The following is a 71,448-nucleotide window of genomic DNA, read 5'->3' on the forward strand; positions in this document are numbered from 1 at the left end:
CTGGGGCAGGACCCAAATCCCCAAGGTGGTCACATCCCCCAGCCCAGCAAAGGGTTTCCGTGGATTTTGTGGCCGCCGCACGACTTCATCCAGAAGATGGGGAATCAGGGGAGCATCTTCCCCTCTGGGCTAGCAACAAAAGTATGAAGCGCTGCCATAGTGTTTGCGGCAGAGATGCGGCGGGCGACGGGAGGTGCTGTGGGAAAGCCCTGCTCTCAGTTGTCTCCACTCATTTGCCTGCGAGCCGACGGGGGCTCCGATGCTTGAGCTCAGCCCAGAAGTGAGTATGTTTTTGATGGGGGAAAAGAGGAAGAAGTTTCCACCCTCATTCCCGAAAAGGGCATTTTTCAGGGAGGTTTCTGGGCTCCGATAAGTCAAACCCAGCATTGTTTAAAAGCTTCTGTGGGCTGAGAGCGGGGCACAAAGCCAGGAGTTGCTGCATAATTAATTCTGGCTTGGAGGCTGACTCTTTTCCTGTTCAAGTCATTGACAAATCTTCTGTTGACTTCAGTGTGTGGCCCTGGGCACATGCGGCGGTCTGGTTAGTTCACATCAGTTCTATGTCCTGTCGGTTTGGTGATTTTAAGGGGGTTTGGCTCCATGCCTGCGAGTGGTTTGGTTCGCTGTCCGAGCGAGTTTGTGTTGGTATTTTTATTATTTCTGCTATACAGTCGCACCTAGAGGCGCCAACCTGGGTCAGGGCCCCCTCGTGCCAGGCGTTGCACAGGTACATAGTGAGAGCGTGGAGGGGGTCGCTCACCAGAGAGTGCGCCCCCCCCTTGTGGCTAGCTGGGGGTAAGGCAGCCTCTTTGATTCAGAGCCCCCCGTTGAAAGCCCCTCAGAGCCTGCAGTGATTTGCCCCTTCTCATGACTCAGCCTTCCAGCCAGGTCACTATATTCCTCACCTCCCTCCAGCCTACTTTCGCAGACCAACTCCTTGAGCTCCTTCCTGCCGGTTTGAGCTGATACAGTGTCCCCTCAGATTCCCTGGCAGACCCCTTCTGCCTGGGCCGCAAGCTCTCACCCAGCTGTTGGTGGCTCGCCAATAAGACGCAGCTGAGGAGGTGTCTACTCCATCTCTGAATCCCTTATTGCCATGGCAGGATGGGGTTTATAAACCCCCTCACAGACAGACAGTCCCTGCCCGGATGAGCTTACAATCTAAACTGGGAAGCCAGGCAATGGGTGGGTGAAAATGAGCATTATTAGCCTTATTTTACAGCTTGCCAACTGGGAGGCAGAGAAATTAAAGGCCTGATCCAAAGCCCATGGGCGTCAACGGAAAGACGCCCATGGTCCTCACTGAGCTTCCGATCAGCCCTTAATGCTTTAGCGATGGTCACAAAGTTCATGGAAGAACCTGACTCTCCTGGCTTCCTCTGCCTTTAACCACAAGGACATCTTTTCTCTCTAAGCTTTGCTCCGGTGGTGCAATGCACTGAATGCTTTCCCCACCCCCGATCCAGTGTGAGAGGGAGCATGGCCGAAGGGCAGTTGTTGCAGGGTGGGTGGATTGATTTAGACCATGGGCTTGGTTCTCCTCTCACCCCAGTGTCTCACTGCACTGGCATCAGTGGGCTAACTCCTCGCTGACACTACAGTAAAGGAGAGGACTTGGCTGCTGGAGTGTCCACACCATTTTACATGTCTAACGCCTCCATGTCTCCCTTCCACAGCTGACTCACTGTGGTGCTTCACTTGTGAAAACCAGTCCAGCAACTGGCACTGTCTGAAGATCACAAAGTGCTCGGATGCGGACAAGCACTGCCTGACGACTGTTGGTTTTTTGGGGTTTGGTACGTGCCAGGATTGCTGACTAGGGAATGACTCCCGGAGCATGGAGAACAGTGGGGTTTTGCTAGGGGACGGGTCCAGGATTTATTTACCTCACAGGAGACGCATGTTAGGAAGGTGGAGAACCTTACGGGGCTGAAGGAGCACCCCTGGTTCAAATACCCCAACCTTTGTGGGGTGTGAAATCCAGATCCCAGTGTTACATCTTGAACCCATCCCCAGAGGGGTCAGTTCAGCCCCTTTGTCTTCTTGTTAAATCTGTCTGGAGAAGGGAGGGGATGCCAGAGATTGGAAGAAGAGGCAAAAGCCAGGGCCTTGGAAAGAGAAGAAGAGGAAGGAGTGGAGAGAGAGGGGGATTGGAAGGTTTAGAGTGAGGTGAATGGAGGGATAATTTTACTGTAGTCTCCTAGAGACTCCTGGAGATTAGATCTAAATCCTTTCCTGCAAAGGCTCTGAGACCTCAGGGAGAGACCTTTTAATAATAGTTTTCTCTTTCTTCTCCTTGGTTAAGGCATGTGGGCAGCCAGGAGGCAAATCACCAAGAAATGCTCCCCAATCTGCCCGCACTTCAATATCAACCTGGGCTTAGCCTCCTATTCCACTACCTGCTGCCAGAGCACCTTGTGCAACCTGAGTGGGAAGCCGCCACCCAAACCAGGTCCTCAGTGATGTGGTAAGAGGATCTTAGAGCTGGACTGTGATGTGCTGGGAAAAGAGGGGCTTTAACCCTGAAGAACCTGCTCAGATTTCCCCAGCAAGAGACCGACACCTTGTGTGCATTGGGTTTAACGATGTATCCTAACAGCCAGGCCTTGCCTCAAAACTTCTGAACAAATAGCTTCTCTGCTGCCTTTCACACTGGGGTTCTGTCACCTGGCATGTCTCTTGGAAGATGCGGAGTCTTCTATTGTGAGGTCTTAGGCGTTGCTCTGGGCTGAACGGAGCTGCCGCCTGTGGCCAGGCGGGGCAGGAGGATGCTGAGTGGTATTCTGCAGAAAGGGGTTCTGGTGCAATCCCAGCCAGTTTCTATAATATTTCCTTTCCTACAGACATTTCTAGTCAGTGTCACACTATGATAACGCAGGCCTGAGAATTGCCCCCCAAATAATTCCTAGAGCAAATCTTTTAGAATAACCTTCCCTCTTGATTTAAAACTTGCTGCTGATGGAAAATCCACCATGACCCTTGGTAAATTGATCCAATGATTAATTACTCTCATTGTTAAAAATGTACACCTTGTTTCCAGTCTGAATTGGTCTAGCTTCAACTTCCAGCCACTGGCTCATGTTAGACCCTTCTCTCCTAGATCGATGATCCCATTATTATATATTTGCTCCCCATGCAGGAACTTTTAGACTGTGATCAAGTCACCCCTGAACCTTCTCTTCGTTAAGCTACCTAGCTTGAGCTCTTTGAATCCATCGCGATGGATTGTGAACTCAATGGTGAAAAAGGAAGCAAAATTCGTAGGCAAAATCATAAGACTCTCCCCATCCTTTCACTGTCTGCAGCTGGTGAAGGGAGCATCCCCTCGCCCCGATTTTGAAATCCTGGCCCCGGGTTGATTGTAGCAGGAGGGGCAGTGTGGCCTTCTAGAAAGCTCTGGGCTGGGACTCAGAAACCCTGGCTTCTGTTCCCAGCGCTGCCCCTGGCCTGCTGGGTGACCTTGGGCAAGTTGCTTCCATGCCTGTAAACAGGGGACAATAGGACCGAGCTCCTTTGCAAGGCGCTTTGAGATGGACGGATGGAAAGTGTGGGATAAGCACTAGGGATGGTTATTATTATTACAACCAAGTGGCTGGGCCTCAGACTTCATCTCAGGGCAGCTTCCAGCCCTGGGGATCGTTCGACCTCTTCCTACCCCATTGCCTTAGCCGGGCGGCCATCCCTGGCTCTCTTCTGTCAGAGAGCCGCTGCCCGCTATCACACCTCTCTCACCAAATCCCGTTGCTCCTCTTCCTCTGGGCCAAGCTCCCCCTCCCTCTCAGCCACTTCCTGTTTAGCTGTGGTGACGCTCTTTATATAGATGCACTTCTCTGCATGCATTTTTAACCCCTCCATCATCCCCCTCTCTGCGTGCCTTGAGCGGGCAGACTCCCAGGTTCAGCACCATGTCCGGGACTGAAGGGGCCTCCAAGACAGCTGTGCGAGAGCGGCATTGCCAAGCCAAGCTCTGCTCCTCTCGCTCCTTCTTTGACCCACACCTCTCTTTTGTCTCTGCTGTTCATAGCCATGATCCTGGACCCTGGGCCCCCCTTCTCTTCCCAGAGCTGCAGATCTTCCCACTGCCACCCTGCTGCTGCCTTGGCCCCTCCTCTGCTGAAATCCCACCTCCTCTTTTGCCTGGACTCGTACAATTCCCCCTCCTCCCCAGATCCAAGCTGCCAGGACTCCAAGATGTGCTGGCTTCTCCTCTGCAAGATGTGTGAGCTCACCGTCTGCATTCTCAAACAACTCCCTGGGCTCCCCATTCATTTCAGGACCCAGTTCAAAACTGCCCTCCTGGTGGGTAAAAAAAAACCCATCTGTAACATGTTTTCATCCAATATGTTATTCTGCCACTAGATGTCTCTCTGTGTTGTGCAGAGTTGCAAACTGAGGGTGGGCTCCTGGTAAACAAGGGAGACAAAGAGAGGACCTGAGTTGTGTGGAAGCCTATTTCTTTGTGTCTGGGATTGTAGCTCTCTACTTTAATACATGACTCCTGGTTAGGATGGATTGTGATTCTGTATAGCAGGAATCTTCCAGGATTTGTCCTCTCTCATCAGTCTGCTACCCATTTGGCTCCCTCCATTCCCCTAACCCTGGCCTTTATGGTCCTTGTCACCTTCACACAGCTGTTGGCGTGAGTGCCTTCTTCTCCGCAGCTCCTGCCATGTGGAACAGCCATCTTTTACCAGTGCATCAGCCCTTGAGCTCTTTGAAACATCATCTAATAATGCACATTTTTCTCCCTTCCCTGAAGCAGTTAACCTCCTTCTCCCTCTGCAATTGCTCTTCGTGACTGAATGTTTTAATTCACTCACGTGTGTCAGGTGTTTTCTGTACCTTTTACAGCATACCATTTGTATCCTTGCACTGTGAAGCTCTGCAAAAGCTCTGTGGAATCCCATGTGTGTGACAGATAATAAATGCAGCCAACATTTGATTGCACTGGAGGATACTTGTCCTAGAATTATAACTGGTCAGGTTTTGTTCTGTAGATTGCAATTAAAAATCATTTTTGCTTTGCTGTTAAGAAGTTTCTCTGTGATTCTTTTATGCCATCATCAGTGTCACATAAAGAAAACAGGTATGGGCATATTTAAAGACAAAAGGCCAGGATCTCTTCTGAATATTGGCTCCTATGTACCGCTTAAGCAGCTCAAAGGAGCCAGAATCTGACTGCGATGGTCCACCTGAAAACTAGCTGGGCATCATAGGCAGCTCTTACATCGTCTGCCCTTCACCAGTGTAATTGGTGTGTTGGGGGCAAGAAGGGGCAACTAGAGTCCACCAATCTTCACCTGCTGTATGATCCCATAGGCACCACAGCTAGCTGGCATAAATTAGAGCAGCCACTAAACTGCTCTAGCTCACACAAAGGCCCAGGCCAATGCCAGTGCAGATTGGTCCATGAAATCAGAGAACTGTAACTGGCTCCTTGCCAGTATATCCCTCCCCCCTTCCACCACCTGCAAAAAGTGGCTCTCAGCCTTGGAGAGACACTAGCTCTAACTGCTGAATTTAAACTGGAATCGAAGAGACTTTGGTGGTTAAGGAACAGGCGAAGGAGCCAGGAGATCTGGGTTCTGTTATGGGGTAAAGCTCTATGCCTCCATTTCCCCATTTATAAAATGCCTATTTTGAAGGCATAAGTGGGACTGAAGTGGTGCCAAGGCTTTTTGCCGCCTTCCTGCATAAGGCTGAATTCGCCCTGATGTTTGCAAAGTGCTCGGAGATCACAAGATGTAAAGTAGCTGTCCACTGAACGGAAAAGTACAGGGTATTGTTCTTCTAGCCTGCCAGGCCTGGGACAGAGTGGAGATCAAGCACCCCTAGGCACATTAGAAAGTCGGTGCCTCTGGGCTGGAGGTTGGGTCATATGAGGAGTGAAGTTCTGGAGCAGCTTTCCACGGGAAGCTGGCGGGGCAAAAAAAGGAATGTGTCTCAAGACTGAGTTTGATAAGTTTATGAAGGGGAGGGGATGATGGGACTGCCTACAATGGCGTGGAGCCGATCTGCAACTGCTAGCAAAAAATATCTCCAACGGCCGGTGATGGGACACTAGATGGGGAGGGCTCTGAGGGCTCTGAGTTACACCTGAGAATTCTTTCCCAGGTCTCTGGCTGGTGGGTCTTGCGCACATGCTCAGGGTCTTACTGATTGCCATATTTGGGGTCAGGAAGGAATTTTCCCCATGTCAGTTTGCTAGACACCCTGGAGAGGGGTTTCCCTTCCTCTGCAGCATGGAACATGGGTCACTTGCTGGTTTGAACTGGAGTAAATGGTGAATTCTCTGGAACTTGAAGTCTTTAAGTCAAGCTTTGAGGACGTCAGTAACACAACCAGAGGTTCTGGGCCGATTACAGGAGCGGGTGGGTGAGGTCGTGTGTCCTGCGATGTGCAGGAGGTCAGACTAGCTGATCACGATGGTCCCTTGTGGGCTTAAAGTCTATGAGTCTATGAGAAAGATGGCTTTAAGGGCCACGCTGCATCTGACAGCTCAGGGACATGCAATGGGAACGCAGATTGAAGGACCTATCTGATCAGGGAAGAGAGACTTTCCCCTCCAGAGCAGAACTGGTCTGGAACCAGAGTTTGTGTTCTGCAGGATATCCTGACATCTTGAAAAAAAATTCATTCCGAACTGGAGCGCAAAAACCAAGACGTCCCACTAAACACAAGATTTGAAAAAAATTCATTTGGGATCAAGTGAAAGGTTTTGCTTTGATCCGGCAAAAGGGCTGGAATTTGACCTTTTAAAACATTTCTAATTTTATAAACAAATTTCAAACCGAAAAGCCAAATATTCCATTCCCAAAATGTCAACCATGAAATGGTTTGACATACCCTGAATGCTTTGTTTCCATTGTTCCCCTCAAAATTAAATGAGGTCAAAATGGACATGTTCCCGCAGAAAGTTTCGATTTCAACAAGGTGGCATTTTCCAGGAGAAAAACCTTCCCCTTGAAAATCGAGATTAGCTGGAGCCAAAGTGTAACTAAAAAGCAAGCAGAACTCCACGGGGGGGAGCTAATGCTACCAAACAGTGACTGGTTGGTAAAATAATGCTTGTTGATACGGGCTGTTTGCAGATGGAACCCTAAACTGACTCACGGGGCGTTCCACAAGGCAAAGGCAGCAGGACCAGCCAGGGACCAGAGTAGCAGAAATGGCACAAGGAAAGGCTCCTGGAGCATGTGTGAAGCCAGCAGAGACCTGCAGCAGCCAGAAGAAGGCCTGCCAGGCTAGGAGAATCATTTGATCCATTTGTGTGGCAGACCTTAGGCTGATGTTTGTTATGTTCACACAGGAACAGTGGAAGCTCCCTAAAAGTATGTGTGGGGGGAGGGCAGGGGGGGAGAGATAGGCATCCGAACCATGGCCCTGCCTTCCCATGTCGCCCCTTTTCTCAGAGCCCCTGCTCTTGTGCCCTTTTAAAAGTGATGGGGTCTCCTGTCCTTCCCACCCCCGCCAGTCCGGGCGCCCTTGTGTTCACATCATCCACACAGACAGTTAGACAACCCCTCTCCCCAAAGATCTTCTTCCTATAAGTACCTACATGGGGAACAAATATTTAATAATTGGCTCTTCAATCTAGCTGAGAAAGGTCTAACACAGTCCAAAGACTGGAAATTGAAGCTCGACCTATTCAGATTGGAAATAAGGTTAAGTTTTTAACAGTGAGGTAATTAACCATTGGAGCAATTTACCACGGGTCCTTCCTGATGGATTCCCCGTCACCGACAATTTTTACATAAGAACATAAGAATGGCCATACTGGGTCAGAGCAAAGGTCCATCTAGCCCAGTATCCTGTCTTCCAACAGTGGCCAGTGCCAGATGCCCCAGAGGGAATGAACAGAACAGGGAATCATCAAGTGATCCATCCCCTGTGGCTCATTCCCAGCTTCTGGCAAACAGAGGCTAGGGACACCATCCCTGCCCATCCTGGCTAATAGCCATTGATGGACCTATCCTCCATGAATTTATCTAGTTTTTTCGTAACCCCGTTATAGTCTTGGCCTTTACAACATCCTCTGGCAAGGAGTTTCACAAGTTGACTGTGCGTTGTGTGAAGAAATACTTCCTTTTGTTTTTTTAAACCTGCTGCCTACTAATTTCATTTGGTGACCCCTAGTTCTTGTGTTATGAGAAGTAGTAAACAACACTTCCTTATCTACTTTCTGTACCCCAGTCATGATTTTATAGACCTCAATCATATCTTCCCTTAGCCGTCTCTTTTCCAAGCTGAAAAGTCCAAGTCTTTTTTAAATCATGTTTGGATGTCTTTCTAAAAGGTCTGCTGCAGGAATTGTTTTGGGGAAGTTCTCTGGACTGTGTTATAGAGGCGATTAGGGCCCCTTCTGGCCTTGGAATCTATGAATCTATGAATTCCTGAAAGGTTGCAACTAGGGCTGTCGAGTAATCGCAGTTAACTCATGCGATTAACTCAAAAATTTTAATTGCGATTTAAAAAATTAATCAGGATTAATCACAGTTTTAATCACACTGTTAAACAATAGAATACCAATTGAAATTTATTAAATATTTTGGATGATTTTCTGTATTTTCAAATATATTGATTTTGATTACAACACAGAATACAAAGTATACAGTGCTCACTTTATATTATTTGTATTACAAATATTTGCATTGTCAAAATGCAATATATTTGAAAATGTGGAAAACATCCAAAAATATTTATATAAATGGTATTCCATTCTTAACAGCATGATTAATTGTGATTAATTTTTTTAATCACTTGACAGCCTTAGTTGCAATGCAACACGACTTTATTTCTTAGAATCCAGAAATCTAACACACTGCAACCAAATACAGAGAGAGACAAAGCAGGCTGCTCCCTAAGGCAGCAAGGCACGACTCCTCCCACCTTGCTCCAGACTGCTGTTTTGCAGACTGTTGAGGACCCAGATCGCATGCTTCCCTCGGAGCCCCCTAGCCTACAAGGAAACCCTTTCCAATGTAAAGTGATTGCTTGTAATTTTAACACGGTTTTCAATACAGCACAATGATGAACATGTGCCGGCCCCCTTGATACTCCTTGAAAACGCCACCTGACCATCCGATGAAGTGAGCTGTAGCTCACGAAAGCTTATGCTCAAATAAATTTGTTAATCTCTAAGGTGCCACAAGTCCTCCTTTTCTTTTTGCTGACCACAATGGCACCCCATGCTGCACTTAGGGGAGAGCCCATGGCCTTGCATAGGCCTTCCGCAGAGCAGCAGGGGACACAGCTGGCTGAGTGGATCAGGAGGAGGAGTTTACTACAGGCCAGGTGGACAAATGGTCCCTTTTTTCTGCTGTTTGGGGCCGTCTGGCAACTGAGGCAGAGCCCGGTAGGCTGGCCGGTGGCTGAGGCCCTGCACCAGGACTCAGAAGCCAGGCAGCTGGCAGCAAGGCGGCAGATTTTGCTGCTAAAACACGAGATTCCAGCAAAATAGTCAACTCCGCTAAGTAGAGAGGCAGAACGTGCAGGGCTCAGCCTTCAGGCTGGCGCTCGGGCGGGTCTCCACCGTCTGCGCACTTGCATGCCTTTTAGCAAAGGGGATCTTTTACTGCAGCGGGTGGCAAAATGTCTTGGTCCGGCTGCACGGCCCCAGCTTTGCTGATCTAGCCCAACCAGCTGCTGGGGGGCTAGGGGGCTCTGCATGCAGCAGCGCAATCTGGGGCTGGGTTGGTACACAGGCCTGTTTGCTAGCCTGAGAGAGAATTTTGGGTCTGACTCTTACATCCCTGCTAATCTGTGTGAACAAAGAACAAAGACAGTGCCTTGCTTCTGCCCAGCCAGAGGGTTTTGTTAGTACAATGAGAAGAGCTAAGGGATAGAGTTAAAAGTGCCACAGGGCCTGGTGGGAGTGTAGTATGTGAGCATACACTGGAAGGCTGCCTGGCTCCTTTCTCAAGCTGATGTCCAGCAACCAGGCAGGAGAGGCAAGAGGGTGGGTGGGTGCGCATAAGAAACAGTAAAAGCCAAAGAAAAGCCTGGCCTTGGCTAGTACATAACCACACTCCTTACCCCTCCCATGGGATACAACAGTGGTGGGACCCAGGCTCACGACCCTCCGAAATGGACCATGACCATAAGCTGTAAGCGGTTGGACCAGGGGTGTGCACTACAGGTATATTTGGGCCTGCTAACAAGGACGAGGTGGGACTAGGGAACGGGGACATGGGTAAAGGCTCTGTGATGTCAGAGCCATGGATATGCTTGCTTGAAACTAACCCCAATAAACATTGCATTGCCTGCACTTCGGATTTCCAGTCTGCTTTCTGTCTGCGTGAAAAGAACCAGGGGAGGGGGTGAAGGGAAAGCCCCTAACATGCTACTGCCCCTTTAAGAGCAGAGCGCCTGCAACCTTGCTCCAGAGAGCTGGTTCCAGGCCCTCAGCTTTCCACCCAGGATGCCTGACTGCAGCCACATGGCTGCTCCAAAGTGGGGCATGGACCCTCTCCACTGCAACCACCAAGATGGATACTTGCCTGTTTCTTGCATCCAAGCTACAGGCCAACACAAGGTTCTTGGGAGCTGCTAGCTGCCCCAGCCTGAGAATCAAAGACTCAAACCAGATACCTTCACACCTGTCACCAATGCTTTTACACATGGAGAGAGTCTCTCCTCTCCCAGCCATCTGGCAACCACAGTTCTCGCTCTTTAAAACTCACTTCTTTCATTTAGCCGCTGAATCATAGAACCATAGAATCATAGAATATCAGGGTTGGAAGGGACCCCAGAAGGTCATCTAGTCCAACCCCCTGCTCGAAGCAGGACCAATTCCCAGTTAAATCATCCCAGCCAGGGCTTTGTCAAGCCTGACCTTAAAAACCTCTAAGGAAGGAGATTCTACCACCTCCCTAGGTAACGCATTCCAGTGTTTCACCACCCTCATAGTGAAAAAGTTTTTCCTGATGTAAGCAGTGTCAGAATGAGCTCCACCCTGACATCTGGTGGTGAGGTGTGGCAAGTTGTGGAAAAGAACTTCAGGGGCTGATCTCATTTGCATAGGCACACCCACCCCGCCTAGAATGAGACCATAGCTGCCCAAATGGTCACTTTGGCTGCTGTGGGATCCCCAGTGTCTCTGTTATTGGGGCAGGAAGAATAAATTGTTATTACCCTGATTATGGGAACTGTGCTTGGAACTGTACGTGGCCTTTTGGTTATGATGGAGGGATTCACCATCAACTTAGTAGCACTCGCCAGGCAAGGGTCATGGGTTCCAAAACTGTGTGAATGGAGAGAGGCTGGGGACAAGTACTAATACTTGGTGGCATGGGCCCCTTGGTGAGGGCCTTACATGCTAATTGCACTTCCTCCTCTCTCCACTGTGGAATATCAGAGCAAATTTTGATTTCATTAGAAGTCTAGTTATAGGCTGCTGAGCTCATTTTGGGCTGACAGTGCACCAACACTGGGGCTCCCCTACTACAAGCTGAATTTCACCTAAGAGCTGAAATCACTGAGTGTTGTGTTAAGTAGTGGGGGAGCCGGAAGATATATTGTGGAGCAGTTGGTGGGCCGGCTGGAGTGCCTTGCGGACCGGCTGGTGGAGCAGTTTGTGGATGGCAGGAGCTGCTTGTGGGCTGTGGAGCTGAGCAAAGGAGTTCGTGGGGTGGCTGGTGGAGCGGAGCGGAGCGCAGCCGAGCGAAGGAGTTCGTGGGGTGGCTGGTGGAGCGGAGCGTAGCTGAGTGAAGGAGTTCGTGGGGCGGTCAGCTTCAGATCATGTAAGGTGCCTCTTACCCCCGTCCCATTTCCACCCAGGTTGGGAGGTAAAGCTCCGCAGATAAACTTTCAAACTCTGGGGCGGCCCTGACCAGGGACAGAGACTTTTGGGGCATTGGACTTTTGGGACTTTGAGTGATTTGGGGTTGCTGGACTCAAGAACCAAAGGGAAAAGGGCATGCCCAATTTGCTTGGGGTGGGTTTTTGCTCATGGGTTTTGTTATGAATCCTGTTGGTGGTGTTTCCCAAACATAATGCCACATTGTTTCTCTCTGTTATTAAAAGGCTTTTGCTACACTCAGACTATGTGCTTGCGAGAGGGGAAGTATTGCCTCTTGGAGGTGCCCAGCGGGGGTGGTATATATTTGTCCCAGGTCACTGGGTGGGGGCTCGAGCCGGTTTGCATTGTGTTATTGGAATGGATCCCCCTAGATATTGAACCCGGCCCTTGTTGCTGCCAACTCTGACGGGCAGAAGGGTTACACTAATATCCAATCTAAACCTCCCCCACTGCAACTTGAGACCATTACTCCTCGTTCTGTCATCTGCTACCATTGAGAACAGTCTAGAGCCATCCTCTTTGGAACCCCCTTTCAGGTAGTTGAAAGCAGCTATCAAATCCCCCCTCATTCTTCTCTTCTGCAGGCTAAACAATCCCAGCTCCCTCAGCCTCTCCTCATAACTCATGTGTTCCAGACCCCTAATCATTTTTGTTGCCCTTCGCTGGACTCTCTCCAATTTATCCACATCCTTCTTGTAGTGTGGGGCCCAAAACTGGACACAGTACTCCAGATCAGGCCTCATTTATGTCGAATAGAGGGGAACGATCACGTCCCTCGATCTGCTCACTATGCCCCTACTTATACATCCCAAAATGCCATTGGCCTTCTTGGCAACAAGGGCACACTGCTGACTCATATCCAGCTTCTCGTCCACTGTCACCCCTAGGTCCTTTTCCGCAGAACTGCTGCCTAGCCATTCGGTCCCTAGTCTGTAGTGGTGCATTGGATTCTTCCGTCCTAAGTGCAGGACCCTGCACTTATCCTTATTGAACCTCATCAGATTTCTTTTGGCCCAATCCTCCAATTTGTCTAGGTCCTTCTGTATCTTATCCCTCCCCTTCAGCATATCTACCACTCCTCCCAGTTTAGTATCATCCACAAATTTGCTGAGAGTGCAATCTACACCATCCTCCAGATCATTTATGAAGATATTGAACAAAACCGGCCCCAGGACCGACCCCTGGGGCACTCCATTTGACACCGGCTGCCAACTAGACATGGAGCCATTGATCACTAAAGGCCACTGAAGGCCACTAACTCCAGCGATGTCCTCTGTCAGCCAGTGCACGTAGGTTATATACACTCTCACACCCAGGAATAGGTGTTAGGGGTAGGGTACTAATATGGGATAGATTATATTGAACATGGGCATTGGGTAGCCGTGCTAAATGGTAATATGCTCCTGCTTGCTGTCTTAGGCTAAGGTGTGAATCCCTTAATACCCAGCATTGCATAACTCAGCATTTGGCAGAGGCAGATAGGAAACCTGTCAAAGGCAAGATACATGGATGTTCTGCCCTGGTACAAGCTAGGGAGGGACTTTCACAGGCAACTGGTTTGGAATGTAGCGTGCAAATCCGAGATAAGGACTGGGTTGCTGTGGGACCAGGAAAACAAGCTAAAAAGCTGATGGATAAATGTCAGTCGTAGGCGGCGTACAGAGTGCTTTTAGCTCATCAACCGCTGATATAAATCTAGGTAATTTGGGGGTGTACTTCGAAGCTCACCTGGATAAGGTGAATGCACGTTGCAGACACAAGCTTCCCAGAAGGATTGGCATGACTTTAACTCTTTCTTTTCTGCATTGTGCTGCTTTGTCTTTAGACAACACGGTGACTGAGCTTGGTTATTTGATCTCTTGAACATTTTTCATATCAAACCACAAGCGTCGGCAAAACCAACCGGCTCTGCTTTTAGCAGTTCCTCCATTGCTGTGTCCGCACCTGACCATTGCAGCGACCAAAAAGCCAGTTAATGAGTAATGCAACAAGACAAGTTAAAAAAAGGGGGTAATCCCTAGCACATTTCCTCCTGGCCTCTTGGGGTTGAATCCCTGCTCTCCATCCCCTCCGGTTCCCCATGATCTGGTGCATTTACTGGCTGTGTTTCCTTTCTTAGCCAGAATACGGCAGAGGTTTTGTTTTCTTATATCTATAAAGCTCCCAGAGGGGAAGGATGATCTTTTGATTACAGCACTAGGCTGGGACTCAGGACCCCTGGGTTCAATTCCTGGCTCTGCCACAGACTCCCTGGCTGACCTTGGTCAAGTCACTTAGATCTAGATCAATGGTCCCCAAATTTTTCAGGGTCATGCCTCCCTTACCCCCGTCTGCACTCCCCCTGGGGTTGGAGTGGGGATGTGGCTCCAGGGAGGGGGGAAGGACAGGAGTAAGGGGGCCGAGGCTGGGGCCACAACGGGGGGCTGGGCCAGGGCTGGGAGTGGAGCCCTGACTGGGGCTGAGGTTGATAGCCAGAGCTCCGGGAGTGGAGTCATAGGTGCGGTGCCGGTATCTGGGACCCCGGGAATGGAGCCTCTGGTGTGGGGCTGGCAGCCAGGTCTGGGAGCAGAGCTCTGGGCTTGTGGCTGGCAGCTGGGACTGGGACCAGGAGCAGAGCTGGGTGGTGCTCCCTTCCCACCCCCTGTGCGGCTGGCTCGGGCCTTAGCTCGAACATTCCTCCATGCCCCCCCGACAGTTTGGGGACCTCTGGTCTAGATCCTCAGAGATATTTATGCACCTAAGTCCCACTGAAATCAATGGGGGTAAAATATCTAAATATCTTTGAGGGTCTGGGTCTTAGTCTCTCTGTGCCTCATGTCCCCATCTATAAAATGAGGATTATAATCCACCCTTGGTCAGTTGTACTGATTTCGTTTATAAGCTTTTCGGGGAAGGGACCGTGGCTCACTACAATGTATTTGTACAGTATCTAACACAAAGATGCCTCGAAGCTTTCGAGTAATATAAATGCGTGTCACCTTGGACCCTCTGTGGTGCAATACGAAAGGACTTGTGTTAATGGAATGCTGATGTGGTATGATCTAGGCCATTCTGGTGGTTGAGGGGACTCCCACAATATTGACCCAGCCAGAGTGGGCGTATGGAATTGTTTCTGTTCCTGTTTTCGTTGCTATGGCTTCAGCCTGGAAGAATTATAATTTGTTAGCTAATGAAAACACAATAATCACAAGCAAATAGGTTGTGCTCCCTTAACCAGATTCTGGACCCTGCTACAGTTGACTTGTGCTGCTTTGGGTGGTGTAAAGCAGCTGGAAAGGATCTGTCCCATGGAGGATTCCTTCTGGGTGTGGGGAGGAGGATCCCAGGTGACTCAGAGATGCCATAGTGACTTGTATGGCACTTCCCTCCTGATTTCCAGGGGATCCCAGGGGGAGAGGAGCGTGGCTGGAGAGTGCCTACATGGCTATGTGGAACACCCCTTAAGGCCATTGACAATCAGGCATAATCTAGAGCAGCTCTGAGGCTGCTCTAACTCACAGGCAGATGAGCCCAGCCCCAGGGGATCTGAGTACGGTGGGTCATGGACCCAAGGTAGCTGTGGCAAATGGCTTATTTGCAGCAAGAGGGGACGCACAGCGGGCACTACGAGCAGCAGAGAGATGCAAAGCAATTGATGCAATGCTGCTGAACTGCCCCTCAGACCTGCTGGGATACTTCAGACTTGCCCGCAGGCCCTAGGTGACCCGGCCAGAGCCATGCTGCTCCCCTCACCCCGGGATGATGATCTGTGTTCAGCTTCCGGGGTGGAGTGATCCTGTCATTAGCCCTCCCTCTGCCGGTAGACAGAACTTCTGATCACCTGCTCTTGGGCCCCTGAACATATGTGTGTGTGCGTGGGGGGGCGGGTTGAATGAATCTGGCTTACGGGCTGATCCTGAGTGGCGCTGAACACTTACTAAGAGGTTCTGAGTCTCCTCGGCTCCCAAGGAAATCACCAAAGGTCACGGGCGCCAAGCTAACTGCTGAAGCTACTATCTTACAGGAGACAGGCCTGTAGGTTCCTTGGATTACTGCTGAATATAATGAAGGCAAGCGTGTCCTATGGGCTACACAGAAGCACTCCCCAGGCTGTATAGAATTGATCCCACTTTGGAAAGGAGCTACTTGTGTATGAATCACAGCTCCGTATGGCATTTATAGACACCAGGGTTATCAAGGGGCTTGAACCTGGGACGCTCTGCATTCACAGTACAAGCCCCTTCAGCTGTGTTAAATCGCAGGTAGTTATTGTTACCAGAGGGCCAAACACTGGAGGGGCACATGACAGGACATACTAAGCCAGGCTCTTATATTGGGTGTGCTGATCCACATCCTTTGCCCTTATCATAGATTATAGACAATGGCCTTCTATCTATTTATTGGCTGGCTAGTTCCTCAGTCCCCCATAGCATCTCTGTTGCTTATGCAACATATTCAGTTATTTATGTTGCTTTGCAATATATTCAGTTATTCAGTTCCTCTGGAAGCTCTTCGAGATACTCTTCTCTGCCCACAGTTTCCAAGAATCCGCTAAACCAGCTGTTTGCTTATGATAATCAGTTTTTGTCTGGACAGAGTCAGGGTAGTTTGTCAGGGCCCTTCCCCTCCTGCCTAAGTTTTCGCCAAAACCAACCATGTTCAGCTCAAATCCCGGTAACAAAAGAGGTGTAAGCCTATGGTAACTCACAGCAACATGGCATGACAGCTTTCTGTATTCAAAGGTTTCAGGCGCCAGGGAGGTTACAATGGGGAAATGCTGAGATGGCCTACGTTGTCCCTGAACTGCCAGATGTCACCCTTTGGAAAGGGCTTCCCAGCGTAATCACATAGAGAAATACTCTGAAGGCACCTACCACCCATCAGAATTAGGTACAGCTGAAACTCAGGAACAGCCGGGGTCTACAAATTAATCCATCAGGGCTTCAGGGAAATGGAACTACACTGGAAAGGTTTTGAGTGGGTGGGGTAGCCGTGCAGGTTCATTACACTGGAGGGCCCTGCTGCTGCTCATAAAAGGAAGAAATGGAAAGGAGTGGCCAGTGCCATGTACATTGAAAGGTTGCTGCCTTTGGTTTCCTATGTGAAGAATCCTGCCCAAGGGGAAACAGCAGCCATTTTGTCTGCTGAGTTGCTGCAGCCTGTTCCAGAGGTGACGCACACAGTGCTTTCTTCTGGAGAAGCCCTTCCTGTTGTGATTTCCTTCCTCTTAAACTCTTCTCAGACTGAAGTCAGACGGATTTTGCTCTGTGTGAAGAAGCACAACAACCAGCTGACACTGTGCTGACTGGTTTGTTTACCACAATGGAAAGAAGAGGACATTCCTTTGGGCCTAGTTTGGACCCAGGAAGGAGGAGGAGAACTTTGTGGGCTTCTCTCTCCATCAGAGAGAGAAATTCCCTGTCCATCCCCCCAACGCCCTGCTTCCCCTGTGACAATAGGAAACGTAAGAAACCCCTTCTAGAAATAAACTTTTAGGGCTCCATCTACATTACAAATACAAATGCAGTTGTCTCCAACATGGCTTAAACATTTCAGTCCTGTAGCAGATCAACCAGGGTCAAACTACGGCCCTGCCGCATGCTAACATTCTGCACGTATCTGAGGTCAGATCTAGGTGAATAGGTCACAACTCCTCCTTCGGTTGGGTGAGTTCAGAGTTGTTTGCACACAGACTGTGATTTTTTTTTAACTCATTCTTCTGCTGTTTGCAGAGGCTCAATGAATCTCTGTGGGGAATTTCAGCCCATGGATCACTCCATCCCACATTGTCCGCCTCTACTATTCAAACTCAGCGCTTGTGTTGAGTGATTGGTTCCCTAAAATCACATTGTATTATTTCCGGCCCCTGATTGGACAGCCTTCTGGCTCGCAACCGACTCTCAAGACAACCACATGCTATGTGGCTTCATCTGCACGAATATTCGCAACAACTTCCCTTTCTGTGAACGTTGTTGAGAAACAAATTGTATGAATAGTCACAGAAAGTGAATGAAAGGGCTGTAAATCCATCAGCGCAGATCTGAGGGGGAACTTTCGACAGGATATTTGGGAATATATGACTCAGGCCCTGGTGCTATAAGGAGGGCTTTTGGATGTGCAACCACTGGGATGCATTCACGGACAGAGGACTGTTCTCATGGGATGGACTCCACCTGAGTAGGGAGCGAAACAGACTTCTTGGATACATGTTGGTAAAATCAATTAAAAGAGCTTTAAACTAGGAATTTGGGGGAGATGGCTGGGAGATGCTCATGCAATTTCCATGCCTGATTCTAATATTGAGAGGGAGGAAAACCAAGGAAAAGAGGCTACAGTAATGGAGAAAGGAACAATAGAGGATAGAAGAATGGACAATGAATGGAAAGATAGCACCTATACCAATGACAGTAACCATCAGGTAGGTGATACAGGCAGTAAATCTGGTGAGAAACTGGGGCAAGGCCAAGCAGAAACAACTAAAATATCTGCACACCAATGCAAGGAGCCTTGGTAACAAAATGGAGGAACTGGAAGTATTGGTGGAGGTGGTGAAACCAGATATTATCGGGATAATGGAACCATGGTAGAATAGTCGTCTCGACTGGGGTACAGGGATTGAAGGGTATGTGCTGTTCAGAAAAGACAGAAATAAAGGTAAAAGGTGGTGAAGTAGCATGGTACATTAATTATGGGGTAAATTAAAGAAATCAGAAGTGATGGAATGGATAAAATGGAATCTGTCTGGGGCAAAATCACTTCGGGGAAGAATGGTAACAGCAGCTCCACTGGGATAGTGCTTAGGGTTTGCTACAGACCTCCAAGGTCCGATGTGGATATAGATAGAGAGCTCTTTAATATTTTTAATGAAATATTTCAGAGGAACAGCCGTGTTAGTCTGTATTCGCAAAAAGAAAAGGAGTACTTGTGGCACCTTAGAGACTCACCAATTTATTTGAGCATAGGCACGCACCCGATGAAGTGAGCTGTAGCTCACGAAAGCTCATGCTCAAATAAATTGGTTAGTCTCTAAGGTGCCACAAGTACTCCTTTTCTTTTTAATGAAATAAATACTGCTGGGAATTATGTGTTTATGGGAGACCTTAATTTCTCAGCTATAGACTGGAGGACAAGTTCTACTAATAATGGTAGGGCTCAAATATCCCTGCATGTGATAGCTGACGATTTCTTCACTAAATAGTCACTAAATCAACAAGAGGGGATGTCTTTTCAGATTTAGTATTGGTAAGTAGCGCAGACCTCATAGAAGAACTGGCTCTAGAGATCACCCTTGGTTCAAGTGATCATGAACTAATTCAGTTTAAACTAAATGGAGGGATAATCAAAAACAGGTCACAAACTAGGGTCCTTGATTTCAAAAATTAAGGGAATTAGCTAGAGGAAGCTGACTGGACTGAAGAAGTCAAATATCTGAAAGTGGAGGAGACTTGGAATTACTTTAAGTCAAAATTACAGAAATTAACTGGACCCCAGATCTGAAGCAAAGGGAAATACTCCCAGGGAAGGGTTGCAGACCAAACGGGATGAACAAGCAGCTCAAACAGGCTATTAAGAGAAAGCAAAGGCCTATAAGGAATGGGAAAAGGGATGGATCCGCAGAAAAAGGTACCTCTTGGATGTCTGAAAGTGTAGCGGAAAAGTGAGAACTGCCAAAAAGCCAAGCAGAGCTGTACCTTGCAAAAGAAAATAAAACCAATAGTAAAAGGTTCTTTGGCCATATAAATAAAAGAAAACAGGGAAAGAAGAAGTGGGACAGCTAAATATTGAGGACAAGGGTGGAGATTAAATATAATCTAGGTATGGCCCAACACCTAAATGCATATTTTGCCTCAGTTTTTAATAAGGCTAATGAGGAGGCTGGGGGCTGTGGCAGGGTGGCTAATGGAAACACGGGTATGGAAGTGGAAATGATCACATCCAATGTGGAAGTCAAACTCAAACAGTTTTAATGAGACCAAATCAGGGTCGACTGGATAATCTCCATCCAAGAATATTAAAGGACCTGGCCCATGAAATTGCAAGCCCTAAAGCAAAGATTTTTAATGAATCCATAAACTTGGGAGTTGTACCCAATAACTGGAGAATGGCACCTACAGCATCTATATTTAAGGGGGAAAAAGTGACCCAAGAAACTACAGGCCCATTCGTTTGACCTCAATTGTAAGCAAGGTCTGAGAACAAATTGTAAAAAAGAGAGTAATTAAAGACATAGAGCTAAATGGTAATTGGGATGAAATACATCATGGCTTTACAAACAATAAATCGTGCCAGAGCAACCTGGTCTTTTTCTTTGAGAAAATAACCAACTTTCTAGACAAAGGAAATGCAGTAGATCTTGGGACCAATCTTAATTAACATTTTGATTGATGACCTTGTCACAAAAAGTGGGAGTGTGCTAATAAAATTTGCAGATGACACAAAGTTGCCAATACACAAGAGATCCAGAATATCATGCAAGAAGATGTGGACAACGTTGAAAGATGGAGGAATAGAAACGGGTTGAAATGTAATAGTACAAAGCGCAAGATGATGCACTTAGGGACTAACATCACATTTTTTTTTCTATAAACTGGGGAAGTATCAGTGGAAAGCAACAGAGGAGGAGAAAGACCTGGGTGTATTGGTCAATCACAGGATGACAAAGAGCTGTCAATGTGATGCAGCCATGAAAAAAGCTAACGTAATCCTGGGATACATCAGGCAAGGAATTTCCAGTAGAGACAGGGAAGTGTTATTGCCATTATACAAGGCACTGGTGAGACCTCATCTGGAATAATTGTGCAATTCTGATCTCCCATGTTTAAGAAACATGAATTCAAACTGGAACAAGTGCAGAGACGGGCTACTAGGATGATCAGAGGAATGGAGAACCTGCCATATGAGAGGAGACTTAAGGAGCTTGGCTTGTTTAGCCTAACACAAGGAAGGCTGAGGAGAGATAAGATTGCTCTATATAAATACATCAGAGGGATATACCGGGGAGGGGCAGGGATTATTTAAATTAAGGCCAGTGTTAGTACAAGAACAAATGGATATAAACTGGCCAACCATCAGAGGAGTGAAGTTCTGGAACAGCCTTCCAAGAGGAGCAGCAGGGGCAAAAAGCCTAACGGACTTCAAGACTGAGCTGGATAGGTTTATGGAGGGGAATAGTCTTTGGCTATCCCCCGATGCGAGGATGAGGTCTGCCAAGCGGGTTCATTGGTAGGTTTTTAAGTGGCTGAGGAGCCCAATTCGTGCCCTGCAGATTTCCCCACAGAAGTGACAGGTGTAATCTTGGAGGAGACATAGTTGTTGGCTAGACTGTTGTGTGCTTTCTTTCCTCCTTTGTCGCTTCTCTGTCTCGTGAGCACATCTGTTCTCCTCAAAGTGAGCTGTGGTTTGATGTATGGGGTGGCGCCGCTGTGTTCTGTTCAGGTCCGAGTCCTCCCAGTTTGTTGGGTTGATGCCTCCCTTTTTTAGATGTATTTTCAGTATGCCTTTGTAGTGCTTTCACTGCCCTCCGCGAGCCCTTCTTCCCTGACTTAACTGAGAGCAGAGCACTTGCTTTGGGAGGCAAGTGTCAGGCATTCATACACAGTGGCCAGCCCAGCGGAGTTGGTGTTCCATGACCTGCTCTTCTTTATACTGCTGATGTTGGCTGCAGAGAGAACGCTGATGTCGGTGCGTTGGTCTTCCCAGCAGATCCTGAGAATACTCCTGAGGCAGCTCTGTTGGAACCACTCCAGCCGCTTGAGATGTCGTCTGTAAGTTACCCAGGTCTCACACCTATAGAGAAGGGTGGGGATGACAACTGCTTTGTAAATCAAGATCTTGGTGCCTGTTTGCAGATCCCTATCATTGAAGACTCCTTTGAGTAGTCTTCCAAAGAATATGCTGGCATAGTGGATCTGGTATTTAATTTCTGTGTTGGTGCTGGCTGTTTGGGAGAGGTGGCTGCTAAGGTATGGAAAATGGTCCACATTTTCCAACGGTTCTCCGCTGATGGTGATTTGTGGAGTACGAAGAGTAGTTTGTGCAGGTGAGGGCTGGTAGAGTACCTTGGTTTTCCCAATGTTGAGAGACAGACCAGGCTGTGATAGGCATCCGCAAAGAGATTTAGGGTACTTTGCAGGTCGGCTTCTGTGTTTGTGAGAATGACACAGTCATCTGCATGCTGAAGGTCAGTGATGCCAAGTCTCTTGGTCTTAGATTTTGTTTGGAGATGTCAGAGATTGAGGAGTTGACCATCCATATGATACTCAATCCCGATTCCATCAGGAAGGCAGTCACGGATGAGAATCAGAATCACGGCAAGGTAAATGGAGAAGAGTGTTGGACCAGTGACGCAACCCTGCTTGACACCGGTGTGAATGATGAGGGGTTTGGTCCCTGAGCTGTTGCACAGAATGGTGGCGGTCTTCCCATCATGGAGTAGTCAGATGATGGAAATGAATTTCTGTGAACAGCCAAACCTCACAGCACCTTCCATAGAGCATCGCGATTGATAGAGTCAAAGGCCTTGGTTAGATCAATGAATGCCATGAACAGTTCCTGGTGTTGCTCTCTGCACTTCTCCTGAAACTGTCGTGCCATGAACATCATGTCAGTTGTGCCTCGGGATGGCCTGAACCCACACTGTGATTTGGAGAAAAGTTCCTCGGCAAGGGTGAAAAGGCAGTTTAGTAGGATTCGAGCAAGGATCTTCCCTGCGATGGAGAGGAGGGCAATACCTCTGTAGTCCCTGCACAAAGATTTGTCCCCTTTCTTGCATATTGTAACAATGTTGGCGTTGTTAAAGTCAGGCGGAATTTCTTCACAGATCCAGATTTTGTCAAGGAGTTTGCAAAGTTTGTGCTGGAGCATTGTTCCACCAGCTTTAAAAACCTCAGCTGGGATGCCGTCTGGGCCTGGTGCCTTGTGATTTTTTTGTCTGGGTGATGGCATGCCGGACTTCCTCAGAAAATGGGGGATTAGCACGGTGTTCCATTGCTGAGCATTGTGGAGTAGACTCGGTGTTTTCAGAGATTGTGGCTTCGTGGTTTAGTAGGATCTCAACGTGCTCCTTCCAGCATTTGTGACAAAGCTCTGTCCTTGCCTCCGTGGGTCCCGCGTTTCCTGGTGGATTTCGCTAGCCTCAGAGGCTCACTGTGACCCTCCATGTAACCCTTCTCTCTCTAGAGACAAGGGTCACAGTCTACTGAGCTATTTTCATCATAAGCCAGCGAGGGAGGTGAGGAGAAGCTATCCTTCCTTGCACAGTCTCTGTTGTGATTAATCAGGGGGCAAAGGTGGGGGGGGGGGAGCCCAGGCCCACCCTCTACTCCAGGCTCCAGCCCATGGACCCTAATAGTATCAGCTATGGTAGCTGACCTTTTAGAAACATGACATGTACAATTCCCTGGGCTACTTCCCCCACAGCAGCCCTCACTTCCTCAAGCTCCACTTCACCCTTACCTCAGGGCCTCCTTCCTTGTGCCTGATATGGTGTGTACTACTCAGCCTCTCCAACAGCGCAACTTCCTCCCACAGCTCCTGACATGCACACCCACCTGACTGACTGGGAGGCTTTTAACTAGTTTCAGCCAGCCCCTGATTGGCTTCAGGTGTCCCTAGCCTTTTCCCTGCCTTCTGGAAAGTTCTTAATTGGCCCCAGGTGTCTTAATTGACCTGGAGCAGCTGCCATTTCACTTATCCTGGTACCAGGGATTTGTTTAGCCTGGAGCTAATATATCTATCTCCCACCACTTTTCCATAGCCATCTGGCCTTGCCCCGTCACACATTGTTTAATGGCTGCATGGTCCTTGAGGAGGGTGGAGAAAATAGTATGGTAAAGTTGTCTACAATGGCATATCCACATCTGCTATGAGCAAATATCCTCAACAGCCAGTGAAGGGACACTAGATGAGAAGGGCTCTGAGTTACTACAGATAATTATTTCCCAGGTATCTGGCTGGTGGGTCTCAACCACATGCTCAGGGTCTAACTGATCGCCATATTTGAGGTCGGGAAGGAAATTTTCCCTGGGTTAGGTTGGCAGAGACCCTGGGGTTTTTTTTGGTTTCTTCTGCAGCATGGGGCATGGGTTACTTGCTGGTTTGAACTGGAGTAAATGGTGAATTCTCTGTAACTTAAAGTCTTTAAATCAAGAGCCGAGGATGTCAGTAACTCATCCAGAGGTGAGGGGTCTATTACAGGAGTGGGTGGGTGAGGTTCTGTGACCTTCGATGTGCAGGAGATCAGACTAGATGATCATGATGGTCCCTTCTGGCCTTAAAGTCTTCTCAGTGCCAAGTCCCATTGTGCTTTCTGAGATCCTCCTTCATTCATTAACTCTGCCGGCTTGCTGGAAATTCACTGCCTAGAAACACCCATCAGAAATTGTTTGGTGGGGCTGGGATGGTTTCAACCTAGCAGTTACTGGAGTGACCACCTCTTCCACACCTTATGGGCTTGTGCATCAAAGAACAACAAAGTCTTATGCAACCAGACCAAACTAACACCCATGTCTTGTGAGGATGTTTGTTCCACACCTCAGGATTGAGATTTCATTACCTTTCCTCTCCTCCCGAGGACTTTGTTCATGCTATTGCTCAGGTCTATTGCTGTATGTGTGACAGGTTTCTGGATCCAAACAGGGCTGGTCCCAGGTTCCACTGGGACACATCCAGCTCCCTTCCCATTTGAAACCAGGTTCTGACTTGTTATTCCAACATGAGCCATGGGTGCGGTGGGAAGTGATGGGGTGGGGTGGGGAAGCCTGGAATAGTCATAGAGGACATATGGCCAGGTGTGAGTTTCACCCACTCTCATCTAGGAACAAGGCCATAATTATTACAGCCCATGCTCATAAAAATCAGCCACAGAGACTACAAAGATGGAAATGGATAGTTTAGTTAGATGAACGATCACAACTTCTCCACAGTAAAGGTTGAAGCTAGCTTCTCATTATAAAGCCAACTGTCCCTCCTGAAAATTCACCTACCATGTCTCATCCCATAGCACAGGTTTCAGCTGTGCCGCCAACCCCAAGCATTCAAAACCATCGTGAGTCAGGCACCCTAACAAATCTTGAGAATGGCTTAAAAATCATGAGATTTTACAAATAATAAATGCTGGGATGTTTTCATTTGACCTCCGTTTTTTGAGACATTAGGGAATCACCGTTTCAAGCTTTTCTCCCTAACCATGAGGGTGAGAAACTTACTTTTTTTCCAGACCAAAGTTGAGATTGTCTCACAATCACATGCCTCCAGGAGCTGGGGCTTGAAGAAAAGTACCAAACATTGCAAAACTCATGATAAAATTGTGTGGGCTACACTGAATATTTCTGGGCAGGTGGGGCAGGACCTCCTTTGGCAAAGCTAAAATTTTAATTTTAGCGAGCCTTTATGCTGGTATTATTCATATGTGGACAAACTGGAGAAAAGGTCTGAAGAAAATAAGATGAAATTCAATAAGGATGAATGCAAAGTACTCCACTTGGGAAGGAACAATCAGTTGCACACATGCAAAATGGAAAGTGACTGCCTATGGAGTATTGTGGAAAGGGATCTGGGGGTCATAGTGGATCACAAGCTAAATATGAGGCAACAGTGTAACACTGTTGCAAAAAAAGCAAACATCATTCTGGGCTGTATTAGCAGGAGTGTTGTAAGCAAGACAAAAGAAGTAATTCTTCTGCTCTAGTCCATGCTGATTAGGTCTCAACTGGAGTGTTGTGTCCACATCTGGGCACCACATTTCTGGAAAGATGTGGACAAATTGGAGAAAGTCCAGAGAAGAGCAACATGACCTATGAGGGAAGATTGAAAAAATTGGGTTTGTTTAGTCTGGGGAAGAGAAGCCTGAGAGGGGACATGAGAACAGTTTTCAAGTACATAAAAGGTTGTTATAAGGAGGAGAGAGAAAAATTGTTCTTCTTCACCTCTAAGGACAGGACAGGAAGCAATGGGCTTAAATTGCAGCAAGGGCAGTTTAGGTTGGACATTAGAAAAAACTTCTTAACTGTCAGGGTGGTTAAGCACTGGAATAAATTGCCTAGGGAGGTTGTGGAATCTCCATCATTGGAGATTTTTAAGAGCAGGTTAGACAAACACCTGTTAGGGATGGTCTAGATAATACTTAGTCCTGCCATCAGTGCAGGGGACCGGACTAGATGACCTCTCGAGGTCCCTTCCAGTCCTACCATTCTATGATTATTTGCATTATGGTAATACCTGGAGCTTCGACACAGGGATCAGGCCCTCAATGTGCTAGGTGCTGCACAAACATGCAGCAAAGAGACAAACCCTGCCGTCAAGTGCGAAACATGAACGAAAAGTGAATACCAAAAGGTCGCAGATCTGATCCAAGGGGAATTCATTGCCAGATTAGAATGAAAAGGGCTGGACAATTTTTTGTGCTATCTGCTCAGTTCTGTTAAAGATGAGATGATCCCAATGCAGGGGTGGGCAAACTTTTTGGCCTGAGGGCCACATCTCAGTATGGAAATTGTATGGAGGGCCGGCTGGGGCAGGGGATTGGGGCACATGGTGGGGATGAGGGCTCCGGCTGGGGGTGCAGACTCTGGGGTGGGGCTGGGGATGAGGGGTTTGGGGTGCAGGAGGGTGCTCTGGGCTGGAATCAAATGGTTTGGAGGATGATCAGGGCTGGGGTAGAGGGTTGGGGCGTGGGGGGCGGCTCAGGGGTGCAGGATCCAGGCGGCGCTTACCTGAAGCAGCTCCTGGAAACAGCGGCCCCGTCCCCCCTCCGGCTTCCATGCGGAGGCGGGGCCACGCCACTGTGCGCACTGCCTTGTCCACAGGCACCGCCCCTGCAGCTCCCATTGGCCGTGATTCCTGGCCAATGGAAGCTGCAGAGCTGGCACTTGGGGCAGGGGCAGCGTGCGGAGCCCCCTAGCGGCCCCCGTTTCCAGGAGCCAGGCGGAGCTGCTGCATGTGCAGAGCAGAGCAAGGCAAGCCCCCGACGCTGCTCCCTGGCTGAAGCAACCCAGTGGGGAAAGCTCCCAACCCCGCTCCCTGGTGGGAGCTCGGGGGCCGGATTAAAACTTCTGCAGGCCGTAGTTTTCCCACCCCTGTCCCAATGATACCTGCCAGCCATGAGATCTATGGAATGATGAAAAAAAGCAATTTAAATAAAACTGGGCTCACTAAAAAATTAATTCTGCAAAAATGGACAAGTCGATTCCCCCCAGGTATTGATGCCTGGCTCAGCGATGTGCCTCGGCACTAACGAACAACTGGCGTTCTGCAGAAAGGCAATTCCTGAAAAATTCAAAGCAATTTTTAGAGGTCTCTGATTATCATAGGCCCTGAAGATAGATATGTTGCTTCCCTCCCCTCCCTTTGTCCTACCCCTCTTTATTTACTTTGTGCATGATGATGAATCTGGTATTTTGGTGTATTTGGAAAATTAATAAAAATTATAAATAAAAAATAAAAATAAAACTGTATTGGTCCTTCAAATATAAATCTTATTAAATATAGTGCATGGATTCACAGGGAGAAAAGGAGTTTCAGGATATAATTAAGGGCACAAGATAGATCGGAGCTTCCTTTCATATGCTGCCTTGAAGGGGCTGGATTTTGTATCTGGGCCGTTTGTTCCTACTCCGAAGGCAAGAGAGCGAGCAATGCAATTACTGGCCAGGTTTCAATGGGTGCTGAGCTCTTTTGAAAAATCTGCCCGGTATTCATGAGCAGTAATCCAGCATCATTGCCTGAAGGTAGATGCCTGAAAATACAGGCTTCACCCCTGTAACAGAAGCTCCGTGGGCAGCCTGGAGGTCTTCCAACGTGTGAGAAGACCCAATAATGACGGTTAAAGTGAGTATGTATGTGAGGAAGTATGATAACAGTCTTCCACTATGTAAAAGGCTGTCAGAAAGAGGATGGTGATCAATTGTTCCCCATGTCCACCAGGGGTAGGACATTCTAAAGGTAGTTACGCTCTGGAAGAGGCTTCCAAGGGAGGTTGGGGAATCCCCATCGCTGGAGGTTTTTAAGAACAGGTTGGACAAACACCTGTGAGGGCTGGTCTAGGTTTACTTGGGTCCTGCCTGAGCACCACGGGCTGAACTAGATGACTTCTCGAGGTTCTTTGCAACCCTGCATTTCCATGATCCTAAGATTCAAAGGGACAAATTCGCTGTGATGCAAATGAACCTTAAACCTGACCTAACGGGGTTCACCCGAGTAGTGCAAAGCAGCTGCAGCATCCTGGTGAATGGGACCCCGAAACCTTGCCTTGTGAGTGACGTGTGTGTGAAACACCACTGTATTCTACAGCCTCTTTGCACTCCTCTTGCACAGGGATAAGCAAGAACACAAGGTGACGAGCAGAGGGCAATCAGGTCTCTTATCTGATTATTCCTCACCCAGTGGACCCTTTTCATTTTTTGACAACTTTGCCTGTTGGGCTTGTTTGATTTATTTTTTTCCTTTGCCTTGTTATTTCTTAACCCCTGCCCATTCTCTTTCTGACCACCATTGGTTAGCAACCCTGGCTGAATTTTAATCATTTCCCTCATCTATTTTTAGACATTTTAATCTTTTCTTGCCTTCCTATTACGTTTGTAAGATCTGTTCTCATCATTCTATTTGCAATCTCTCATTTCCTGGTTTTAAAGCCTCTATTTAGTTAGGTTTTTTTGTTTTTTGTTTTAAATTTTGCAACACCGTTGATGCCTACAACTGCATGGAGCTTAAAAACAATAAAATTCTTTGTTTTCCCTCCTCTGCACCCCCAGCTGTGTTTTGTTTTCCTCTGTATTTTGTCAGTTTTATTTCATCGCTAATAGTAAATTTCATTTCTCAGATTAGCTGGCAGGAGAATCAGTTTCAGTTCTGTACTGAAGTTAAAGTTTTGTTTCTTGGACTCAGATGCACTGGGGAGTTTGTTTCACTTTCCAGTCTTCAGGGCGAGGCGGCTCTGTTACTGTGTGTCAGTGAAGCCTCTGACACAACGGGGCCTTGATCTGATTAGGGCATTTTTGCAACCCAAACAAATAATAGCCAAGGTTCACAGTTTTCTCACACATTTCGCTGGCAGCTCACACGCCCTGCCCGCGGTTGTTTGTGCACTGCGGCCAGGGCCCTGCTTGCAGGGCTAGTTCTCATTTGGACAGTGCCACCCTTCTGCAGAGTAATTTTGACGAATGATCACTGCATTCATTGCGGAGGGGAGCCTGTTTGTCTCTTAAAATCCTGAATGGGATTTTAGGTGGAATGGGAACTTAGCTCACACTCTCTTTGTTATGGATCAAGACAACTAAACTGATCAGACAGGGCATATGAGTTATCCCCAGAGTCTTGATTCACCCGGAGGGCAAACAGTGGCAGAGTGCAGGCCACTGTCAGGGAGAAGGGACGTCTCTGGTGTTGTGAGGGGTCTCTGGTGTTGTGTGCAGACATACCCGGAGAGAAGTTAGATTAAAAACCAGAAAACCACTTGCTGGACTGTTTCAGTGCACCACTACTTTATTTCTTAGAATCCAAAGCCCTGACACACAAGAACCAAAGACAAACAAATGAAGAGAGAGAGAGAGATGAGGCAGGCTGCTCCATAAAGTAGCGAGGCACTAATCTGTCCCTTTGCACTAATCTGTCCCTTTGCAAACTGGCTGTTAGATCCTATGGTTCCCTGCAGAGCACCCTAGCCTACAAGCATGAGCAGGAAACCTCTTACTCTTAAAGTGGTAGCTTCTCATTTTAACACGGTTTTCAATACATCACAACTGGAAGCTCGGGGAGGTGGGCTTGGGAAGGAATATGTGCGGGTGAGAGGGTCAGTCCTGAGAGCAGGGTGGGTGCTGGGAGCAGGTGCATGGTCTCTGGGGACGGAGTGATGGAAGGAAACAGGTGGGAGATCTCTGGGCATGGGCCGAGGGTGGAGGCAGGCAGTAGGAAGGAAGGCGGCTGGGAGGAGCGTGGCAGGAAGGAAGCCAGGGTGATGGGCAGAGGGGGAGGGGTGAGAACTGCGGCAGAGCACGGTGATGCGGGTGAAACGGTGGGGCCCAAGCCCTCTGTCGGCCCTTATTTCTAGAATGAGGTAGGGAAAAGGAACAGGAGCAACAGACCCTCCCTCACTGACCCCTACAAACAGCCACGGAGGGGAACAGGGGATCAACAGGGAGGGCACCTCTTTCCTCCAGAGCACGGCAGAAGCCAAAGGGATGTGGAGGGCAGCCTGCAGGCCCTAGGAAGGGAAGTGGGGGGCAGCAGGGATGAGCCCTCTATGGGGCAGGAGGAAGGAGGCTAGGCTGACCAGAGAGCAAGTGTCAAAAATCGGGATAGGAGATGCCTATGTGAAAAAAAGACCCCAAAATCGGGACTGTCCCTATAAAATCAGAACATCTGGTCACCCTAAAGGAGGCAGCGGGGCGGTCTGCTGGCTTCCCTGGAGGCTGGTAGAAGCAGTGGCTGGAAATAGGAGATCCTCTCGTGGGCACATCCCAACTGCAACTCAGCTCCCTTCCTGCAGCAGTTAGAGGCTCGATTTCATGAAATCCACTTGCGTCAGCGGAGCTGCCGGGCTTCCACCAGTACTGGGTGGTTCCCTTCCTCTCCTTGAATGGTGTGATTTGCTTCCATTGGTGCAGATTGTCCCCGCTGCCCATCCACTCTCATCTCCCCAGGTCTCTGCGCCGTTTGGTTCCCTCCTCTTGTACGGTTCCTCCCCATGCCAGTCTGGGCTTCAGCAGCAAATCTGATCATGTTTGAATTCTTGCCCATGAAACATCTGACCAAGCCAGAGGCGAAGCAGCTACTCAGGGAGCCAAGGGCTGCTTGGATGGGCATGAAAGGCTGGAAAACCCTCCCAGAGCCCAGCGCTGGGCTACAGCCAACCACAAGCACCATACTTTGGAGCATGATAGATGCTTCTCCCTTGAGACAGATGCAGGTCTGGGGAGCACAAACAGCCTCACTGCCCAGTCCCACAGGTTCACACTCACTAACCAAAAGTTGGATTATAATTTTTCAGCGCATGTTTAATTTAAACCACTTTCAATCAGGAACTATTTTTCTTGGAGTAATCATATGAAAATAAGAACAGCCATACTGGGTCAGACCAAAGGTCCATCTAGCCCAGTGTCCTGTCTTCCAACAGTGGCCAATGTCAGGTGCCCCAGAGGGAATGAACAGAACAGGGAATCATCAAGTGATCCATCCTCTGTTGCCCAATCCCAGCTTCTGGCAAACAGAGGCTAGGGACACCGTCCCTGCCCATCCTGGCTAATAGCCATTGATGGACCTATCCTCCATGAACTTATTCTGTTTGTTTTTTAAGCCTGTTATAGTCTTGGCCTTCACAACATCCTCTGGCAAGGAGTTCCACAGGTTGACTGTGCATTGTGTGAAGAAATACTTCCTTTTGTTTGTTTTAAACCTGCTGCCTATTAATTTCATTTGGTGACCCCTAGTTTTTGTGTTTTGAGAAGGAGTACATAACACTTCCATATTTACTTTCTCCACACCAATCATGATTTTATAGACCTCAATCATATATCCCTTAGTCGTCTCTTTTCCAAACTGAAAAGTCCCAATTCTATTTCTCTCTCCTCACACGGCAGCCGTTCCATATCCCTAATAATTTTTGTTGCCCTTTTCTGAACCTTTTCCAATTCCAATATATCTTGTTTGAGACAGGGCGACCACATCTGCACGCAGTATTCAAGGTGCGGGCGTACCATGGATTTATATAGAGGCATTATGATATTTTCTGTCTGATTATCTATCCCCTTCTTAATGATGCCCAACATTCTGTTCACCTTTTTGACTGCTATTTTGACTGCACATTGAGTAGATGTTTTCGGAGAACTATCCACAGTGACTCCAAGATCTCTTTCTTGAGTGGTAGCAGCTAATTTAGACCCCATCATTTAATATGTATGGTTGGGATTATATTTTCCAATGTGCATTACTTTGCATTTATCAACATTGAATTTCAGCTGCCATTTTGTTGCCCAGTCACCCAGTTTTGAGAGATCCTTTTGTAGCTCTTTGCAGTCTGCCTGAGACTTAACTATCTTGAGTGGTTTTGTATCATCTGCAAATTTTGCCACCTCACTGTTTACCCCTTTTTCCAGATCATTTATGAGGATGTTGAACAGCACTGATATGATATGTTCTGATCAGCAGTAAGACACCCAGTAAAGAACACCTTTCTTCTGATTCTACCCACACCTCCAATAATATCGACATGGTGCTGTTTTGTAATCCCAGCAAGACAAGACAGGACATGGCATGCCATGTCAACTTGCTGCCTTCTGCCTCGCACTTGATATCACGCTGAAGGCCTGGAAGGTTTTCAGACTGACACACCCTTGTGAGGTTTGATTATTTAATTCTTGCCTCTGTTTGCTTCAAGTTTCATCACTCGACCCGATGAGAAAGCAGAGACGCCCAAGCTTGAGTCACACGGGGCTCCAAATTAGCAAGATTTATGTGCCTAAGAAGAGTGGGTGCTGGAAAAATGACATTACCTTTGAATGACATCTGACTGGACACCACAGAGCATGCAAAACCATGCCCTTCTTGGTCATTACATTGATTGCTTCAGGGAAAAAGTTGACTGTGAAACCCTTAACAAACATCACATCCACCACAATCTCTCCACTGCCGAGAGGACAGCTGTACAGTCCCGGAAATCTAAGGACCAGATAGCCATCAAATCAGCAGACAAAGGGGGCGCCACTGTAATCCTCAGTTGTGATGACTACGTTAATGAGGCCAACCGACAACCCTCCAACACCACCGACTATAAAGAACTCAGAGACGACTCCATACCAGAATTTACCCAGAAAAAGAAGTTGGTCCCATGAAAGATATTACCTCACCCACCTTATCTCTTTAATCGCCTTTAGGTGACAAGCATATTTTCCAAGTGAGCTAATGGCTCTATGTGGAAAATCATCAGAAACATGGATATTCAGTGGGAGAGAGAAATAGGCGATGATGGAGAACAGCAAGTTAGATGGTCATTTGCAAAAGAATAGGGCATGAAAATTTGCCAGAGCATTTTTGGGCTGTATGTGCATTGGCATCTGGAGAAACTACTGCTGATATCATGATTCCATCTCAGAAAGATAGAGCAGAAACAGAAGGGTGAAGGGACAGGCCAAGAAAATTATTAGAGGCTTGTGATGACTGAGTAGCTGCTCCTCAGCTGGCGTAAACTGGCATAGCTCCACTGACTTTACTGAAGTTATGACAATTTACACCTATTGAGGATCTGGCCCTTGGGCCTTGCAGTTCATTGAGAAGGGCTGATATGATAGAGTTATACAAAAGAATACCTAAGACATAGAAGGTCAGTGAAGAACTTCTATGTACCGTCTGGCATACTCAGAGCTGGCGAATATTTTGCCAATAAAAATGTGTTTTGTCTAAATTTGGTCCTTTTTTCTGCAAACACATTTCATTTTTTTGAAATTTGCAAACAAAAGTGTATCCATTCACTGTTCTCCAGAAGTGTTTTCTTTTGATTTCAAATTGTTGGCACTCAGTTTTGATTGGTCAGTTCGGTCACATGGCAGGATTTTTCTTTCTTTAATCAACACAATTTAGTCTTCAAAAGTTGAAAGAGAAACACGTAGTGTTTGGAAATGTCTGATTGTGAAAGCAAGGTTTTTCATTAAAAACAAAAGTCACTGAAAAGTCAGAAAATGCAAAAAACAGATTGTCAGATACCCAATGGGAAAACACATGCTTTCAAATTGTCCACATTTCTTTAAAAAAAAATCTATATTTTCTACTTAATTCCTTCACTCCTTGCATTTCCCTCAATGGCTGTGAGCATGCTGACACAAGAATGGTTTGAAGAAAATGTAACAAAAGAATGAAACCCTAAACTCCCCGCCTAATTAAAAACAAATTCTCATGGGCCTTCCCTAGTCTGAGATCCAAACCTTTCATGTTGTAGGACATAAGCCAAACACTAACTGAAGGGATCAGGCAGAAACTTCCCTTTGGGGGAGGTTATTTTTGTCTGCTATAGGTTTATTTGCCCCTTCCTCTGAAGCAGTGAGCAGTGACCACTGTTGGACCCAGGAGGATGTTGGCTACACCACTGGGTAGAGTCAGTCTGGCAATTCACATGCTCCTTTGTAAAACAGGAAAATCAGGGAGGGGAAATTCCAGCTGGATTCTTAACATGACCAGACTCCTTCCCACACACCCACACTCATCAGCCTTGTGTTGTGCTCCATGTGACATCCCAAACCCTAAAATTACCATCGCCATAGTAACCTAAAACAAACACCACCGAGCTATAAAACCTGTCCTGGTGCTGGTGGTGCGGCTGCCCTTGTGCGAAGACTGTAGTGAAGATGAAGGCTTTTCTTTTCACCCTGCTGGCTGCAGTCCTGTGCGTGGAGCGAGGTGAGCTAATAATTCTTCTATGCTAGAGAAAGAATATGCAGATGAGAGAGAACCCAGTTTAGACATGGCAGGGACACAGGGAGATTTTACTGTATCGGTGGTAAAGATTCTACAGTTAATGCACTGACACGGCCTTATCTCTTGGGTTGGATCCCTCCTATATTCCAAGGCGTTCCGTCCACCCCCCCCCCCGCTTGCAGGACTGAGCCATTACACAGTAACTTATCCAATTTAATAAACCAAAAAATAAATGCATGCAATGATTAAGCAGTGGAAGATGAGTAATTTACACAATCAGCTATAACTTCTAGCTGCCTGGCTAAAGGTTGGATGCTTTCCAGGGGACTGTTGTTCTGCACCACTTGCTCTGATCTCATCTGCTTTTAAAAGCTAAAGCCCTGACCCTGCAAACACGTGCACATGTGAGACGCTGTATGCGTGTGAGTCAACCCATTGCAATCATCAGGACTATTTACACCCTAAGGTTACTCCATGTAGTTCTCCTGCTGATAATCGCTCACCGTAATTGATCACTCTCATTCTAGTGTGTATGGCAACACCCACTTTTTCCTGTTCTCTGTGTATATCTATCTTCCCACTGTATTTTCCACTGCATGCCTCCGATGAAGTGGGTTTTAGCCCACGAAAGCTTACGCTCAAATAAATTTGTTAGTCTCTAAGGTGCCACGAGTCCTCAACATAGTGTATTTGCAGAATGGGAACCAAGGCTGGGCTGAGTCTGCTCAATGCCTGGATAGGGGGAAAAGGGGCCTCTGCAACATGTTTGTATGTTATAGCCCATCTGGAGCAACCTGTGAAGAAGATGCTCTGGCGGCTGCTAACCCAAGAGTGTTGCAATTTAAAGGTTTCAGAGGAACAGCCGTGTTAGTCTGTATTCGCAAAAAGAAAAGGAGTACTTGTGGCACCTTAGAGACTAACCAATTTATTTGAGCATGAGCTTTCGTGAAGTGAGCTGTAGCTCACGAAAGCTCATGCTCAAATAAATTGGTTAGTCTCTAAGGTGCCACAAGTACTCCTTTTCTTTTTGCAATTTAAAGGGACGTCATCAACGAAAATGGTCTGACCTGTTTCTACAGCTGTTATCGGTGACCCCTGGGGTTACTGTAGCTGCGATTAGACAGAAAAAAAACTGTCCCTGTGTTTTTCAGTTTGTTTACTTTGCACCTTTGACAGCACTTTATGTAGTGCCAGATTCACTCTTTCACTACTGGGGTCAGCCAGTTTGCCCTGTTCTATTGTGAGTCTTTCACATCTACGGGGAGAGAAAACATGTTAAAAGGTAGCAAAATGTCATTATAAACCCACAGATTTTGATAGACTGGATTCAGGTACAGGGATAGGACCAGAAATGAATTTTAACTCCCTTTTAAAAATGGACTCTGGGTTCGTCTTCAGAGAAAGCTGCATTGGTTTAATTAAAGGTGTGAATTTCAACCAATTTATTTAAACTGCTGCAAACCCCTATATGGCTGCCTTCATTTTGGTATAAGAAAGACTTATATTTCAATGCAGCTTAGGTTGATTAGGAACAGGTTTAAACTACCCTGAAATAAGCCCCTCTTAAACCAAAATAAAAGCATCCACTCAGGGGTTTGCAACTGGCTTAAATAATTCAGTTGCAAACCCCTGAGCAGGGGGTTGGACTAGAAGACCTCCAGAGGTCCCTTCCAACCCTGATATTCTATGATTCTATGACTCAATTTCAAACCAATTTAAGTTAAACTGGTGCAGCTTTCTCATGTAGACAAGCCGCTAAGGTTCAGGTTAATGATGCCCCTTAAACTAACTTACTAAGCACATCATGTGTATTGTCTCAGGTATAGTAGATGATCCTCTATGGGTCACACAGATGTGTCACTACAAATGCCTCTACTCGCACATGGTAGCAAATGTTTAGAAAACGTCTTACCATTCTTGCCCCCAGCCCTTCACCTGATGAGATGAGAAAGCAGAACAGGCTAAGACAAACAGTCCCTCAAGTTGCTCTCAGTCAGCTGAGGTTCTGGCCCAGACATCAGGAGCAGTTCCAGTCTCTTGGGAACCTCAGTGGGAGGCAGCCAGGTGGTGTCTCTCAAGTAGGAATTCACTTGCCAGCAAACAGGTTGCTCTTAACCAAGCCCCAGTGTCTATTTCAGCAGATTCCTGGCCAGGCTGTGAGTTGAATGTGTTGTTACCAGGGCTTAAATTCAGCCAGAGCTGTCCGGAGCAGAGATCCAGTAAATATTTTCAAATATTGACTCCAGCCTGATGCTGTTGCGATTCTCAACCAGAGGTCTGCAGCCCTCTGGTGGTCCGTGAGACAGTTTCAGGGGATCGACGGGGCCCTGTGGCTGAAGCCCGGAGCCCCAAGCTCCAGCACTCCCCACAGAGCAGAAGCCCCGAGCCCCAGCATGCTTTGTGGGGAATGGGGTGGGGGCATGATGGGCTCCGGAAAATACTCTATGGCAGCATTTTTCAAACTGGGGTCCATGGACCCCTGGGGGTCCACAAGGTTACTCCAGGGGCCCCGTTGGCCCCACTGATCAACTCCTCCCCCTCCCTCCCAGTGCCTCCTGCATGCTGGGCAACAGCTGTTCAGCAGCATGCAGGAGGCACTGGGAGGGAGGGGGAGGAGCGGGTTGGGGACGCGCTTAGGGGAGGGGGTGGAAAGAAGCGGGGAAGAGGAGGGACAGGGGCGGAGTGGGGATGGGAAGAGATGGGGCAGGTTGGGGCCTTGGGGGAAAGGGTAGAGTGGGGGCAGGGTCTGGGGTTGAGCGGGGAGTTTGGGGGTCCCCAAAATTTTTTAAATCAAAATGGGAGTCTTTGGGTTGCTAAAGTTTGAGAACCGCTGCTCTATGAGAATTTTAAGCCCTGGTTGTTACCCTTGCTTGGCCACACACACTGCAAATGCCCTTTGACCTCACAGTAAGTCTCCCTTAATCCTTTTAATGGGATTGTTGCAAGACTGCCTTGTTCCAGACAGCACCAGGAATATTCCTTTTATCCTCTAGCATAGGGGTGGGCAAACTTTTTGGCCCGAGGGCCATATCTGGGTGGGGAAATTGCATGCAGGGTCATGAACGTAGGGTTGGGGCAGGGGTTTGGGGTGCGGGAGGGAGTGCGGGGTGTGGGAGGGGGTGCAGTGTGCAGGAAGGGGCTCAGGGCAAGGGGTTGGGTACCTCCCCCAAAGTTCCCATTGGCCATGGTGAGGGCAGCGTGCGGAGCCCTCTGCCTCCCCTCCTCCCCCAGGGCCCACAGGGAGCGGCGCGGGGCCCATGGCACGCAGGGGGTGGTGGGCCCGGGGGCTGGATCCAAAGCCCTGACGGGCTGGATCTGGCCCCCGGGCCATAGTTTGCCCACCCCTGCTCTAGCGACACCTCTCCCAAGGAACTCCCTTCAGTTTGACTCTCTAATCACACATCTAATTTTCTGGGCTATATTAAGAGTCATTCATGTCCATACAATGCTTTGCAGATGCACTGCCCTATACAATGCTAACCGTGATGCTCTCACAGGAGGAGAAAGCTAATTAGCTTTCCCCAAGGAAAGACAATTAATAATCGGCAAGGAGCTGGGAAATAAGGGCCTCACTGAGCTCTGCTTTCTACAGACTTGGGAGCTGCACTTGGGAGGTCAGTCATTCCTGGCAGAGAAAGAGAGATTGTTGTGGGATGGAGGCAGAGATGGGTCTGAAAAGAGGGTCATCTGAGATGCAGAGTTAGATCATTGGCTTGTGTGAGTCAAGGACGTAGATGGAGAAGGCAGGGCGGGTAGAAACATGGTAAGTAATTGCGGCATATATTTGCAAATTTTCCTTCTGGTTGAAATTGTTCCTAGAATTCCCTGACCAGACAAATTAAAACCAAAATTTCTCGTGCATTTAATTTCAAATAGAAAATGTTTGCTCTATTTTGGTCCCTCTCCCCCCCTCCTCCTTCCCCCACCTTTTTTCTTTCCCTTTTCCAAAAATGGAAACATTTTGGATCCTCTCCTCTGAAGAGGACGTTTCCGCAAGCGGCTAAGCTGGGTTGTGTGCTCCTTTTTCAGCGGCCTCCTTGTGGTGCTACACATGTAGTGACGAGCCCTCCAACTGGAATTGTGTTACAGCGACTAAGTGTGCAGACACTGACAAATACTGTCTCACAATATACGCAACTGGAGGGATCGGTGAGTACCCGGAATTACCTCAATGCGGTTTTCCCTCAGTCTCTGCTCACCACGGTGTCTGAGTGACAGGTTATCAGTTTATTTAGGATGCAGGTCACTCTGTCTCACCCCCATGCCAGCGAGCTGGATTCTTTCGTCCTGCTTCTGAAAGGATGAATAATCACTCAGGAGTGATGAGCATAGCACATGGCCTGGGCCTTAGGAAACTGTAAATGATCCAAGAAGCTAATTTCTCATGTACGTGCACTCAGGGGAGGGACCCATTTGGAGAACAGGCAAAACTCCCATCCCCTTATCTTGGTGCTCAAGAGAAAGAAGTGACTGTATGGTGCATGCACAAAAACCTTGAGGGCTGGTGTCCCTTTAATCCGACTGGGACGTTGCCAACGAATCCTTGCTCCCTGGTCTGCTACAGGTGCTGTGCCTTGTCTCAGCTACAGGTCAAACCTATGGGGGTGAAGCACATGACAGATCAGCTCTACTGACCAGCTCTTCCCTGCACGTGTATCCACACAACAGGCCTCAAACTCCTGCTCCCCCCGCATGCAGTGGGCTCAGTTTGAATCCCGGGAAGGAGTCTCTGCCTTGGGGGTGGCCCTTCTTTTGGCTGTTCCGCAGCCATAGTCAGGGCTCTGGAGAGGATGTTCCCAGGCAGGTCTGTGACTGCTAGCCAGAGACGGGCGATTGCTGTGCTGACTGTCCCCAGGGCACGGAAGAGCAACAATGAGCGCGAGGTCGGGCGCTTCCTAGCAGATAAACACTGGTTGGGTTAAAAGCTGGAGGCAAAACTACCAATCATGCCCTCTCCATTGGCGCTTGTTGCTTAGCTACTTTAAGACCATTCTCTCCTCTGCTGGAACTCTGGGGGGGCTCTTTGATAACAATTCTCTTCTCTGGTTTTCTTTCCCCCTTCAGGTGATAAAAAGGGGCATCGCATCACCAAGAAATGCTCCCCGGTGTGTCCCCAAACAAACCTGAACCTCGGGGTAGCCGCCATCTCTACCTCCTGCTGTGAGCATTCCTTGTGCAACATCAGCGGGGCCAGCAGCGTGAAAACCAGCTACACAGTGATGGCCACGGGCATCCTGGCCAGTCTCATCTACGTCCTCAGAACAGGACTGTGATGGGGCCAGAAAAAAAAAGAGGACTTGCCATCCCAAAGAACCAACTTGGGCTTCCTCAGAGAGATACCAAAAGCCTTCTGTGCAAAGTTGCCATCCGAGTTATCACTGCCCTGTCTCTTCTGTGTCACCTCAGATCCCCTCAGCATAGGGTAACCAGATGTCCCGTTTTTATACGGACAGTCCCGTTTTTTGGGACTTTTTCTTATATAGGCACCTATTACCCCCCACCCCCTATCCTGTTTTTTCACAGTTGCTATCTGGTCACCCTACCTCAGCAAGTAGTTTCTGTCTAATTTTCTACAGTGCTGTACCCTGGGGATAAGAGCACTGCCCTCCCTCACCAGGGGGTTGTGAGGATAAGTGCATTAAAGAGGTTACGCTGATGGAGGCTAGATACACACTGAAGATTTTATCTATCTATCTATAGTTAGTAGCTCCGCCTCCACCTTTTGTTTAGCAGAGCCAGAGTCACCTCCCACACACTTGGTGTTGATGACTTGGGATGCTCAGCAGAATGGTGCTGCCTGCCGGCTCAGGGGAAAGGCACCATATAGCGCAAAGTACTAACACTTGTTCCACCCTCTGTCACAGGCCCTGTGTCATTTTCCTCCTCATTCCCCCAGCACTGTCTCTTTTCTGCCTCTCCTCACACTCACACCACGGACAGCTCGAGAGCCTTCTCCTCCGCAGCTCACTCACCAGAGCAGCCTCTCTGTGTCTTTGAACAGACCTTTACTCCCACGTCTGTCCCCTTACTACCTTTCTAATATTAGCCCCAATGAATGAATGAGTGAATGAATGCATGCTTGGCTGTATTCACCTACACTTTGTTCCCATTTCTTGTTCCTGTAATTTTTCCCATATAAGCATTTACTGTCTTGTATTGCTTCACCCTGTGAAAGCCCATTTCGATACATTTTGTAGGACAAATGCTGGACAAAATAAAGTGTTTTTTTATTCTACCGTGGAAGCATCAGTTGTGTTAACTCTGGGATAGCTGGAGAAAACAGCCCTGCCCGGTTGGGAGAAAAAAGATCCATGGTCTAAGTCTGTGCATGACATTTCGGCTTGGAAGAATTCGATTTTTATTGAGCAATGTGGGTAAACATCTATTGCACTGTCCATACACAAACCGACAAAAATGATTTCCATTGATAATAATAGACATTTACAGACAGGCAAAGCAAAACAAATGCTGCTTGAGAACTTAGTTTTTGAATTCGGGCTATTTAGGTCGTATATTTTGACAGGGGATGTTGACGATTTGTGTTCTAATGGTTATAAAGCTCTAATTTTTTTGAATCTCAGCATCTCCTGTCATTAAATAATTGTTCTCTGAACCCGTCCCATTACCTGACCCTCCCCCCATAATTCCCTGCAACTGTGAACATGTAAATAGATAAAAATCGGGGGGGAAATGCTTAAAAATAAACGTTGATATCATCCATCCAAATGATAAAAAACACAAATCCAGTGCCGCCCAGCCTAGTTAGAGTGCAACTTTTTTGAATTAGCTGAACAGCGACTTGTCTCAGAATCGGTGAGCCCCTGGGTGCCAGCTGAGGTGGCATCGCATAGCTATATTTTTAAAAACTGGTTTTTCTGACCGTTCAAAAGTGATGTCAGAAGGAACACAGCCTCCCAGGCTCTTCCCGAGACATCCAAGAAGTAGAGTGGTGAGGCCTGAAGGAGTTCAGACTCCATAGGTTTGTCTCCAGTGCATTGGGAGATCTGATTGCCGCTTGATTCTAGGTAGCCGGACTAAAAACAGCAGAGAAGACGCAGCAGCACATAGGTACGTACCCACAGGCTCTGGGCAGGCTAGTACAATTTGTGCTGATGCCTGGGATAGCATATCTTCACTGCTATTTTTTAGCTTGGCTAGAGTAAATCTAGTGCAGGTCTGCCGAGCTGAGCGGCAATCACACGTTCGCTTGCAGCGAAGCCATGTCCTAAGAGTCACAGGTGGAAGTAGGCCGGGTGGCTTTGTGACTGAAGCACAGGCCTGGGAGTCTGCAGATCTAGGCGCTATTCCTGGCTCTGCCACAACCTCCCTCTGTGACCTCCGGCAAATCACTGCACCGCGCCGAGCCTCTGTTTCCCCATCTGCAAAATGGGGATATTGCTACTTCCCTACCTCACAAGGGGGCAGGGACGCCTAGTTCATCACTGTGTATAAAGGGAGTTCAGAGCCTCCAGTGGAAGTTGCTGAATAAACAGAAAGGCTCATTTTAAGGAGGAAGAAGGGCCTGTCCTTGCACTCAAAGGACAAATAGTCCGGAGTGCTTGAGTGCACCTTGTAGGCTGCCCTGTGTTTTCAGTGGCAATGGAATTACCCACAGGGCCCATCCCTGGCAGCAGAAGTTTGCTCCAGAGCTTTAAGCTTCCATTAAAAATAATTAACATTCTAGGCTACATTGTGGTGGAGAAGGTCTTGAAAGCATGAACTGAGTGAATGTGAATTGATGGAGGGAGGTCTGCCTGAGTCTGCAGACAGCCTGAAAAAACCTGCTTGTGGAGGATGTGAGCTTCAGGGTGTGGACTCGGAAATGTAGGAATCACTGTGTAAATGTCAACACTGTTAACGCTTTCACTGCTGATGACTTTACCAGGAACATCCAGCTAATGTGCTTATCCATCCCCCACCCCACCAAGTGCCAGGTTCCCTGACAACTGCCTCCTACCTAGCTTCTTGCTGAGAGCTGACTCACTCGCCTCTCACTGGGGAAACCTCCCAAGGCGCTGCAGGGCCATGGCCCAGCTCCTATTACAGGGCCGGGTAGGAGGTAACCGGCCCCCAGTTCTATACAGCAGTGGATGGTGAACGCTCTCCTACTGCAGGGGATATATACACACACATACCGTTCAGGCCGCCTTTTTGCTTCATAAAAAAGTAAACAGGGCACAGTGCTGTTTTTCCTTTGCTGGTCTCTGTTACTTCCTCACGTTTCCCCAAATGCTTGTGCGCCCCTGAGGTGAGATCCTGTCCGAACTGGGTGTGTGGGAGGAGTTTGTGGCCAAATTCACCCCAACGAAGAAAATCTCCTGTGTGGATCGGGACGGAGGAGGGGGGACGCAGCAAGCGGACGGGAGATCGGGGTCTCTTGATTTCTTGAATGAGAAGTTTTCTTACTGGAAGCCTAGATCGGGTATTTGGAGGCAGTGCACAGGAGTTGGGCCTACAGAAGTCTCTGGGCCTTAATGAAGGAGGAGCTGTGGCCCACGAACAGAAGAAGGGGTCGAGTGCTTCCCATCATGGGTTCTACTCTTGGTGCTGCCCTTACTGGCTCTTCGAGTTCACAAACAGCAGCAGCAGCATGGGGGATGGGCAGAAGAAGCCATTACAACCCCCCCTTCCACTCCCAAAACACAGACCAGAAGACTTCCCCAAAAACAAGAGCAATGTGAGCAGCATTGTCAACCCCAAGCGCTGGAAACTCATGACTCAGTCCTATGAGATAATGAAAAGGGCTTAAAAATAATAATAAATGTTGGCAAGAAAACTGGGCAGAGAAACTGGATTAGCCTAAACCAAAAAGGCCACATTGATCTAATCCAAGAAATGTTGAATTACGTTTGTTCAGAACAGAAAGTGGAAATGGAAATTAATGAACCAAAAGAGCTGTGTCAGATATGAGGCCTAATTGGTGGACAAAATAGTGAGGGGGTGGTCTCTGCCTCCTATCACTCCCTTTCTGGGTCCATAAAGAAAGAGACTTTGGTGGGGAGGGGGGTGGGAATATGGAAGAGGAGATGGAGACTATTGAAGCCAGATTCACCATCATGGCTGCCATCCCCACCATCTCCTGGGCCTTCCTCAGCCTGATCCTGAGAGGTGTCCTGACCAGAATGGGCTAGAGAGAGGGACCAGGTGGCCTACGGGCAATACATCCAAAAATCCAGTTGATAAAGTTTCAGTTGATACATTTTAAACAGCTCTAGTGTCAAGGAGCACCTAGAGCAAGTGATGGGCACTTCTTTCTACTCACTGTGTCTACAATGAAACATCCATAAATAGCTTCCCCCTTTCTCTAACTCCTCCCATTTTCCCTATTTAAATCCCGTTTTTCTCCCTAATTAATCCCACACTCCTGGATGAACATATCTTCCGAATATTTGTACACTGGTATCATTCCCACCCCTTCCGTTTATAGATCCCCTAGTCTCTTTAACTAGCCTCATTAGTCTTTTCGATCTTTCTTCCTTGGTCAATCCCACTCCCCCCGATCATTTGTGTCCCTCTTTTCTGAATGCCTTCCAATTTATCTACATCGTTCTGGTGTTGGAAAAGTGAAGATAATATTAAGATCACAGAAACATACAGGAATTGCCAGATGAGTCCAGACGAATTTAACTGCCCGAAATCCAGCTAAGAATCATTTGCACACAGCAAAGTTGTCATCTCTAAACTCCCACAGTGTGCAGGAGAGAAAAGCTGTCTAATGGGTATTTTAAGTTTTAACACCTGAGCTGAGTCAGGCAATAAGACGCTTTTGCCGAAATGGCACCTGCTATTTCCGTAAGTGCCAATGGATGATGCTAACTGAATGAAATGTGAAATGCTCCATCATCATCAGAGTGTTGGCTGGTTTTGCAGGGCAACATATGGACTGCAGAATGGCAGTGGGTGGCGATTTGACCTTCTTTTTTGATTTCTTGCTCTGAATAGCAAGCAATAAAAGGAGAATTTAATTTGTTGTCAGTGTGGAGGCCCGAGGGCTTTGTCTTAGGTGATCCCAAATATACCGACACTGGGTGGAGGAATCTGCATTCATTGACATTGACTGTCCCTTTGCTACGTGCAGCCCTCACCCCTCATCTCCCCAGATCACTGTGTAGTTTGGTTCTTTCCACTCGTGTGTTTCTCCCCCACTCCAATCTTGCAGCAAATTTGAACACATGTATCCCCAAGAAATATCTGACCAAACAAGAGGCGAAACAGCCAAGAAAGCAGCAGAAGGCGGCTTGGATTGGAATTAATTAATAGGCAGCAGGTTTAAAACAAACAAAAGGAAGTATTTCTTCACACAAAACAAAGTCAACCTGTGGAACTCCTTGCCAGAGGATGCTGTGAAGGCCAAGACTTTAACAGGGTTTAAAAAAGAACTAGATAAGTTCATGGAGGATAGGTCCACCAATGGCTATTAGCCAGGATGGGCAGGGATGGTGTCCCTAGCCTCTGTTTGCCAGAAGCTGGGAATGGGTGACAGGTGATGGATCACTTGATGATTCCCTGTTCTGTTCATTCCCTCTGGGGCACCTGGCATTGGCCCCTGTTGGCAGACAGGACACTGGGCTAGATGGATCTTTGGTCTGACCCAGTATGAATGTTCTTATTTTCTTATGGATGGGCATGAAAGGCTGGAAAACCCTCCCAGAGCCCAGCGCTGGGCCACAGCCAACCACAAGCATCATTCTTTGGAGTGTGATAGATGCTTCTCCCTTGAGACAGATGTGGGTCTGAGGAGCACAAGCAGCTTCGCTGCCATGTCCCCAAAAGCCACTGGTTCACACTCACCAACCAAAAGTACAATTATTATTTTTCAGCGAATATTTAGTTAAATTTAAATAGCTTTCCATCGGGAACTATTTTTCTTGGTGTAATATGTTTCTGATCATCAGGAAAATACCCAATAAAGACTCTTTTTTTTTTTTTTTGGATCCCCACCCCCAATAATATTGACATGGGGCTGTTTTATAATCCCAACAAAACAAGACAGGACATGGCATGCTGGGTCAGAGGTCCTGCTACCTTCTGCCTCGTGCCTGATACCACCCTGAAAGCCTGGAAAGTTTCCCAACACACATACTCTTTTGAGGTTTGGTTGTTTAATTGGTGCCTATCCTTGCTCCAAGTTTCACAGTCGGAGCTGTTGGGAAACAAGAGATGTCCATGCCTGAGTCACACAGGGCCCAAATTTGGCATTATTAATTAATGTAAGAGTGTGTGCTGGAAAAAGGGCATCACTGCTAAATGGCTCACTCACATATTCCGCAAGTGAACTCATGGCTGTAGGTGGAAAATATTCAGAAGCATGAATATTCAGTGGGAGAGAGAAACCTGAGGTCAAGACTTAACAGAGACATTGGGGATGATGGAGAACAGCAAGTTAGACAGTCCTTTGCAAAGGGATAGGGCATGAAAAATTTCCAGTGCAGTTTTGGGTTGTATGTGCATTGACATTTCGACCATGGGGCCATGACTCCACCTCAAAGAAGAGATAAGAGAATCAGAAGAGTGAAGGGGCAAGCAAAGAAAAAGATGTTTTAGTTTAGAGAGAAGAGAGACAAGAGGGGCTATAACAGGGGTGAACACAATATTGAACTACTCATAGATGGTCAGTCAGGTGCTTCCATTTACCCTGTCACAAATATTTTTCCTGTGTAATTATTCTTCTAAACGTTGTTTTTATTTTCATGTTGATTGGTCATCTTAATCACATGGCAGGATGCTTTAAAAATCAAACCAATTGTATCTTCAAAATGACCAGTTTTGAAACTGAAAAATTTCGTTGATGAAAATGAGACCATGGGAAAATAAATGCTTTTAGATCAGACAACATTTCAAAAAAGTTTTCTTTCCCGGTGGTTTTAAACCTAATTCTCCCATTCCCCCTTGCATTTCCCTCACTGGCTGTGTGGTGTGGATGCTGTCAGCAGAAAGCTTTGAAGAAAATGCAAAAAACAAAACCAGCCATTTCCCCCAAAGGCACCTTCTAAAACAAAGCATAAGGAAGAAACATTCTCACAGGCATTCCCTACTCTTTCGTGGGGCATAAGCCAAACACTAACTGAAAGAATCAGGCAGAAGCTTTCCGTAGGGAGAGGTTATTCCCTGTCTCTCACACAGACACACACCCATCAATCTTGTGTCCTATGGTATGGCTCACACCCCACCCCCTCAAATCATCATCATCCTAGTAATGAAATGCAAACACCACACAGCTATAAAACCTGCCCTGGATGGAACTACCCTGATTGCAAAGGCTGCGAAGACGTAGCGAAGATGAAGGCTTTGCTTTTCGCCCTGTTGGCTGCAGTCCTGTGTGCGGAGCAAGGTGAGATGCTAATGATTCTTCTCTGCTAGACAAAGAATGTGCAGATGAGAGAGAACCAGCCTAGAAATGGCAGGGACACAGGGAGATTTTACAGCCTCAGTGGTGAAGATGTGACAGTCAACAGTGAATTGACACTGGTGCTGTCCCCTTTGCTGTCTTTGAGCCCCAGCTTGTGACTGGGGTATTTCAGAGTGCCTTCAGAGAGTTAGTTTCATTCCATTCCATTCAGAGAGCCATGCCAGGTGCAAAGCTTTGTACTCTTGAATACTGGGCTATACAAAGGACCACAGTCCCATGCCCCTAAACTAGGTGACCGGTCTACCAGCTGCATATTATGAGGGCCCGAGGGAGAGGACAATACAGGACGAGGCTAGTTCTGGAGACCTACCTAGACATTGGACAAAGATCATTTATACACTCTGCAATCTTGAGCCTTTTACTCAGATGACCAGTGCTGGCCAGCACCATTTCCTTACAGAAATAACCTTCCATAACTATTCTGTCGCATGGGGTTTGATCCTGCCCAGTGCTGTTCATGCTGCTTCCTATCCAGCAAAGCACGTAATCACATTCTTAGTGGTAAGCATGTGAATACTCTTGTTGAAGTCAATAGGATTACTCCCATGTAGAAAGTTCAGCAGGTGATAAAGTGTTTTGCTGGCTGGGGACCGCGGTGCTCAGCACCATGCTGGGTGGAGCCCTTGGGCAAGAGTTTAACAAATGTGATCAAATACAAAATAAATTTGTACAATGATATAGCAGATATTTGCTAGAGGATCTAATGATACGCAATCAGAGCGATAAGTTCTAGCTGAAAGGCCAGCGGCTGGATCCTTTCAAGGAGATAGTTGTTCTTCTCCAAGGATTCCTGATCTCAATCTGCTTTTCAAAACTACCTCCCTGACCTTGTAAACAACTGCACAGGTGAGTCATGGTCTGCCTATAAGTAATCCTGTCGAACTCACTGGGACGATTTGCATGTGTCAGGTTAGACAAAGTATTTGAAGCATTGGAGCCAAGGTAGGTCTGAGTTTGCTCAGTGCATTGTGGGGAGACCTTCAGAAAGAAAAGCTGCGTGTGCTATATGTTTATCTTTTGTTCCCTGTCTGGAGCCGTCTATGATGGAGAAGCTCTGGCTATTAACCAATGAGCATTACTGTTCAATTGTCATGTAAACGGACATCAACAATCATTGTCTGAAACATTTCTACTGCTGTTAGATGTAACATCTGCGGTTATTGTGCCTGAGATTAGAGAAAAACCATCTGTCCCTATTTTTCCAGTCTGTTCAACTCCGTACATTTGATAGCACTTTATACTATTTCCCTAGTAGGATCAGCCGGTTTTCTCAGTGCTGTTCCAAAGAGGAGTGTTCTGCAAGGGTCTAAACTGTGTTGCGTCTTCCTTTTGCAGTTTACTCATTGCGGTGCTTCACTTGTAATGATGAGCCCTCCAACTGGAATTGTATTAAAATAACTAGCTGTGCAGAGAACGACAAATACTGTCTAACAACCTACACGAAAACAGGGCTTGGTGAGTACGCGCAATATCTCAGTAAGGTTTGTCTAAGGCTGTGATCACCAGGATGTCTGAGTATCAGTTTATTGATGATGCAATACGTCCTCTGCCTCACCCCCATGCCAGGGAGCTGGACTCTTTCTTCCCTCTCCTGGGAGGATGAATAATTACTCAGGAGTAATGAGCATAGCACATGAAGAGCAAACTGCACAGCAGTAAGGCACTTCAAATGACCTGTATCCCTTCTCACGGGGATAGATCCTCACTAATCACACTCCAGGGAGGGACCTATTTGGAGAAATAGAATTTACATGCAAAATCCCATTACCTGATCTTGATGCTCAAAAATATATCTGCATTGTGCTGTGCATGCACAAAAGGATTGAGAACCCTAGGGAACGTGGCCCTATAATAACCCTAATGGCACGCTGGCAGTGAATCCTCACTCTCTCCTACTGCTCTAGGTGCTGGGCACTGACCCAGGTTACTAGTGGGAGTGAGGCGCATAGCTGTGAACCATATCAATAGTATCTGCACTGCACTGGTGTCCGCAAAAGCCTCAAACTCCCCAGTCCTCCTCCCCGCACATTCCATGGGCTCCGTTTGAATCCTGGGAAGGATTCTCTAGGGTGTGGTCTCTCCTTTGGCTGTTCCAAAGTCATGGTCAGGAATCTGGAGAGGATGTTCATCGCTTCATAGAATCCAAGGCCGGAAGGGACCATGGGGGTGATCTAGACTGACCTCCTGTATAGCACAGGCCAGAGAACTGCCCCAGAACAATTCCTAGAGCAGATTTTTTTAGAAAAAAACCCATCCAATCTTGACTGAAAAATTGCCAGTGATGGAGAATCCACCATGACCCCTGCTAAATTCTTCCAACGGTTAACTACCCTCTGTGTTAAAAATGTAAGCACGCTTCTTTCCAGTCGGAATTTGTCTAGATTCAGCTTCCAGCCACTGGATGATATTAGACCTTTCTCTGCTAGATCGAAGAACCCATTATCAAATATTTGTTCCTCATGTACGTTCTTATAGACTGTGATCAAAAGTCACCCCTTAACCATCTCTTTGCTAAACTACATAGAATCATAGAAGATTAGGGTTGGAAGAGACCTCAGGAGGTCATCTAGTCCACTCCCCTGCTCAAAGCAGGACCAATCCCCAACTAACTTAAATACATAGATTGAGCTCCTTTAGTCTATCACTATAATGATTAAAGGAATTAGAAAACATACCTAAACATTCCCATGCTGCTGCATACTGGTCCGTAACTGCTATCAAGAGACCGGCGCTGTGACCATTGCTGTGCTGAGTGTCTCCAGAGTATGGAATAGCAACGAGTGTTAGGTCGGGCACGGCCTAGCAGATGGACTGGCTGGGTTAAAAGCCTGAGGCAAATCAACCAGTTATAACTGCTGAGAAATGCCCTTCCCTTTGGCTCTTGTTGATTAACTGCTTTAGTACCAATATCTCCTTGATAAGCAGAGTTGCCAGAACTCAGGGGGACTCCTGAATAAGGATTCTTGGCTCTGTTTTTCTTTCCCCATGAAGGTGAGAAAGCTGAGTACCGCATCACCAAGGCATGTTCTGCTGAGTGTCCTCAAACAAAGTGGAACCTAGGCATAGCAGCCATGTCTACATCCTGCTGTCAGCATTCCTTGTGCAACATCAGCGGGGCCAGCAGCGTGAAAACCAGCTACACAGTGATGGCCATGGGGATCCTGGCCAGTCTCATCTATGTCCTCAGATCCGGGCTGTGAAGGGGCCAGGAAAAGGAGGACGTGATGTCCCAAAGAACCAGCTCGAGCTTCCCCAGTGAGACACCAAACATCCTCTGTGCAAAGGTTTCACCCGGGTTAACACTGCCCTATGCCCGTCAGGGCTATGTCTACCCTAAAGCTAGGGGTGCGATTCCCAGCTCACATAGATGTCCTCGTGCTCTAGCTCTCACTGAGCGAGCACGCTAAAAGTACGAGTGTAGCCATGGTAACACGGAGCCGCAGCAAGCAGCAGCAGGGCCTAGTTGCCCCAAGTGCGCGTCCGCTGCCCGCGTTGCCGTGGCTACACTTCTATTGCTAGCACCCTGCTCGATGAGAGTTGGTGCTAGTACGTCTACATGGGCGTCACACCACTAGCTAGACTTGGCCTTAGAGTCACTTCAGATTCCATCAGCAAGTCATTCCTCTCTCCGTTTTCGCGCCGTGGTTCCGTCTCTGACCCAAGCACACCTCCATGCTTGGCGCTGGTGACCTGGGACGCTCAGCTGAACGGCGCTGCCTGATGAGAAGGGCACCATATCGCGCAAAGTACTAACACTGTTAGAGTTACTCGTTCCAACCTCTGCCCCAGGCCCTGTGTAATTCTCCCAGCGACGGTCTCCTCTCTGCCTCCCTTCACCACGAGAGCCTTCTCCTCCCCGGCTCACTCACCAGCAGCCTCCCTGTGTTTCTGAACAGACCTTTACTCCCAGGTCTGTCCCCCTTCTGCCCCGCTAACATCAGCCCTGGTGAATGAAAGAAGAGTTGAGTTTATTCACCTATATTTTGTTCCCACCACTGATTTCTGTCTTTTTTCCCCATATACCAGGCATGGCCAAACCATGGCTTGTCACCCACATGCGGCTTTTTTACAGTTAGTGTGGCTCACGGAGCACCCCCACCCCATTCTCCACCTACCAGCCTGGGGTGGGGGAGCTCAGGGCTTGTGTCCTGCGGCAGGGTGGTGGGGCTCCAGGCTTCTGCCCTGCTGGGAGGGGGGTCTTGGGCCTTCAGCCCCACGGGAGGTGCCTGCTGGGGCTCGGGGCTTCAGCAGGAGAGGGGCTGAAGCCCCGAGCTCCGGCAGGCACCCTGGGCTCTCGAACTTCTGAAGATTATCACATGCAGCTCAGAGGGTCAGTAAGTTTGGCCATATACCAGTTGCTGGCTTGTATTGTTTCACTCTGTGAAAAGCCCTTTTCGAAACACTCTGTCGGACAGATGCTGGACAAAATAAAGTGTCATTTTATTCCACTGCGTACGCGTCTGATGTGTCAGCTCTGGGCTAGCTGGAGAAAACAGCCCTGCCAAATTGGGAACAAGAAGACGGGAGGTCTGAGTCTGTATGGTTCTGAAACTATAGTTATCGGTGACAGTATTTACTCCAGATTGCTCTATTCCATGGCACACACTAGCTGGGGCTGTCTAGTGTGTTTATATATAAAAATCTGCCTCCATTTGATCTCATGCCGCAGAGGCAGTGCCATGAAGTGAAGTGGCCTTTTAAGGGGTGCCCAGAAGCGGGGTGCTGCTCCCAGCAAGGTGCCACAAGCCCACAGGTGGCAATGGGATGCCACACGGGGGGGAGGGGTGCACGCTCAGGAAAATTATGTCGCATTTCTGCACCTCCATCTCCCCATCTGCAAGGAATGGGATAATGAGATTTCCCTGCCTCGTCATCGGGGTAGTGAGGCTTAATCCATCATCGGGGGGTATGAAGTGATTTAAGAGCTTCCAGTGGAAGGTGCTCTATAAGCAGCAAGGACTATTATAAAGGGGAAGAAAGGCCCCTTCTTGCACTTAAAGGGAAAGTAGTCAGGAATGTCAGAGTGCCTTGTGAATACTGGGCTCAGACAATCAGCCACAGAACCCACTCCGTCCAGCAGAATTTTTTTCCGGAAACAGCTTCCATTCAGATAAAATCTAAACGTTCTAGACCTCTTGGTTGCTGTGGCAGTGGTGGCAGATGACAGAACAAGGAGCAATGGTCTCAAGTTGCAGTGGGGGAGGTCTAGGTTGGATATCAGGAAACACTATTTCACCAGGAGGGTGGGGAAGCACTAGAATAGGTTCCCTAGGGAGGTAGTGGTATCTCCATCCTTAGAGGTTTTTAAGGCCTGGCTTGACAAGGCCCTGGCTGGGATGATTTAGTTGGGGATGGTCCTGCTTCGAGCAGGGGGTTGGACTAGATGACCTCCTGAGGTCCCTTCCAACCCTGATATTCTATGATTCTATGACAGCCTTGAAAACATCAGCTGAGTGAATGTAAGGTAAGGCAGGGATGTCTTACTTATTAGTGACGCTTATTGCAGTAGTGCCTAAAGGGTATGTCTACACTACAACGTGTCCTGGTCTGTTGGGTGGTAGGTGACAAGTAGGGGTATACACCTTAACTCACTTAAAACCACCTTCACTAAATAAGGAGTCTCCACTAGAGAAGTAGATCACATCATGGAAATACCCCGAGAGAACCTGCTTCAACACAAAATAAAACCCCTCTGACTGCACACTGCTAGTTGTCACCTACCACCCCACATGGGAACCCAACTGGGGTGTCATCAAACAACTACAACACATACTCAATGGGGACCACATCCTGAAAGAAATCTTTCCTGAACCCCCTCTTCTGGCCTTCAAACCCTCCCCCCTACCTCATCATCAGAAGTGAGCTCCCCACAGATCAGGACCCACCAACTCAAAGCGGCACCAGACCCTGCCAGAACAGCAGATGCAAAACCTGCAGACATACCTCCACTGCTACAATGACCCAATGCCCTTGACAACACACCTTTCAGGATCCTGCACATGCCTATCATGACGTGGTATATCTCATCCAGTGCACTAAATGCCCCACTAATAACTATGTGGGTGAAACCAGACAATCACTACGCTCTAGAGTGAACTCACACAGGAAAATGATGAAAGACGAAAACACCCCATGACATCACCTGTAGGTGAGCATTTTTCCCAAAGCAATCACTCCATAGCTGACCTCTCAGTCCTCATCCTCAAAGGAAACCTGCACAATACTTTCAAAAGATGATCTTGGGAGCTTGAATTCATCACTCTGCTAGACACCAAAAATCTCGGACTGACCAGAGACACTGGATTTATGGCTTATTACATCCTATAATTTACTAACCCCCAAGTTTTGTCCCATGACTGCAAAGGTGTTAACGGGCCACTCTACCATGAATGGTCCCTTAGAATATGTGCTAAACAATCTGTTCCACCTTGCATTTTGCTCCGATTCTGGGAGCCCCTTTCCCAAACCTGAAGAGCTCTGTGCTCTTCTTCATCAAAAGCTTGTCTCTTTTTCATCAACAGAAGTTGGTCCAATAGAAGATGTTACCTCTCCTTCCTTGTGTCTCTGAGGCTATGTACACACTACAGCTTACGTCAGTATAAGTTATGTCGCTCAGGGGTGTGAATAGGCCATTGCCCTGACATATGTTATGTGACATATGTTAGACTGACCTAAGCACTGGGGCGGACGGTGCTATGTCAGTGGGAGAGATTCTCCAGCCAACAGCGACCGCCGCTCGTGGGGGCTGGAGTAATTCAGTCGACGGGTGAGCACTATCCCAGCAGTTTAGAGAGTCTGCATTAGCAGCATTACAGCAGCACTGGTGCAGCTGTGTGCTGTGAACTCTGGAGTATAGTCGTTGGCCGATACCCTAAAGTTACTCTATCTGGTAGCATCCTTCTATTCAAGGTGACCAACAAAGCTGTCCAGGGCTTGCTGTATCACTCCCCACATCTGCTAACTAGCCACTTAGCTGTTACCACCCGACCTTCACCTCTTCCTTGGTTTATTTCCTCTTTGATGACTGTTCAGTTGGCACACTGTATTCTACCCCTCTTGCTCCTGTAAGGAATTTGGGTAGCTGTGTCAAGGTTCCTTCCCCACTCTGAACTCTAGGGTACTCTGCATGAAAACCTCCTAAGCTTACTTTCACCAGCTTAGGTTAAAACTTCCCCAAGGTACAAATTAAATTTTATCCTTTGCCCCTGGATTTCCACTGCCACCACCAAACTTTAACTGGGTTTACTGGGAAACGTAGTTTGGACACGTCTTTCCCCCCAAAATCCTCCCAAACCTTGCACCCCACTTCCTGGGGAAGGTTTGGTAAAAATCCTCACCAATTTGCATAGGTGACCACAGACCCAAACCCTTGGCTCTTAGGACAATGAAAAAGCATTCAGTTTTCTTATAAGACGACTTTTAATAGAAGTAAAGGAATCACCTCTGTAAAATCAGGATGGTAGATACCTTACAGGGTAATTAGATTCAAAACATAGAGAATCCCTCTAGGCAAAACCTTAAGTTACAAAAAAGACACACAGACAGGGATAGTCATTCTATTCAGCACAGTTCTTTTCTCAGCCATTTAAAGAAATCTTAATCTAACACATACCTAGCTAGATTACTTACTAAAAGTTCTAAGACTCCATTCCTGTTCTGTCCCCGGCAAAAACAGCATACACACAGACACAGACCCTTTGTTTCTCTCCCTCCTCCCAGCTTTTGAAAATATCTTGTCTCCTCATTGGTCATTTTGGTCAGGTGCCAGCAAGGTTACCTTTAGCTTCTTAACCCTTTACAGGTGAGAGGATTTTTCCTCTGGCCAGGAGGGATTTTAAAGTGGTTTACCCTTCCCTTTATATTTATGACAAGCTGACAGCTTTTTTTCATTTTACCTAGTCCCTTTGTGTTACGGAGTTCCCTACTTATTCTTTGTTTTTACATTCCACTAACCAGTTTCCTCCGGGTAGTTTCTTAGCTCTTACCATATCTCCAGCACTTGTTCTGATCCACACTGCCATCCTCAGGGGGTTGATATCCCCTGTCCTTATGTCCTCATCTAAGGAATTTACAATTCTGTAATTTTTGCCATTTCCCTTCCTTGCCCTTCTCCTTGCAGGTCCTTCTTCTGGTGCCAGAGAATCTACCCTTTTCTTTTTCCTCGTTTGCCTCCAGTCTTCCTTCATGCTTTCCCTAGCCTCAGTGTCTGTCCTGGTGTCAGTGTTGTTTGTTGTCTTTTCCATCTCACTCTGCCTGGCTTCTCAGCCAGCCACAGCTCAGCAGGCCGGCAGCCTTCTGAACCCTATTTCAGCAGCCCCAGCCCTGTCACAACTCCTCCCAGCCAGCCTCTTCCCTCCCAGCTCTCTCAAGCGAGCCCAGCCCCCTTCTGCTCCAGACCTCCTGCCTTTATATCACCCAGCTCCTTCCCCAGCTGGGCTTCATCTGTAATTAAATCTGGGGCACCCCACAGGTGCAGCCTGGGGGCTTAATTGGCCTCTTTGCCTGCCTGGGGTACAAAATCCCATGTGCCTTGTTGATTTCTTGTGGTGCTATGGCTCTACTCTGTATTGCCTGACTTTTGTCAGTTTCAATTGGGCATTATTTCCCCTTAGCAACCTTAACTATAGCTAACATGTTTTTTTCAGTTGGTCTGACATGTCAAGAACAAATTCTGGCTCCCCGGACTAGTTAATGGCCCGTGTTGTTTCCCCCGATCACGAGCAGCCCTGCAGAGAAATGCACATCTGTACCACATGGGTTTCCACACTGAACTCCCCAAACTGCCATGGTCCTTCTATGTGCAGGGCTAAGTGTAAAACCCAGAATGGATTCTCTAACATGCCTGCTTGGCTGTTTGAAGATCCTAGCCAGGAGTCTGGGAGCAGAGGTTCTCTGGACATTGACTACTGCCCGGTACCTGCCAGTGCTGTAAAGTGAATGCCATGCGCAATGGTTTCAGGGGTTCCTAGTACCAGTAATGACCTCTGGGCTGTGTATTGAGGACTGTGGTGGAATTCCAAGCTATTGGCGGAGTGCAAGATAGGGGCTCCCCACCAAAGCCTGAGATAACAGTTTGTTTGCAGCCAGCCAGCGTAAAGCAAAGTGTGGTGAGTTGTGCCTCTCTGTTTTAGGGAGCAGCCCGTTGTTTTCTCTCTGTTTTGTGGTTTGCATGTTCTGACTTCTAAGAAATCAATTTGCGTTTGTACCTGACTTCTCTGTGTGAATGCTGAGAGCACAACAGAGAAACCAGTGCCAAGGACGGGATTATACAAAAATAAAGAAAAGGGAGAGCAAGGATAAAATGGCTGCATGGACTACAGATGCACAGTTCCAATTTAATGAAACAGAGGACAATTTTGCAACCTATTCTGTCCTCAAAGACTTAACCAGTGGTTTTAGACCAATGTTCTAGAAGATACTGCTACACAGAGGGCTGGCTTCCTAACATTGGTGGTTAAACCACATCTGCAGTGCCAAAAGCGGGGAGCATGGATCAGCATTCATGTCACGCTCCCCGGCAATACCCGGCCCGGGAAAGCTAATGAGCCAACCATCAGACCAAATTCGGCAATGAACCCTGGTCACCTGCCACCTGAGGCTAAGAGGAAGTGCCTAAAGCCACAGGTTTGCCACAAGAACATGGTAAAATGGAAATTAAGGACGTAACAGAGATTAGAAGGATACATTATGTGCCTTCTACCATTTTTTTTAACAGAGTGATGTAAGTTTCATCGAAGAAAGCCAACAGAAGGAGAACGAATCTCTGAATTTTTGGCAAGCCTGAAAAACCTGTCTGCCACTCCTTGCTTTGGGAATTTTCTGAAAGAGGCTCTCAGAGATTAATTTGGTTTCGGACTTAAACATGGGAGAGGCTTTTGAATGGTGTCCATGACATGGCACTGCAATTATGTGGAGCTGTGGAGACTGCTTTGTGGTTTGCCCCTTTACACAGGGAAACAGAGAGAGGGAAATTCTGTGTATAGAATCTCTTTCCTAGATGACCTCCCTCTTACAGCTAAGGAAATTGCTCTGGAAACAAGAAATGAGCCAACTTTGATTATGCTTCCAGAGTGGCCATTTTTCATAACCAAGAAGCCACATGGCCCTTACAGGAATCTGGAGTTCTCCGTGGAAGATGGTGGTTTTCTATAGGGACTACAAGCACTAATACCTAAAGGCTTACAGAGAAGAATGCTAGCAGAATTACCTGAGTAGCACCCCGGAGTAGTAAAAATGAAGGGGGTGGCCAGAAGTTATTTCTGGTGGCCAGTGTTAGATCGAGATATAGAAATGGAAAGTAGCCAGTGTGACTCCTGTAAAAGGCATTGAAACATGCCAGAAAAGGTACTAGGTCACACATGGATGTGGGCCATGGCAATGTGTTCAGCGGTGGTTGATGCTTGTTCCGGGTGTGCAGAGGCGGTGCAGGTGACAACCACCTCTTCTGTCAAAAGAGCCGAAGTACTTCACAGTACGTTTGCCACCTGTGGGTTACCTGAGGCATTCGTTTCAGGTAACGGCCCACAATTTATTTGGGAGGCTTTTCAGACATGACTATGGCAAAACTCTGTGAAACATATGAGCTTGGCTCCTTGCCACCCAGCCTCAAATGGATCGGCAGAGCGTTTTGGGTAGACACGGACACAGGCTTAAATCGGAAATGATGAGAGACCCTGCCACACTGCATTGCAAAGTTTCTGTTCACATATAAGTCTACTGCATCGTCTGCCACTTCGAAGACTCCAGCAAAGTGATTTAACTGGGAATTGGTCCTGCTTCGAGCAGGGGGTTGGACTAGATGACCTTCTGGGGTCCCTTCCAACCCTTATATTCTATGATTCTATGATTCTATGAAAGTGCTTTTTAAGGCATCGGCTACGTACCAGATTTGGTTTATTTAGACCAGAATCACCGAGAGCACAAGATGAAAGACAGCAAACTGCAAAAACCTCACCATACAAACCTCCCAGGGTTTTCTGCCGATGGCAAACGGTGTGCGTTCAAAATTACGGTGGCGCGATGGAATGGGGAAAAAGGATGGCAGATACTGGGACCGGTAGCATATTTGCTACCCCCCGCATCTGAGCTCAGATGGCTAGCCCAAGCCACTGCCGGTGCTGTAACGTCCACGCTGCTGTTCTTTAGTGCGGTCGCTCAAGCCAAGCTGTGTACCTGTATGGGGGGAGGGATAGCTCAGTGGTTTGAGCATTGGCCTGCTAAACCCAGGGTTGTGATCTCAATCCTTGAGGGGGCCATTTAGGGATATGGGGCAAAAATCTGTTGGATGATTTAATTGGGGATTGACCCTGCTTTGAGCAGGGGGTTGGACTAGATGATCTCCTGAGATCCCTTCCAATCCTGATATTCTATGGTACGTGGCCTAAGAGGCACACTCCCAGCCAGGTGGAGTGACTTGTGCAGCTCTATTCTAGGGAGCTTTGCCTCTCTCGGTTTTGTGGGTTCTTGTGTTCTGAATTCTATGAAATGAAGTTACATTTTTATCTAACTTCTCTGCATGTAAGTGGTGAACACAGCACGGTTGGGGCATTTCCTGGCAGATCTGAAACCTGAGCTAGAACTTCCCCCTCTTTTGTTATTAATTGCTAAGAAATGCCCTCCCCATCGGTCCCTGCTGCTTTGCTACTGCAATACAATGATCTCCTTTGGGTTATCGGAAAATAGGGAACTTTTGTAATAATGCTGCCCTTTGTTTTCCTGTCCTGGGTCAGATGATGAGTGTCGGATCCTCATCACCAAAAAATGTTCCGGGGATTGTCCAGAGAATGTAGGTGGAGAATCCATTTCCACTTCCTGCTCTCAGTCTGCAATCAGGATGAACCCAGCCACAAGGCAGTAGCCCGGGGGTGGGGTGGAGGTTTCCAGTTTTGTCTGTGTCCTCTGAGCTGGGCTGTGTTGGGCTGAGACAAGAGACTTGACTCCTGCTCAGGCTTCTCTGTTGGGGGAACAGGCCCCACTCGGCAAAATTCTACAACACCCCTTTTTCCAAGAGGCGTCTCAGATCCCTTAGCAAAGAGTTTCTCTGTTGCCTTTCACGCCGTGGTTCTGTATGTTGCTAGGTGCAACCCTCCAGCTCTCAGCTGATTTACAGCATTGCCTCCTGTCTCGGGTGGGCAGGGGGGTGGGGTGGGGGGCTGAGAACCAGAGAAGCTCAACCTCTAAGTGCTGCCCCCTGGCCTGGGATCTGCCCAGTCGGATGAATTGCAAAGTACTAACAAAGGGGCACTGAAATCTGGAAAGCCCTTTGGATACAGTTGGTTTGACAGATGTTGGACAAATAAAGTTTTACTGTCTTCCATTGTGTAAGAGCGAAACGTGCCCATTCCAGGACTAGCTGTAGATGCCAGCCCTACCAGGTGGGGAACAATAAAGCCACTTTGAATCAATGCCCAAGGGGGACATTCTTTTTATTAGCTCCAGGAAAATTTCTCTCAGGTTCCTTTGTTCCAGTCTCAGTACATAACAATGTAAAATCTGTAGCCCATACTTTCAAATCCCACTGTATTGTCTAAAATTTGCCGAGGCCTCTTTGAATCACTGTCATAAGGAGCAACATCCATGGAAAAGGGTGTCTGCACTCAGCAGCGGTTCAGATCCTACACGCCACAGGTGGAAACAGGAAGGATGACTTTAATTAAGAGGCAGGACTGGTTCTGTCCCCATCTCTCCACACACATCCTGCTTGAACCTATGCAAACTTCTTAACCTCAGTGTGCCTCCCATTACCTATCTGTATTTCACGGGGAAGGCTCAGTTCAGTAACGGCTGTACAGTAATTTGCGATCCTCTGATGGAAGTTGCTCTAGGTGACAAACAAGTTATTAGGGGCATGAAGAAGTGCCTCTTCTTAAAGGGAAAGCAGCCAGGAGAGGTTGCGTGTGCTTTTTAGCTTGCGCTGTATATTCACTGGCCATGGAATTTGCCACAGAATCTATTCCTAGTCTCCAAAATATAATCTTTCATTTAAAAAAAGGTGCAAAAAAAGCACCTTAGTGAGGTGCACATGGCCCCTGAGTGAGTGAGGAGCACGCATGCCTTTGATTTCCAGTGGGAATTGTGCTCCTAACCCATCTCGGTGCTTTTTCATGGGCCTTGTGCTGTTGAAAATCCAAGCCTTAATGTCTTAGTTCCTGTGCCGCAGATAACCCTGAAAACCTGAACTGCCTGTAAAACATTGTCTGTTCTTCCTGAGTCTGCAGGCAGCCGGAAACAATGTCTCTGAGAGGCTCAAACTGCCCCATTCATCTCTGTTGAGTGTGAACTCTTGCAGCTTAATGAGGGCAGTTTTAAAGATAACATTGTTAACTATTTCACTGCTGGTGATTTTAGAAGAAACAGCCAACTAATGTGCTTATCCCCCAACCCCTGCCCACTGCCCAGGTCTCTTCTGGAGTCAGAAATCCTCATTCCATTTTATACAGCTGACAAACCTTCCCCTCATCCCTACAACATCTACACTGGCTGTGGTATGGTGTGCCGGTAATTCACTGAAAGAATTTAAGACCCAATGAAGATAGATAATTATGGGTAGACTAAACTAAAGAGAACTTATTACCAAAATAAACAAAATGAGAGGGACAATGAACCGCACAAATCATTTTCGTATCAAATTCAGGAAAAGCCAAGATCCATGTCTTAATTTCCTGGCTGCAGAATATTCCCAGAGTGGACAGAAACCAGAGTTCCTTGCCATACAGTTTATGGGCTCTTGTTTATAGGACGCAACTTCTAACAGCGTGGCTATCCCAGAGGAGGGGATGTGAACCCAAGGACTGGACTGAAGTGATGAGAGTGGGGAGATGGGAGTCAGAGATGGGCTTTTTGTAGAGTGTCCTCTCCAAAGCGGGGGCTGGAGGAGTCTGTGGCCAGCTCGGACCCTGCAGGAGAAAACCTCCAGGATTGATCAAAGGGTGCCAAGATGGGGGAGGGATAGCTCAGTGGTTTGAGCATTAGCCTGCTAAACCCAGGGTTTTGAGCTCAACCCTTGAGGGGGCCATTTAGGGATCTGAGGCAAAAATTGGAGATTGGTCCTGCTTTGAGCAGGGGGTTGGACTAGATGACCTCCTGAGGTCCCTTCCTACCCTGATGTTCTATGATTCTATGAAGATACAGCAAGTGGGGGGGATCCAGCGGTCTCTTGATCTCCTGAATGTTTTCTTAATGGAAGCTTGGAGGTCACAGTTCTTTCTAAGGGGCGAGGAGGAGGCAGTGGACAGGAACAGGGCCTGCAGCTGTGTCTGGACCCTAATCTTCTTGCATGCAGATAGCAGAGCTCGACGTCCAGCCTCTGTAGGCAGGGGACAATCTCTGTAGCAAGTGCGGCTAGGCCTTGTAACCTGCTCTGCACTCCTGCACATTCTTCTACTCCATGAGTCGTTGTCTGGAACGCTGCTTCATAGTCACAACATGGGGATGACAACCAGGCCAACCTAGCGCATAGCTGCAGCAACTCTGGATGAGCCAGAGAGTAGCCTGTTGAGCCTGGTCCGGGATCTGTGATCAAGTGGACAAGGAGGCAGGTGCAGCGATGGACTCCTGAATTTACCCCGTGTGTTAGACTTTCTTTCCCAGGATGCTTCCACTCTACAAGGACGTTATTTTCAGCTCCTTGGAGGTGCTGATCATCTATGCACAGGAAAGGGCCAGAAGCGCACATGTCCGGGGGGTACATTAGCTGCCACAGCTAAATGGTGTCGCGAGCTCAGCTGTGGTGTCCCACTCGGTCCGCAGGAGTGGGACTCTTCCCCTGAATACAAGCAGACCTTTGAGTTGGAGCTGCCTGTTGTTGCCTGTCTAAGAATGGGACCTCAGTCAACGGAAGAGAGAATAGGTTGGTTCCATCTGTCCAGGCTGACTTAAGAGCAATGGCATCTCATCACAGGTCTGACGGAGCTGTGCGCACTAGCATGTACAAAGTGGAGGCTGGTGCAGAGTTCAAACAGCTGGGAGCGGTGACATCAGCCCTTTCCTGTGAATCAATCTTCATCAGTGGTTTAGATAATGGCATAGAGAGTACACTTATAAAGTCTGCAGATGATACCAAGCTGGGAGGGGTTGCAAGTGCTTTGGAGGTTAGGATTAGAATTCAAAATGATCTGGACAAATTGGAGAAATGGTCTGAAGTAAATAGGATGAAATTCAATAAGGACAAATGCAAAAGTACTCCACTTAGGAAGGAACAATCAGTTGCACACATACAAAGTGGGAAATGACTGTCTAGGAAGGAGTACTGCGGAAAGGGATCTGGGGGTCATAGTGGACCACAGCTAAATATGAGTCAACAGTGTAACGCTGTTGCAAAAAAAACAAACATCATTCTGGGCTGTATTAGCAGGAGTGTTGTAAGCAAGACACGAGAAGTAATTCTTCTGCTCTACTCCATGCTGATTAGGCCTCATCTGGAGTATTGTGTCCAGTTCTGAGCACCACATTTCGGGAAAGATGCGGACAAATTGGAGAATGTCCAGAGAAGAGCAACAAAAATGATTAAAGGTCTAGAAAACATGAACCATGAGGGAAGATTGAAAACATTGGGCTTGTTTAGTCTGGAGAAGAGAAGACTGAGAGAGGACATGAGAACAGTTTTCAAGAACATAAAAGGTTGTTACAAGGAGGAGGGAGAAGAATTGTTCTTCTTAACCTTTGAGGACAGGACAAGAAGCAATGGGCTTAAATTGCAGCGGGGGCGGTTTAGGTTGGACATCAGGAAAAACTTCTTGTCAGGGTGGTTAAGCACTGGAATAAATTGCCTAGGGAGGTTGTGAAATCTCCATCATTGGAGATTTTTAAGAGCATGTTAGACAAACACCTGTCAGGGATGGTCTAGATAATATTTAGTCCTGCCATGAGTGCAGGGGACTGGACTAGATGACCTCTCAAGGTCCCTGCCAGTTCTATGATTCTGTGATTCTATGTTAGGGAGAACACTGAGCTGTGGGAGCTGTTAAAGACAGAGTATGTGTCACGCGGTGACAGCCCTTACCGGGAAATGCTTCTAGGAGATGGTCTCTGTGCTCGGAGCTTTAGGCAGGTGCACAGAGCACCCCAGATTCAAATGGAAGAGCGAACTGAAACTGTCAGTTCCCCACCCCTTTCACAAGTACCCAAGGGAACACACGCGAAGGGGCAAAGGCTGAGGGCCCACAATAACTCAAGGGGGTAGAAAGGGCAACAGGGGCAAAAGGGGATCCCCAGTCTCTTTCCCCCTTGAGTCCCCATTCCCTCCAGCTTGTTCCCCCCAGAGCTCCGGTTCTCACCTCATCTCCCTTCCTGTTGGCAGCCATCCCTGGCTAGACATCACAGGGACAGAAACGGAGCTGGAGAAACAGTTTCTCTGCCCTTACTGCTGGCCCCACAGTGACTTGGATAGTGACCCCTGCTGGGTGTGAGACGGAGCATGGAGCTGGGCCAGGCTCACCGGATTCGGGGGAGGGTCTAACAGAGAGTCCCAGGAGGCCATTGACATATTTTTTAAATACAGTAAATAAAAATCATATCAGGCCCCAGCCAGCCACTGGCCAGGCCCCACGGGAGAGAGCCCAAAGCAGAGCTCCTGGCTATGGGACAACATCATCCGGGAGGTGTTAGCACCAGGGGGCTACTACCCTTGAATGGATCTTTAATGGCTCCCACTGGAGCAGATCACTGTGAGACCAGTGAAAAAGGTCCACAGTAATTATCTTGCAGACACAGCAGTTTATTTGAGAAGGAATTACACAAGCGATAAAGGGTTCCATTAAGCACATAACTCCTGTGTTAGACATTAAGAGCTATACATTCCTCTTAGCAGCCTCTCTTTCACAAACATACACAAACAGGCCCTGTGCTAGCCTCACACAGTTCCTGCTTGGCAAACAGAGAAGGTGGTTACCAATTCTATGGACGGCTTCCTCTCTCCAGGTCTGGTCTCCTCAGCCCTCTGGTCTGTCTCTGATTCCCTCGAGGCAAGGCCTTGGCTGCCTGGAAACCCCTCTGGTTCACAGTTCTCCTCGAACCCACGGGGCAGAGTTGTGGCTACTCTGTTTAACAACATTGCTTCTTTAAGCGTTAATGAAGGAATCCCCAACAGTAATTTAAGTTGCTTGATCTTTATACTCTTTTTCCTCAAAGGAGTCACATGTCTTAAAAGCACGTTCAGTGGGCGTGTGGCTACCGATTTTTACCTAATTACCACTTTAGGAGGAGACTGCAGAGTGGTGCCAACTGAACATTACCCCACATTCACTCCCTTCTCAATCATTCATTTCAGCCCCCTGCGTGATGTCCTTCAACGGGGAAGAGATGCCCCAGTCAGCCCATGCTCCACTCAGGATGTTCTACATGTACTGTTTGCATTCAAGTGGACATATTTGCTGACCCAAAGATGAGTCCTGATCATACACGCAGCATGGAGCCGGTCAGTTTCACCTCTGGCATCTGCCTGATGCTAAGAGAAGGATTCTGCTCCCAGAATCCTCTTTCGCAGTTCAGTAATGTCAAGCCATGTTCTCACCATTCATTCAGTATGGCCACACCAGTTAAGCACCATCCCAAAAGGAGGGGGGTCAGTATTATGAAGATCAAAGGAGACAAATTATGAATTATTGTTTGTATTGCAGTAATGCCAAGGAGCCCCGTCAAGGACTAAGACACCATTGTACTGGGTATAGCACACACACATAACACAAAAAGAAAAGGAGTACTTGTGGCACCTTAGAGACTAACCAATTTATTTGAGCATAAGCTTTCGTGAGCTGCAGCTCACTTCATTGGATGCATACTGTGGAAAGTGTAGAAGATCTTTTTATATACACACAAAGCATGAAAAAATACCTTCTCCCACCCCACTCTCCTGCTGGTAATAGCTTATCTAAAGTGATCAGTCTCCTTACAATGTATATGATAATCAAGGTGGGCCATTTCCAGCACAAATCCAGGGTTTAACAAGAACGTCTGGGGGGTTGTTGTAATACAGCAACTTTCATGTTTGTAATCGCGTGACCAGAGAGATTGAAGTGTTTTCCGACTGGTTTATGAATGTTATAATTCTTGACATCTGATTTGTGTCCATTTATTCTTTTACGTAGAGACTGTCCAGTTTGACCAATGTACATGGCAGAGGGGCATTGCTGGCACATGATGGCATATATCACATTGGTGGATGTGCAGGTGAACGAGCCTCTGATAGTGTGGCTGATGTTATTAGGCCCTGTGATGGTGTCCCCTGAATAGATATGTGGGCACAGTTGGCAACGGGCTTTGTTGCAAGGATAGGTTCCTGGGTTAGTGGTTCTGTTGTGTGGTATGTGGTTGCTGGTGAGTATTTGCTTCAGGTTGGGGGGCTGTCTGTAGGCAAGGACTGGCCTGCAAGGGGCCACAGCAATGGTTCCCTCAACCCACCCAGCAATATTGTTAACCTATCCAACTATACTCTCAGCCCAGCAGAAGCAGCTGTCCTATCTCAGGGCCTCTCCTTCTGCCCCTCCACCCCCACGAACATGATACAGTTCTGTGGTGACCTAGAATCCTATTTTCGACATCTCCGACTCAAGGAATATTTCCAACATACCTCTTAACAACATACTAATCCACAGAGACCTCCCTACCAACACTACAAAAAGAAGGATTCTGGGTGGACTCCTCCTGAAGGTCGAAACAGCAGACTGGTCTTCTACATAGAGTGCTTCCGCCGACGTGCATGGGCTGAAATTGTGGAAAAGCAGCATCACTTCCCCCATAACCTCAGCCATGCAGAACGCAATGCCATCCACAGCCTCAGAAACAACTCTGACATCATAATCAAAAAGGCTGACAAAGGAGGTGCTGTTGTCATCATGAATAGGTCAGAATATGAACAAGAGGCTGCTCGGCAGCTCTCCAACAACACTTTCTACAAGCCATTGCCCTCTGATCCCACTGAGAGTTACCAAAAGAAACTACAGCATTTGCTCAAGAAACTCCCTGAAAAAGCACAAGATCAAATCCGCACAGACACAACCCCTGGAACCCCAACCAGGGGTATTCTATCTGCTACCCAAGATCCATAAACCTGGAAATCCTGGAAACCCCATCATCTCAGGCATTGGCACCCTGACAGCAGGATTGCCTGGCTATGTAGACTCCCTCCTCAGGCCCTACGCTACCAGCACTCCCAGCTACCTTCGAGACACCACTGACTTCCTGAGGAAACTACAATCCATCGGTGATCTTCCTGAAAACACCATCCTGGCCACTATGGACGTAGAAGCCCTCTACACCAACATTCCACACAAAGATGGACTACAAGACGTCAAGAACACTATCTCCAATAATGTCACGGCTAACCTGGTGGCTGAACTTTGTGACTTTGTCCTTACCTATAACTATTTTACATTTGGGGACAATGTATACCTTCAGATCAGCAGCACTGCTATGGGTACCCGCATGGCCCACAGTATGCCAACATTTTTATGGCTGACTTAGAACAACGCTTCCTCAGCTCTCGTCCCCTAACGCCCCTACTCTACTTGCGCTATATTGATGACATCTTCATCATCTGGACCCATGGAAAAGAAGCCCTTGAGGAATTCCACCATGATTTCAACAATTTCCATCCCACCATCAACTTCAGCCTGGTCCAGTCCACACAAGAGATCCACTTCCTGGACACTACAGTGCTAATAAACGATGGTCATATAAACACCACCCTATACCGGAAACCTACTGACCGCTATTCCTACCTACATGCCTCCAGCTTTCACCCTGACCATACCACACGATCCATCGTCTACAGCCAAGCTCTGCGATACAACCGCATTTGCTCCAACCCCTCAGACAGAGACAAACACCTACAAGATCTCTATCAAGCATTCTTACAACTACAATACCCACCTGCAGAAGTGAAGAAACAGATTGATAGAGCCAGAAGAGTTCCCAGAAGTCACCTACTACAGGACAGGCCTAACAAAGAAAATAACAGAACGCCACTAGCTGTCACCTTCAGCCCCCAACTAAAACCCCTCCAACGCATTATTAAGGATCTACAACCTATCCTGAAGGATGACCCAACACTCTCACAAATCTTGGGAGACAGGCCAGTCCTTGCCTACAGAGAACCCCCCAACCTGAAGCAAATACTCACCAGCAACCACATACCACACAACAGAACCACTAACCCAGGAACCTATCCTTGCAACAAAGCCCGTTGCCAACTGTGCCCACATATCTATTCAGGGGACACCATCACAGGGCCTAATAACATCAGCCACACTATCAGAGGCTCGTTCACCTGCACATCCACCAATGTGATATATGCCATCATGTGCCAGCAATGCCCCTCTGCCATGTACATTGGTCAAACTGGACAGTCTCTACGTAAAAGAATAAATGGACACAAATCAGATGTCAAGAATTATAACATTCATAAACCAGTCGGAGAACACTTCAATCTCTCTGGTCACGCGATTACAGACATGAAAGTTGCTATATTACAACAAAAAAACTTCAAATCCAGACTCCAGTGAGAAACTGTTGAATTGGAATTCATTTGCAAATTGGATAAAATTAACTTAGGCTTGAATAGAGACTGGGAGTGGCTAAGTCATTATGCAAGGTAACCTATTTCCCCTTGTTTTTTCCTCCCCCCCCCCCCCAGACGTTCTTGTTAAACCCTGGATTTGTGCTGGAAATGGCCCACCTTGATTATCATACACATTGTAAGGAGAGTGGTCACTTTAGATAAGCTATTACCAGCAGGAGAGTGGGTTTGTGTGTGTGTGTGTGGGGGGGGGGTGAGAAAACCTGGATTTGTGCTGGAAATGGCCCAACTTGATTATCATACACATTGTAAGGAGAGTGATCACTTTAGATAAGCTATTACCAGCAGGAGAGTGGGGTGGGGAGAGGTATTTTTTCATGCTTTGTGTGTATATAAAAAGATCTTCTACACTTTCCACAGTATGCATCCGATGAAGTGAGCTGTAGCTCATGAAAGCTCATGCTCAAATAAATTGGTTAGTCTCTAAGGTGCCACAAGTACTCCTTTTCTTTTTGCGAATACAGACTAACACGGCTGTTACCCTGAAACAACACATAACACAGAGAGACAGTCCCTGGTCTGCAGAGATCATAGTCTACAGTGATGTCTAAACTGACATGCCTTAGCTAGACCTGCCCTGAGATATCCCGGGTGCTACCCACATGCCTCTCCCTGCACTCATAAGAACGGCCATACTGGATCAGACCAAAGGTCCATCTAGCCCAGTATCCTCTCTTCTGACAGTGGCCAATGCCAGGTGCCCCAGAGGGAATGAACAGAACAGGGAATCAAATGATCCATCCCCTGTCGCCCATTTCCAGCTTCTGGCAAACAGAGGCTAGGGACACCATCCCTGCCCATCCTGGCTAATAGCCATTGATGGACCTATCCCCCATGAACTTATCTAGTTCTTTTTTGAACTCTGTAAATGTCTTGGCCTTCACAACATCCTCTGGCAAAGATTTCCACAGGTTGACTGTGCGTTGTGTGAAGAAATACTTCCTTTTGTTTGTTTTAAACCCAGTGTCTATTAATTTCATTTGGTGACCCCTAGATCTTGTGTTATGATAAAGAGTAAATAACACTTCCCTGTTTACTTTCTCCACATCAGTCATGATTTTATAGACCTCGGTCATATCCCCCCTTAGTCGTCTCTTTCCCAAGCTGAATAGTTCCAGTCTTATTAATCTCTCCTCATATGGAAGCTGTTCCATACTCCTAATAATTTTTGTTGCCCTTTTCTGTATCTTTTCCAATTGTTTATCTGTTGATACTGAAGGTCCCTTCACTGTCTGCTGTAGCCTATAGGGCTAGCCTGATTGCTTGCATATATATATTTTCCTATGAGTTTGATCATTTATTATATTATAGGTTTGTTATTTGTTAATATAAATAGGTTTATACATTTGTATTAGAGTATTGCAGCTGTAACGCAAGTAACCTACAGGCCCCATCCTGTGTGTTAAGCTAAGGCAAATTAGCATACACATGTTCGAGACTTAATTTGACTGCAGATAGGTGACGATGTGCTAGAGCATACAGCATATATGTTTGTGACCAGTAACATAGATAAGTGGGCAAGTTAACGCAAGTTGCTAGGTAAGGCCACCCACGTTCATGTCCGTTTTCAGACTTAACAGGTATACCACAAAGAACATGGAAACAACCGGTTAGGACAGAAATAACAGAGGTGAGGATGAGCTAATGGTCACTTGTAGTTAGGAAAATGTCATTAATACGCAAGAGATGTCAGCCTATAGCGTAAGTGTACCCTGACATTTTTGTGGGCGAGGAAGTTAAGTTTGGACATGGAAGGAGGGCATATAGTGCTCGGGTCCTACTTGTTCATTGTTAGTTTGCTGTTGTTAGTCCTTAATTGTTAGTTTTAGGTAAACTCTAAGTTAGCTTCTGTAGCTTTTCTATAGCTTTTAGCTCTAGCTTCTTCTAAGTTCTTCACCTCCCACGCAAGGCTTGAGGAACCTGGACCATCGAACTCTCTTGGCATGCCAGAGGCAAGGCTGATCCTGTTACAATGTATCAATGTGCGGGAAGAAATTAAGGATGTTATGGACCCCGCTAGAAAGTCACAGGTACGGCTGTCCCTGAATTAGGATCTATCACCTAATTAATTTCAGTGCAAATAAGGATAAGGAACAAGAAAAGGTAAACTAACAAGGTGCTTTATTTAAATAAAGTAAGTATATGGACAAAATATCCCAGTGGCTTGCACGGGCATGAAGCCCAGAACCCTCTCCCTCTACAAATGACAGACAAAAGTATTTATACTTTACAGATCAAAGTTCGTCTGATCGTCTGCCTCGGCCTGGAGATGTTGGATGCAGACCCACCACTGCACTTGGGGATGACAGGCGGCGCAGGAGGGACTTGGACCTTCGATGACTGCTGAACTAGGATTAGGATCAGGATCACTTCTCAGGTAAGTAGCTCTCAGAGATCTTCCAGTGGTTCTTGATCCAACGACACGGGCGCGGGCTGCCACTAGAGAGGACAGCACCCTAGAGCCTGTGTGTGGAGCTTTTATATCCTCTAGTCTCTAGGCAGATTAGTGACCACCTGACCAGTCCTTTCCCCTCCTTTCCACAAAAAAGCGCCAAACTCAAAAACAAAGGGCCACCAAAGTTCCAAAGAGAAGGGTAGCCAACATGGCTGCCAAACAACTACTAGATACCATTCAAGATGGCAGTTTTAACAAATTTTTTACAGTACCATTTCCCAGGTAAATAATAAAAGATACCACATAGACATAAATCAGAGCATGCATAGTAAACCATAAATACATGAATAATACATAATAATGTCCTTTGTCTCTTACCACCAGGTTATCAAGGAAAGCTGTGAGTATATTAACCGAGAACCCTTTATAGTATATAATACAACATATACTATGAGAACAATATTATTGCTTTTCCAATTGATTGATTATTCGATTATTATTTGACTACTATTCCATTACTATTCCGTTTATCTCAATAAAAGGCTTTAAGGCAACATTTTGTTCTCAGTGTAAATTTCCTTGTCATACATCCCGAGGGTCCCTGCAAATTCTGTGTAGCCTGATTCTGTGACAAGAACCTTATTATCTTCTGACCAGATTAATTGGTAAACCTATAACCCATATTATCTAAACAATATTGTTAATCTCCCTAAAATCAGGCAACACTGCCGTTCCCACTGCTGTTACCTCTCTGGGTCACTGGGAGGTTTTCCCCTTGTGACTTTGTCCCCCTCCCTCTCAGTTTATGTCATCTGCAAATTTGACCAAGGTCAAATCAGCAGCTGTGTCAAGGTCCTACAGGAGCGTGAGTGGTCCAAAATGCCCCTGGAAACACTGATGCATCCTGGATGGGACTGAACCTAGCCATGAGCATCAGTGCTCAAAAACCAACTGATGTGACATCTTTGTGCAACCTAGAATCGTAGACTCATAGGGTTAGAAGGGTCTTCATGGATCAGCTAGTCTAACGCCTGCCAAGATGCAGGATTTGTTGTGTCTAAACCATCCCAGACAGATCGCTCTCCAGCCTCCTTTTGAAAAGCTCCAGTGAAGGAGCTTCCAGGAGCAGTCTGTTCCGTTCTCCTACTGCTCTTACAGTTAGGAAGTTTTTCCTGAGATTTCATCTAAATCTGCCATGCTGTAGTTTGAACCCATTGCCTCTTGTCCTGCCTTCTGTGGCAAGAGAGAACAACTTTTCTCCATCTTTTTTATGTATTTGAAGTATATATTATATAGTAAATAATACTACATGTACTGTGGTATTTATGGAATCATAGAACTGGAAGAGACCTCAAGAGGTCATCTAGTCCAGTCCTCTGCACTCGTGGCAGGACTAAGTATTATCTAGACCATTTATGATAGGTGTTTGTCTAACGTGCTCTTAAAAATCTCCAATGATGGAGATTCCACAACCTCCCGAGGCAATTTATTCCAGTGCTCAACCATCCTGACAGGAAGTTTTCTCTAATGTCCAACCTAAACCTCCCTTGCTGCAATTTAAGCCCATTGCTTCTTGTCCTATCCTCAGAGGTTAACGAGAACAATTTTTCTTCCTCCTCCTTGTAACAACCTTTTACATACTTGAAAACTGTTATCATGTTCCCCCCAGTCTTCTCTTTTCCAGACTAAGCAAACCCAATTTTTTCAATCTTCCTTCATAGGTCATGTTTTCTAGATCTTTAATCATTTTTGACAGGTTTCAGAGGAACAGCCGTGTTAGTCTGTATTCGCAAAAAGAAAAGGAGTACTTGTGGCACCTTAGAGACTAACCAATTTATTTGAGCATGAGCTTTCGTGAGCTACAGCTCACTTCATCAGATGTTTACCGTGGAAAC

The 71,448-nt window shown here is 47.3% G+C and overlaps 2 protein-coding genes across 2 annotated transcripts; both read left to right on the forward strand.

The window, feature by feature from the left end:
* Positions 1-11,254: 11,254 nt before the first annotated feature.
* Positions 11,255-40,412, forward strand: LOC125632903 (lymphocyte antigen 6E). The gene is made up of 4 exons (XM_075124898.1): positions 11,255-11,741; positions 31,867-34,159; positions 38,207-38,326; positions 39,242-40,412. The coding sequence occupies exons 2-4, from the start codon at positions 34,108-34,110 to the stop codon at positions 39,448-39,450; spliced, it is 381 nt and encodes a 126-aa protein (XP_074980999.1). The 5' UTR covers positions 11,255-11,741; positions 31,867-34,107; the 3' UTR covers positions 39,451-40,412.
* Positions 40,413-46,379: 5,967 nt separating this feature from the next.
* On the forward strand, positions 46,380-51,032 carry LOC125631007 (lymphocyte antigen 6E-like). The gene is made up of 3 exons (XM_048837197.2): positions 46,380-46,508; positions 47,922-48,041; positions 49,578-51,032. The coding sequence occupies exons 1-3, from the start codon at positions 46,457-46,459 to the stop codon at positions 49,784-49,786; spliced, it is 381 nt and encodes a 126-aa protein (XP_048693154.1). The 5' UTR covers positions 46,380-46,456; the 3' UTR covers positions 49,787-51,032.
* Positions 51,033-71,448: the final 20,416 nt, after the last annotated feature.

This window comes from Caretta caretta, chromosome 2, assembly GCF_965140235.1.
Source record: "Caretta caretta isolate rCarCar2 chromosome 2, rCarCar1.hap1, whole genome shotgun sequence".
Classification (NCBI taxonomy): domain Eukaryota; kingdom Metazoa; phylum Chordata; order Testudines; family Cheloniidae; genus Caretta; species Caretta caretta.

Excerpts from the sequence above, each read along its gene's own strand:
- LOC125631007 (XM_048837197.2), top strand. The coding sequence starts at position 46,457 with ATGAAGGCTTTGCTTTTCGCCCTGTTGGCTGCAGTCCTGTGTGCGGAG. Across the intron at positions 46,509-47,921 it reads AGTCCTGTGTGCGGAGCAAG|TTTACTCATTGCGGTGCTTC; the intron begins GTGAGATGCTAA and ends TTCCTTTTGCAG. Across the intron at positions 48,042-49,577 it reads CTACACGAAAACAGGGCTTG|GTGAGAAAGCTGAGTACCGC; the intron begins GTGAGTACGCGC and ends TTCCCCATGAAG.
- LOC125632903 (XM_075124898.1), top strand. The coding sequence starts at position 34,108 with ATGAAGGCTTTTCTTTTCACCCTGCTGGCTGCAGTCCTGTGCGTGGAG. Across the intron at positions 34,160-38,206 it reads AGTCCTGTGCGTGGAGCGAG|CGGCCTCCTTGTGGTGCTAC; the intron begins GTGAGCTAATAA and ends CTCCTTTTTCAG. Across the intron at positions 38,327-39,241 it reads ATACGCAACTGGAGGGATCG|GTGATAAAAAGGGGCATCGC; the intron begins GTGAGTACCCGG and ends TTCCCCCTTCAG.